The sequence below is a fragment of the Hibiscus syriacus genome, unplaced genomic scaffold, assembly GCF_006381635.1.
Source record: "Hibiscus syriacus cultivar Baekdansim isolate YM2019G1 unplaced genomic scaffold, ASM638163v2 tig00110633_pilon, whole genome shotgun sequence".
Taxonomy (NCBI): Eukaryota; Viridiplantae; Streptophyta; class Magnoliopsida; order Malvales; family Malvaceae; genus Hibiscus; species Hibiscus syriacus.
The window spans coordinates 1,884,658-1,956,746 of NW_024062806.1; the positions used below are offsets into that span (position 1 = coordinate 1,884,658).

General features: G+C 32.8%; 1 protein-coding gene and 1 long non-coding RNA gene across 2 annotated transcripts; one reads left to right on the forward strand and one right to left on the reverse strand.

Annotated features, from left to right (window-relative positions):
• Positions 1 to 1,234: 1,234 nt before the first annotated feature.
• LOC120136526 (serine/threonine-protein kinase BLUS1-like) lies at positions 1,235 to 35,750 on the reverse strand. Its single transcript, XM_039152532.1, has 22 exons — positions 35,443 to 35,750; positions 34,387 to 34,811; positions 34,002 to 34,256; positions 33,500 to 33,624; positions 29,100 to 29,144; positions 28,912 to 28,993; positions 28,738 to 28,806; positions 28,482 to 28,652; positions 28,319 to 28,384; positions 28,000 to 28,068; positions 27,744 to 27,887; positions 27,563 to 27,636; positions 27,120 to 27,238; positions 26,993 to 27,011; positions 26,576 to 26,664; positions 26,401 to 26,471; positions 25,682 to 25,774; positions 25,554 to 25,596; positions 25,412 to 25,458; positions 24,956 to 25,017; positions 1,637 to 1,688; positions 1,235 to 1,290 (listed from the first exon to the last, which is right to left on the reverse strand). Exons 2-22 carry the CDS (start codon positions 34,552 to 34,554, stop codon positions 1,246 to 1,248), a joined length of 1,908 nt encoding a protein of 635 aa, XP_039008463.1. The 5' UTR covers positions 34,555 to 34,811; positions 35,443 to 35,750; the 3' UTR covers positions 1,235 to 1,245.
• Positions 29,477 to 30,328, forward strand: LOC120136572. The gene is made up of 3 exons (XR_005517356.1): positions 29,477 to 29,799; positions 29,946 to 30,055; positions 30,234 to 30,328. It is a non-coding gene; the product is annotated as an uncharacterized LOC120136572 (long non-coding RNA).
• Positions 35,751 to 72,089: the final 36,339 nt, after the last annotated feature.

The window sequence follows — 72,089 nt, forward strand, 5'->3', positions numbered from 1 at the left end:
TATGAAACAAAAACTGAACTCTAGGTATGATTTTGAAAAAAATTAAAAGTTTAGATACTAAAACGGATTAAAATTGATAATTTATGTACTAAATGAGTAGTTTACCCTTAAATAGTTTGATGACGTAACATGACATTCTAATATCACAACAGCTATATACAAATTCATTATATGAGAGGTGAAGCAAATGCAGTTACTAATATACAAATTCTACTTCCTTTCTCCCTAAGTTAAAATTGTTAAAAAAAATTAGTTGGAATTATTGCAGAAATTATTTATAACAAATCTATGTATCAAATAAATAATTATTATATAATTTATATTAAATTATGATAATAAAACAAAAAAGCGTTTTAAATTAATTTTTTTTATTAATTTAATTGACACTCAAATTTAGTCTTCTAGTTTAATTATAAAAAAATTACATATTTTTTGAACAATAAAAATGGATTTTTGTAAAACTTTACATAATATTTGTCTTTTATCAAACAACAGAAATTGCAAATATATCATGAAAATAATTAATAAAAATGATATAATTATAACACAATTAACATAAATTATTTATATTAGTTACAATTATGAAAAAATAGTGACATTAATATGATGTACTTATAAAAATAAAACATTATAATATATATTCAAAGTTTTACAAAATATAATATTATAGTAATAAAATTACCTCAATAGCAGAATAAAATATGCAAAATCAAGAAAATTAGTAATGTGTATTTCTTCCATTGAAAACAACTTTCAGAAAAATGTTTTCAGTAAAACTTACGAAACGGAAAGTAATTCACACATTATCCAAACATTAGAAAATATTAAATTTTCAAAAATAATTTTCCAGAAACTATTTTTAGTGAAACAAATAAACTCTATATTACAATATCATGTGGATGTGAATAAATTACAACAAAGTTACATTACATGAGAGACTAAACCTCAACTCAACTCAACTCAAAGTCGAGCATCATGGCATCACAAAATTGGGGCATCCCTGTCTGAGGGCCTTTTTCAACACAGGGCCATATGCATTTAAACTATATATATATATATATATATATATATATATATATATATATATATATATATATATATATATATATATATATGGTACACTCGAAAATAATACAATAAAAAGAACAAGGTACCCTTAGTACTATTCCTCAACTCAAATACCTTTATGAACCCTAAAGCACTGACCAAATATAATCAGAGATTTGTCTGTTTGTTTCAAACCCTTCACTTTATGTTGTTGGCCAATGCTTTATTTAATTGTTTCTCTAACTGCAAGAGGATGACACAAGAAGAAAATCAACTCCATCTCCACTCAGTATGATATATATATATAGTAATCGATATGTTAAACTTATTAGGAAATGAGTAAGAGAATACAAGGGTGATCTAGAAAAACGTTTGAGCATACCAGGGTTTGACACATACATGCGTGCAAGTAACATCAGATCGAAACAACAAAAATGTTTGGGTATGCATGAAAATTCCTCCGAGTCAGGTGAGCGAATGTCAGATACAACTATGCATTAGAAACATGTATGCTCAATTTTGCTCTATTCGGAGGATTGTACCATTATAGTGAGACTATAAACTTAATTTCTAAGATTCAAGCACAAACCTGCATGTTCTTCATTTTCTGTCTCTGCAATTCCTCAACCAGATTCCCGATACTGACGAGAGACATTAAGTTTTAAGTAAAATGTGCATAAAGCAAGAAAATCAAATTGTGTGCTGCATCTCATACTGTCGAAACGGTTTTTTTTTCGAGTGGGGGAGATTTTGAAAACCGCAGCAATTTTTTAATTGTCCTCTTTGTAATTGATTTTTTATTAAAAACAATGTGATTTTAGAAAACATCTCGTTCCGAAAATTTAGGAATTCATTCACGATAAAAACAGGTTCGAAGAGTCGCCACCAATCTTTGATTAGGGTGTGATTGGGCACCCAAAAATATTTCGTCATTTTAAATAAAAATTAATTTTAATTAAAACGATAATTTGAGGTATGCGTTACCAGAAAATGAGTTCGGGAGTCGATTACGTGTGGGGAAGTATTAGCACCCCCACAACGCCCTAAATCGGTACCTAGTCGATTAATTAATGTCTTTGCAATGAAATTTACAAATTCGAGTTTAATTTGATTTATGATCCCCAACAAGACAACAACATACGAATTTTATTATATTCAAAAGCACCAAAATTAATTAAGTTAAAATTACCAAGTCTTTAGAAAGATAAATAATGTTCGATTATTTAAAAAATATCGAGACCAGATCTTAAACAGTTATAACAATCTTTTTCTCGATAAATTTAAATAGCCGAACATTTCTTTTTCTTTAATTCCCAAATTTTAAAGTGATGAATCAATTTTTAGGTGTCACTAATGGGATATACTTCTAATTTAAAATCGTTAAAAACGAATATCTAATCAGTTAAGACAACCCACTTAAAATAATTTTTAATTAAAAAGATATTGCCCTTAATCAAATTATGTAATAATGTCGAGTTATGTACGTGAGGATAACATACATATTTTAAAAACATAAATTACGCCTAATTTTATATATATAAATGAATACAACCATATATAATTTATAAACATATTAAAATGGACTAATAATACTCAAATTTGGTTAATGAAACATACGTATATGATAATCCAATTAAAATATATATAAAAATAAATATGAGGCATTATATACGTACACATTAAATCAAATTGGTTAATGAAATCACAATGAAACAATAAAACTTCAAATATTGAACTAAAAATGGTAACTAACATGTGATGCGCTTAAAAACGGTTCAAAAACGAATCATGTACCTTATTTAAACTATGCCGTTTCAAAAAAAAACCTAAATATTAAATTAAGCTCTACCCTAATAACTAAACCCCTACTTTTGCTAAATCAAATCCATCAGCGCCGTTTCTCTCTATTTCTCTCTTTCAACACAAATGGCCGAGATTTCAAAACCCAACAAAGCTAACGCCGACCACCGACAACCCTCTGTGGTCACTCTTCGCTCCAGCCCCTCACTGTGTCAACAAGGTAAATTATACTACCCCTGATATTCATTAAACCCTTTTCTTTGTTATTCCTAACCGAGACCCTCGAGACCCCTCACGCTGAAGATCTAAGACTCAAAACGAAGGTTTGAAACCCACATGCAAAACACAAATAACGACTAAGGAAAATCGGTCTTCCTTAACCCTGATGGCTCGATTACTTCCGCGATGAGAGGACTGACCATGAAGGTAAACGACCCCTCCTTTACAGTATATCTAATTCTTTCTATGCTAGGAACGAAGAATGTTATTGAAAGAAATGCATTTTAAAAAGGCAAAGTATATTACTTCGAAATTGATTAAAAAAAATAAAGAAAATATTACTGTAAATAAGAAATAAATAAAAAAAAACCGTGGACGAATGATATATGGATGCTAGGAAAATTCCATGTTTCGATTGCTTATCTTTGTTTTAATGGGATGATTACACTTTTTCTTTTACATTTATTTCCAGCTTCAATCTCCCCGAAAGAGAAAAAAAAACTTTTTGCCTTCGAAAAAAATCAGAACCCTCCTTTTCTTCTATCGTTTTTTCTTGCTCTCCCTCTATTATTGTTTTTTTTTGTGAATTCCCGAATGCTGTCCTCTATTTTTTTTCTGTGCGAGAGCCCCCCTTTGTTGTTCGTCCCCCCTTTCGAATGGTCACCGAGTCCTCATTTATTTCCTTTTTCTTCACCAAATTCCTTTATCATTGCATCATGATTTTCTTCATTTAGTGAAATTTTGATGGGTTTAGGTTTGGGTAGGTGGAATCTATTTTTGACTTTGGCATGTGGATTATTTGTGCAGTATGATTCGATGGTGGCACGATTGGCGACAGTGACTTGGCTTGAGCTAGTGTCAAATTTGCTGTAGGTTTCACGTGAAAGGCATTGGTGGTGTCAGCATCTAAACGATTTAATACTGGATCCGGGTCATATAATTTAGTTTGATGTAATGGGGTCCGGTTTGGGCCTGCATTGTAGTTTGGTCTGCAAAATAATAAAACATAATAATTAATATTATTAATAAAATATATAATAATAATATTATTATTATATCCCGGACAAAACGGGTGTCTACAGCTGTCCATCTTTGCTCATTCTTGTGTTAACAAGAATAGGGCAAAGATAAAAAAAAAGACAACGCGTTTTAGTCCAATTCCATCTATACTTTTTAAAATTTTAATAAGAGATCTGCTCCACTCCCCCTTCGGGGTAAGTGAGACTTGAAAAATCTTCGGAAAACATGTCTGCTCCCTATTCTTTCAGAGAGTATAGGACTTGATCAACCTTCGATCAGCAGGTTCGCTCCCTATTTTTCAGGGTTCATGGAACTCGTATAATCTTCAACAAACGTCTCTACTCTCTATTCTTTCAGAGAGTACAAGAAATCTTCTGAAAACGAGTTTGCTCCTTATTACTTTCAGGGAGTATAGAACTCGAACAATCTTCAGCAAACGTGTATGCTCCCTATTCTTTCAGAGAGTATATAACTCGAGAAATCTTCTCAAAATGGGTTCGCTCCCTATTCTTTTCAAGGAGTACAGAACTAGAATAATCTTCTGAAAATGGGTTCACTCCCTCTTTCTTTAAGGGGTATGAACTCGAACAATCTTCTGGTGTGATTCTTCTTCACTACTCTTTGGTGAAGGCTTACAAATTACCCGAAGGATTTAATCATCATGCTCGAAAGACTTACTGATGGCCCGAAAGACTTATCATCTTGCTCTAAAGGCTTACAGATGACCCGAAGGATTTAAGCATCATGCTCGAAAGACTTACTGATAGTCCGAAGGACTTATAAATTGTGAAATTTTGAAAATCTCATTCTTAGTTTTCAAAAATTTCATCTTCTTAAAACATCATTTTTTTCATTTGAAAACATCCTACCCTAAGGTCTTATGGATGGCCCGAAGGATTTATCATCTTGCTCTAAAGACTTACAGATGACCCGAAGGATTTAAGCATCATGCTCGAAAGACTTATTAATGGCCCGAAGGACTTATAAATTGTGAAATTTTGAAAATCGCATTCTTAGTTTTCAAAAATTTCAACTTCTTAAGACATCATTTTTTCACTTTCAAATTCATGTGAAAACATCCTACCCGAGGGTCTTATGGATGGCCCAAAGGACTTATCGTCTTGCTCTAAAGGCTTATAGATGAATTTGCTTCACTACTCTTTGGTGAAGGCTTAAGATTGATTTGTTTCACTATTCTCAGGTGAAGGCTTAAGATGGATTTGCTTCATTATTCTCAGGTGAAGGCTTAAGATGGATTTACTTCACTATTCTCAGGTGAAGGCTTAAGATGAAATTGATTCACTCCTTCTGGTGGAGGCTTAAGATTGCCATGAGGACTTAATCATTATGCTCGGAAGGCTTGCTGATGGATTTGCTTCACTACTCTTCGGTGAAGGCTTAAGACGGTTTGCTTCACTACTCTCCAGTGAAGGCTTCAGATTGTTTGCTTCACTACTCTCTAGTGAAGGCTTAAGATTGAATTGCCCCAATCTCATGTGCGCAAGTCTTTCCAATATATCGATTCGCTTCTTCATACACAAAAATCTTTGTTTTTCTTCTCTATCTGATGGTCATCACTTCAGAGTAATGTTTCTTCTATGGATTAAACCTCTCAATTCTTCAGGGTATGCCTCTTTAAATGCAACTCTCTCTTTAAATGTAACTCTTTGCATTTGAGGTTTGAAATCTTCATTTCAATCATTGGGATTCTAACATTCTGCTTATTCTCTTTTCACTGAAAGATCTGTCAAAATCATGTATTTATGCATGAAACACAAATGTAATTCAATGTATCAGTGTAATGCATTTTCTTTTATGCAAATGATGTTTTCATGAATGCATAAATGTTGAATCAATCTTCACTTGGCTCTAGAGTGGTGAGCTCGATCTTCTTCCATTTGATCATTCTTTTCAAAGGTATGCTTTAGATATCAGTGTAACGACTCATAATTTCCAATTTGCATTTTGGAAGAGCCCTCTGATCTTCTTCCATCTTGTCGTCTTCGTCTTCTATCTTTATTTGGATAAAACGTTTTCTCTCAACATCACGCTATAGTCAGAAATATGACTGTGTTGCCCCATTTCCGTCCTTAGCTCAATTACGTTTTCAGAGTTGCTCTTCCAGGACTGCCATTGATCGATGCTCAGTTCATTGCTTTATAAGGTAAACTCTGCTCAAATTCACGGTTTTCCCTCACACTCAAGTTGTGAGACTCATTCTCAATATCTTCTTGGTCTGAATCTTGTCATCTCAACATGATCTGAGTTTCTGGTCATGCCCCAAAGTGGGTACTCAAGGATCTCTTCGTGCTGAACATATCCTAACTTGAATGTTCTCATTCTGGTGTCACTACATAGTAGTGTTGTCAAATAGTTTGAGGGCTTCTCTTCATATTATCATAAACACTTAAGAAATGATCAATTCTTCTAACAAAATGTCTTACATTTATACAAGCTGTAATATGTGCCCCTTATGAATAATGAGATCATCCTCTTCTTGACATGTTACTGAAAACGTCACAAGGAAATGTTACAAGTTCTATCCTTCATCCATTCTGATCTTTTGGACCATCTGCTTTAAGATTGTGGAATGCTTCATGTTCTGGCATCACTTATTCCTTTTCTCCAATAGAGGCATAATGAGCTTCACCAGCTTCAAGGACCTTTCACATTTGAAACTGTCATGTTGAAAATGTTTTTTTTCTTTCTCTTATTTAGGGATCAAATAATGAAAGAATTTTATAAAACATTGCCATTAACTCAGGCTCACAATCAAATCAAATCATAAACATGAGTTCACAAAATATCAAAAGAATCAATAGCTCTTTAATATTTTCAGAGGTATAACTCCTTGACAAGTGTTAAAAATTGATGGGTTGGTTTTAGGTTGGCTTCCTATTTTCTAAGGTTTCGGCCACCAAAATTTCATTTCTTTCTCGATCCTTGTGAAAATTATGACATGCACCTCTTTCTGGTTTAGTATTTAATAGGATGCGGACAAAATGACACAACTAGCATAATTAATTACTAGACTTTCTAGAACACTTTCATTTCAGTTCTCTGAAATATTCATTTGTTCAAGCTTCATAAGCTCCTCTAACAAAGGCAGTACATAAATTGGTCTAAAAATGAAATTTTTGAGTGCTCGTGTGAAATTGACTATAACAGGTGTTCTTTAACTCCCTTAGTCCATCTTTACCGATATCTTTATTATAAACTTGATTTAATTTTCCATTTTCTGGCTAGCTGAAATCAGCTTTATTGTAATTTGCCTTATCGGGTAGCTGAAGGGTTCATCTCATCACAAAGTCTTGACTTGACAATCACAGTGGAGCATACACCGAATTGCCAGGTACCCGATCAAGGTCATGGTTGAGTATAATCTATTCATAAAGCCGGGCTTTCGAGTTTCCTCTATAACCAATTGCCTTAGCGGAATACTCAACTTTTGTATACTCATATATATATATATATATTTGTTGGGTATGCAGATTCATTTCTTAAGCTTGTCAAGAAGAACCTGTCATGGTCTAGGTGTTGTTGAAAGTTAGAAAATCTCATCGTTAGAGTTCAATTTCAAAGCAACTGACCTAAATTAAATTCACCTACTCGACTATTCCATCCGTAAAGATCATAATCATCATCGAACGTCGTCAACAAAAGTATGGTCTAGTCAATTTTGTAACATCATACACAAAAGATGCCCCATGTTGTCCGCTCCTATACATACCTGAATACCAAGCCTATGGTTTATTCCCTTATGATAGAAGAATGCTATATCAGTCCCTGTAAAAAAGGTATGGTGCTCGATTGTATCTTTTGGGGATAGGGTCAAGGTCCTTGTTTTATCAGGTTTCAACCTTGTCATTTCGTCAAAGATTTATAACCCTAATTATTAAAGAGCTTTTAATTCAGTTGAAATTCAAAGAATTTCAAGTCATGAATTTGATTCAATGCTCACCATCCTTAAAGTAACATGAATTCATTTAAATATCATTGCAAAACTGATGAGAAAGTTAAAAAAACATGTTCAAACAAGATGTTACAAATGATAAAAAGTTTCATGATGAACGAAATGATTTCTGCATAATTAGGATGATCCCATTATTCTTCTGATGCAGTGGCGTTTGATTTGATCGGGTGCTACACATTACACTCTGATACCCCACTCGATCTTATCATCTATTGTTTCACCAATTCTTGTATCAACGTCCTATTTTCCACAAGCATCTCTATCTCTTTCAACAGCAGCCTACAATTTCCCGTAGAATGCCCCAATTCCCCCAAGTGAAAATCACAAACACTGTCTTGATCATAGTTGTGAGCAGAAGGGTCTGGTTGCACTTTCACTGGCCTTGGTGTGAGGTATAGACCTTTAACCAAATGGGGATACAGATCCGAGATAGAAGTTTGGAACACTTTCAAAACATTTTCGATCTTGGGACTTTCTTTGGACGACTTGAACAACCTGTATCCCTTTTCTTTACGGCTATGGGAGCTCTGGACGTGACATTCATTTAGCTCAGCTCTTCCCTCTTGATTTCTTGGGCTTTTTGAAGTGACTTTCAAGTTTCCTTTGCTGACTGCATCTTCAATTAATTCCCCAGCTGTCATAAGATCCTTGAAGTCATTCGTTGAATTTCCCAGCATTAACTCAAAGAAAGGAGCTGGAAGAGAATCGTGAAACATATGTGATATTTCTTCTTTTACCAAAGGAGGCTGAACTTGTGCTGCCACGCCTCTCCATCTGGGGCATATTCTTTAAAGCTCTTAGTAGTTTCATCCTCATCTTTGAAGGTGATTAAGTTTGGGGCTAAGCCTTTAACATATGATATTGCCCCAGAAAAGAATCAGCTAGGCTGACCCATGTCTTGATATGCTCTTTCAATGATTGTACCATACTACAACTTGCCAACAGACTATCATGGAAGTAATGAATCAACAGATTATCATCATCTAAGTACCCTTCTATCTTTCTGTAAACTATTTCAGATGAATTAGGGGGCAACTGGTGCCATCATATTTCTCAAAACTAGGCACCCTAAATTCATGTGGGATGACCAAATCAGGAACCAAACTAAGTTCTTGGCTTCTAACTCCTTGTGAGTGGCATTGACAACTTCATATTTTTAACGGCTTCATTCAACCACTTGAATTCATTCTCAAACTGCCCAAGATTGACGAGGCTCTTCCTTGGTTGAGTTAGATGCTTCAGGGCTAATTATCATTCTTGATGTACCAGTATGATGAGATTGATTTCCTTTATCCTCTATTTTATCTTTACCAGCAGCCTGGTACCAGTACTTGGATCATTTGATTCGATGGGCCTTGCAGAGAACCTGATGCTTGATTCCTTGTCTTGTTCTAACCCGACCAACTGTTCTTGTACTGATCTTTTGATTTCTCATTAGATGCTCTATTGCTTCATTTGTTTATTCATGATGAGAGGAAGTGGTATGAATGATCTTGTTATTACTGTCACATGAACTCCCATAAGTTATTTCAATGTTTTCATAATTAATCCATAAAAATGCTTAAATAATACATGCAATGCAAATGCTAAATGTAAGCACAAAAGGTGTCATTCCAGAGTGACCATCTTTAAAACAACTTTCATTGAACACAAAGGTTTCGGTACATCAAACAAACTTTTACAGATAATGGACAGCTTCCACTCTTAGCTTTTATATCTCCTTCAAAAGCCATTTTAACTTCCACTCATGCTCGGGGGTTGAGTTGTCAATCTGCTTCAATTCTCTTACAAAGCCAGCTAAATCAACCAATTTGTGAGCCACACTGCTTGCTTAGGTCATAGCTTCTTTCATGACTTTGTCCCTTTTCTCTATCTTGAGCACCAATTCTTGGAGTTGCAGACACTACTGTTGATTTTTCCTTGTAAGAAAGTCATTGTGGTTATGAAACTCCTTCATAAGACCACTACAGTCATCCACCATCTTCATCAACTTCTTGTTCTTGGCTCTAGTGACTTATAGCTCAGCGTCAGTCTCCCACTTATGGCGTTGATATGAAATTTCCATATTGGAAATGGACCTGTTCAACGTCTGATTTTCAACTTGATATTTACCCAAATCAATGATAGCTGTATCGCGCATTTTCTATGCAATCTTTAGATCATGATAAAACTTCTCGGCTTGACCTTCGTGCATCTTGCAATTGTTTTTCCACTGTTCAGCGTCATTCTTTAGTTTAGCGACCCCTGCTATCCACTCCTCTGGGACATTTCCTATACCAACAAATTTAAAAGCTTGACCAATCCTTTGGAAAACATCCTGCATGGTTTCCATCTCTCTACTCAATTTATCATTTTCACTTCCTAGATGACGAATTTGAGCTTCGTACTTTGGAAAACAATTTTCCTCCTGGACATCCTCACTGATACCCTTACCTTTGGTCTCTTTTGGTTCAAACTTAACATGATAATTCATTACCAAACTAGGTTAATCTTTTAATTCGAACTCCAATACTCCATGATCTAGAAGATGTTGAACTCGACGCTTGAAGGTAGAGCAATTCTCGATAGAATGTCCTTGAACTCCAGCATGATAATCACAACAAACGTTGACGTCATACCAACGTGGATATGGAGGCCGCAAAGGTTTCACATAATGTGGGGCTACTTCTCGGGCTTCTAACAGTTCATCATACAACTCCTTATATGATATTGGGATAAAATCAAAATGAGAGCCACCTCTCGACTTGGATTGAACTGGAGCTTCAAGCTTTACTTCCTCTGATGTTGGGAGTAGACTATCTCACACCAACGAGTTCTGATTGCACGATTTCTTTTCATCATTCTGAACTTCTAGAGTTGTCATTATTTCCCTGTCATTTCCAAATAGCTTGTTGATATGAACAATGATTGTGCGTGGCTTCCCATACTGGCTAGAATCAACAGGCTCTAAGGTAGTCTCTTGCATATTTGACACCTCAAGATCGTTCTTATTGAGCTCTCTCTTTTCTTTTGTAGAGGTCTCTCTTATCCATCATATTTGACATATGCTCTTTCAATTCTCTTATCTCATTTTGCTCATCGTCAGCCATGTGATCTTCAGGTGCAAATCTTGCCCACTATTCTCGAAGCTTTCTCAGGATGCCATTTCTCAGTTGTATTATAGTCTTCTTGATCACAAAACCCCTTGTCCATCATGAAAACCTTCTACTATGCTGACCACTCACAAATTGACACCTTTTGATTATGTCATGATCATGCAATGCAGACAATGTAAAAACAAGTTAGTACAAATAAGGCAACAAAATGACAAAAAACAACAATAGTAAAATAAATTAATAAGTTAACGCAAAAATAAGAATACAAATGCAAATGCACGAGGTGTTAATTCTGAAAGTGACCACTTATAGAACAACCTTCATTTAGACGACAAAAATTCAATAAGTACAACATGTAGTCAAAATATAAATGTGATTCTTCATCTCTTCATTTCCTTGAGCCGTACTCTTCATGGAATCCAATATTGCACCCCAAAGTTGTTGGCGTATTTTATTACCTTTGATGACGTCGGATGTTCTTAAATTGAATCTTGAAATCTTCATTCTTACCTCCGATGCAAAGTGGTCATCATGTCTTAATGAAGGGTCTTCTCGTCCTTGGTATGGCTATATCTATCTTCCGAGTCAGCATCTTGGCCTTTGCACATTTAAAGGAATTCTCCAATCAGCTTCAGGTTTCTTTATTCATCGGATGTCCTTCTTCATGGATCGCCTGAACAAATTCTGATCTCCCAATTTTGACTACATGGATGAGAATTTTTTGCTTCAATATGACCAGCCTTCTTATTAGTCAATCACTTGCGAATTAATACCCCTCGATGACATGAATATGAAAATGCAATAAAATCACAATAATATAGACACATAACAAAAATGGGTTAGTACACATAAGATAAACAACAAGATAATTAAGTAATAAAAACATCAAATAAAACCTACCTTTACATGCTAGCTACCCAATCATGCTTTAGTAGATCCTACCCAACATGATATCTACCCTTATGCTTTATTGTTCACAAAAAACCATAACCACATGGTATCTAATTCACATGCTTTGTACAAAAATATAAAACCTAACCGCATATTTTTCTAGTTCTCATACTTATTGTAAAAATAAATTCGAGGAAAAGGTTAGAATGAGTTTCCCCTTTGTGTCTGCGGACAGAGATTCAGCATAAGATGAGCAGAGTTTTGGTATCACTAAAAGGGTCCTCAAATTGTCCTTTGCTGGTGCCCCCTTGGGCTTGCCAGACCCTCGACCCTCACCCATTATAGGCTTAAACGAGTCAAGTTCAATTCGAGAGGATACATTTCCCTATGTCCATGCGAGGAAACTCAATGTTTCGCTCGTAAACATAAGGCATGTACCCCAGAGGTTACTTGCTAAAGCCTATACGGAGAAAAGTAATTTTTCTCACGTAAGCGTAGCGTTCACCCCCACCTAACGGGACAGAGCACAGTTAGAAGGCTCTGAATATCGAAAGGTTATAGCGACAATAAAGGGAAACCCATAATCCTTTGCCTCGATCCAAGAAAATCAACAAACTAAAATGAAGGTCAGAAAACTGAAACATGTAAATCACACGTTAGTACAACTATTTATTTGTTACTCAAATCGCAAATTAAAATACAAACAACAATTTAAAACAAACTAGGGATTAAAAACCAAATTAGAATGAACTTATAACTTTCGTTTGCAAAGACAATTAATTAATCGACTATCGGCCCGACTCTCTAAAAAAGAGTCCCTAGTAGAGTCACCAAGTTGTCGAAACGGTTTTTTTTCGAGTGAGGGAGATTTTGAAAACCGCATCAATTTTTTAATTATCCTCTTTGTAATTGATTTTTTATTAAAAAAATGTGATTTTAGAAAACCTCTCGTTCCGAAAATTTGGGAATTCATTCACGATAAAAACACAGGTTCGAAGAGTCGCCACCAATCTTTGATTAGGGTGTGATTGGACACCCAAAAATGTTTCGTCATTTTAAATAAAATTTAATTTTAATTAAAACGATAATTTGAGGTATGTGTTACCAGAAAATGAGTTCGGGAGTCGATTACGTGTGGGGAAGGATTAGCACCCCCACAGCTCCCTAAATCGGTACCTAATCGATTAATTAATGTCTTTGCAATGAAATTTACAAATTCGAGTTTAATTTGATTTATGATCCCCAACAATACAACAACATACGAATTTTATTATATTCAAAAGCACCGAAATTGATTAAGTTAAAATTACCAAGTCTTTAGAAAGATAAAAAATGTTCGATTATTTAAAAAATATCGAGACCAGATCTTAAATAGTTATAACAATATTTTCTCGATAAATTTAAATAGCCGAACATTTCTTTTTCTTTAATTCCCAAATTTTAAAGTGATGAATCAATTTTTAGGTGTCACTAATGGGATATACTTCTAATTTAAAATCATTAAAAGCGGATATCTAATCAGTTAAGATAACCCACTTAAAATAATTTTTAATTAAAAGGATATTACCCTTAATCAAATTATGTAATAATGTTGAGTTATGCACGTGAGGATAGCATACATATTTTAAAAAGATAAATTACGCCTAAATTTATATATATATAAATGAATACAACCATATATAATTTAGAGAAAATCGCCTCAGTGACCAAAAAAAAGTTATAATATACGATTTTAACCAACTTTTTTTGGATTTGCCAAAATGACCAACAAAATCGCAACGCGAAATAAAAATCGCAACGCGATCCCCAGAATCGCAAATCAGTTTCCAAAATCGCAACGCGATTCTTGAAAATCGCAATGCGATATACGGATTCGCATTGCGATTTTCCAAAATCGCAACGCGAATATGAAAATCGCAACGCGAACACATAAATCGCAACGTGTATCCGTATATCGCAACGCGTATCCGTAAATCGCAATGCGTATCCGTATATCGCAACGCGTATCCGTAAATCGCAACGATAATCCGTAAATCGCAACGAGAATCTGTAAATCGCAACGATAATCCGTAAATCGCAACGAGAATCCGTAAATCGCAACGAGAATCTGTAAATCACAACACTGAAATTTTGGGTATATAACACTGAAATCATAAACTAAATCCCTAATCGCAACTCATTCCATCTCCATCTATCACTCTCTCCGGCGACATCCGTTCCTATATCCAACGACATCCTTCCCAATCCGGCAACAGGTTTTAGTTTCGCAGCTCGTCTGTTTAGTAAATTAATTTACAACCATGAAATCATCTAATGTTGATCATGTTTGGATAGATTTGTGTTTTGGAGGGTCATGGGATAATGTTCATGGTGTTTTACAATATATGCCTTTACCCATGAATCTTCAACTAAAATTGTCTTTACAAAAGTTAACTTATGAAACTCTAATGCTACGTGTTTCAAATAAATTGAATTTAGAGCCCCTAAGTGGATTTAGGCTATCTTATCAGAGAAATGGTAAAGTTTATTTGTTAACCGACAATGAAGATGTTGAACGATTCATTGCTTACATTAGTGTTTCACAAGATGATGTTACATTGTATGTTGTTGAACCTAGAAGTAGTATTGTTGGGTCAGTAGCGGGTAGTAATCAACTAAGTTTTCTCAAAACCCACAACCTTTCTCTAATCCAAATCCCAATCAACTTTCAGCACCAAATTCCGTTTTCGTATTGACCAGTTAGACGATGATGAGCCAACAGAAAAAATTGTGAGTACTAGTCAGTATTCGAAATTTGGTCTTGGTCAATATCCGGACTTTGATATGGTCAATACACGGATTTTGATGATGTTTCAGAAGAAGAAACAGACCATGTGTGTAATGATTTTAATATTGGTCAATACCGAATTTTGATGATGAAACACCCGTTGCGAGGAAGATGTTGTTGATGATAATGAGGAGGAAGTTACGACTGTGAATGAACATGTTGAACATCCTTCTGTAATTCATATAATCCTGAAGAAGAAAAAGAAGAAGAAAAAAGTCCCCGAAGAAAAGAAAATGCCACGGGAGTATAACTGGAATATGCCAGAATTACTTCAGTTACCGGAAGAAGAGTTGGCAAAGAAAGCAGTGATTGTTACACAAAAGTTATTCGTGTCAAGAAAGATGATTGTTTTGATACAAAGGAAGACTGAAGATAGCTTTGTATACGAAATGTATGGAAGATGGCTATCAACTAAAAGTTAACAAATCAAGCAAAGATCGTTTCGAAACAAGGTGTATGATTGACAAAAAACTGTACGTGGCGTATGATTGCAAAGAGAATAAAAGATTGCAAAATGTTTCAAGTTAGGACTTTTATTGATAAACATACATGTTCAAGAACCCAAGTTTTTCCTCACCATAGACAGGCAAACAAAAAGGTGTTGGGTGGTTTTTGGCTGAGTTAATGTTTTTGAATGGCAGGGTATATCGGGGACATGAAATTATGACTGACATGAATGCTCGGTTCAAGATTAGTATATCATATTCTCAAGCTTGGAGAGCCAAATGTTATGCCTTGGAATTGTTGAGGGGGTCGCCAGAAGCATCGTTTGCCCAACTGCCAGCTTATTGTCACAATTTAAAGCTGAAAAATCCTGGGTCGGTAACTCATATCAAAACAGATAGAGATGGACGCTTTGAGTTGCTGTTTATCGCCATTGGTGCTACGGTTAGTAAATCAATATAATTTTGTTGACTCATTTTTGTTAGTTACATGCATTTCACATTTAAATGATTATATTTCTTGTGTGTATTATTTGTAGATTCGTTCGTTTATTACTTGCATGCGCCCAGTTATTATAGTTGACGGAGCACATTTGAAAGGTCGATACCTTGGAGTAAACTTATTAGCAGTAGCCATGGATGCTAACAATGGGATATTGCCAATAGCTTACGGGGTTGGCAAATCTGAAACCTCTGATTCATGGACATGGTTTATGGGGCATCTTAGGGATTGCATAGGTCCTATTAGCAATCTGACAATCATATCCGATAGGGCAAACTCAATTGACAACGCTGTTAGAAGGTGTTTCCCAGATGCTTTTCATGGACTTTGTGGTGTTCATTGTATAGAAATCTAAAATCAAGGTCTGCTGGTATAAAAAAGCACAAATGGACATACTGGAAGGCTGTAAAAGCTTATCGGGAAGTGGATTTCAATAAGCTATAAATTGTTTAAGACGTGTTTTGCCTCAGTGTGCTCAAACACTAGAAGATGTCGGGTTTGAAAGATGGTCAAGAGTACATCAACTTGGAGCAAGATATGGTTTCATGACGTCTAATAGTGCAGAATCAATCAACGCTCTAAGTCGTCATTCCCGGAAATTACCCATTACTATGTTAATGGAGTTTTTTTCGAGCCTCTATTCAACAGTGGTACTACGAAAAGAAAACCATGCAGGTATATTTCTTTGAATTCGTAACTTATCATATTTATATTTTACAAGTATTGTTTATTTAAATTTACAGGAACATTGGAACATCGTGTTACACCATGGACTGAAAAAAGATAACGAAACGTGTTGTGAAGTCAACGTCATGGAGAGTTGAACCATGTTCAAACACTTTGTTTCAAGTACTGGATAATAACTTAAATGGGCTAGTCGATCTAAATGCAAAGACGTGTAGTTGTATGAAATGGCAAACATCTGGTTATCCGTGTGGCCATGTTATAAAAGTTGCTCTTCATTTAAACCAAGATGATTCAAGCGCATACGCTATGGATTGCTACACTACAGAAGTTTATCGACAGACTTATGCCGAGATTGTCTACCCTATTCCACATCCTTCTGAGTGGGACATACCATGACTTACAAACAGTTTTGCCACCAGCCATGGACAGAAGGCTACCTGGCCGACCAAAAAGTAACGATCGTATACGTCTAAGGGTGAAGAGAAGAAGAGATCGACATGTAGTCGGTGCAAGGAAAGTGGTCATACAAGGTTGACATGTGGATCACCAGTGCCATCAAAATCATCTTTTCCTCTACCAAATATGGATCCTCATCAAAATCCAAAGCTCATATGGTGTCAAGCAAAAAGGCAACCATCTTCAAAATCCCAATCACAATTGGCTTCACCTTTTGGGACTGTTAATTAGGTGATTTTTAAATGCAAACGTTGTATTATGTGGATTTATGTGTGAACTTTTAACATTTCAGTTGAATTATGACTCAGGCCAACCATTTTGACTTAACCAACTCTTGTTATTCAGTTGTTATCACTATTAGGCATGCATTTGACTATCGCAACACGGAAATTACAATCGCAACGAGAGAATCGCAATGCGAATGAAAATCGCATTGCGATTCTCTCGTTGCGATTTTCATTTCCGCATTGCGATTTTCATTTCGCATTGCGATTCTCTCGTTGCGATTTTCATTTCCGCATTGCGATTTTCATTTCGCATTGCGATTCTCTCGTTGCGATTTTCATTTCGCATTGCGATTTTCATTTCGCATTGCGATAGTCAATTTTGCCTTCAACATAATGCAGATTGAAATCAACAAAATCAACCATTACATTTCGCAATGCGGAAATGAAAATCGCAACGAGAGAATCGCAATGCGAAATGAAAATCGCAATGCGAATGAAAATCGCAACGATATCGCAATGCGAAATGAAAATCGCAATGCGAAATGAAAATCGCAACGAGAGAATCGCAATGCGAAATTAAAATCGCATTGCGATTCTCCCATTGCGATTTTCATTTCCGCATTGCGATTTCATTTCGCATTGCGATTCTCTCGTTGCGATTTTCATTTCGCATTGCGATTTCATTTCGCATTGCGATAGTCAATTTTGCCTTCAACATAATGCAGATTGAAATCAACAAAATCAACCATTACATTTCAATCAATTAAACAAGCACAAATAAGAATTATATTCGCATCAATTACACAAATCAACTTTTACAAATCATCTTTTACAAATCAATTAAACAATCAAAAAATAAGCAATAATTCTATTTCCGATCATCTACTATTGAATCAACTTTTACAAATCAATTAAACAATCAAAAAAACAATCAATTAAACTATTGAATCAACTTTTGCAGCCATACATCATTTTCACGCAGTTCACTTCTGAGATTAACCTGCAGAAACCAAACATTTGCTCAAACAACACTTTCTACACATCTAAAACCTACAAACAGCAAATTATGAATTCTAGGTACTTAACCAAACATTTTCAAACCAAAAGTATATAAACTTACCAATTGTTTATGGACATTTTTATAACGCGGATGCAGGTAGGCAGCGTCTCGTATATATCGATTTAGCCATATAATGCCGAAACCACAAGCCTACTGCAGCTATCTCTATCGGTGGGAGGTAGATACTTGATGCTTCCCGTCGTCAAATGCTCCAACGCCAAGCATACGAGAGGACACAATCTCCTCTGGCTCCGCTCGTTGTTGTGGCGCGGTCTCGTCTCTAATAACTGTAATATTGAGCTTCTTTGGCTTCTGTTTCCAGAACGAGTCCAATATTGATCGCATCCAAGAATTTAGCCAAATGAGAGCTCCATCCCTTAATAACATCTCTTAAATCAGCCAATGATATGTAATTTATCATGCTGTCATACACTATTGTCTTAAGGGATGGGAGCTGAAGCTCGACGAGAATCCAATGTTTACGTTCCAAACAGGGATAAACACCTGCAATCATAAGTAATAATTCATTCATTTGCGCACTTATTTTATAAAACCTTTAACTCAATCTAAAATAAATACTAACCTTATCGACCTCCACCATGCAGGATAAAGTTTAGCTTGTCCATTGCCCAAATCAAATGATTCATTTCGTGCATTCTTCAAGTGAACGGCGTGAAAAGACGTCGGCATAATTGTATATCGTATATTTTTATTTTTTAAGTTTTCTTATTATTAGACGTGTCACCACGCATCGATATGCTGTTTTACAAAAAAAGACATATATTAGTGACTTACATAAATTTAAAAAAAAAATTAATCAAATTGAAATATAAGAAAAATATAAGACTTACCCCCCATCGAAATAGCCATTGTCTTCGACCCCTAATAATACGCCCCACCAAGACCGATCAAGCAACAAATAGATATCATCGGTGAGCTTGCATATGTCAGTGAAACACCCCTGGCTCCGCTCATGTAGATAAAATCAACAGCGGTCTTAGCCCAAGGGTGTTATCCAGAATTGTGTCCGGTAGTTGTTCCCTCTCCTCTTCAGATACCGGTATGGTACTGGCCGGTAACTCATACAAGAGCCAACTTGAATCCATCATGTCCGGCACGTCAGAGGGTTTCTCAAGAAGCCTACATATGACGCCATGTGAATCGGGCTCTTGAATGGTGGGAGGGACCTCTTCAATGATGACAGTGGCCTCTTGAACGGTGGGAGGGGACTCTCGAGGAATGATAGGGGGGCCTCTTCAACGATAGGAGTGGACTCTTGAGGGATGACAGGCGAGTCGGGCTTCTTCTTGCGGTGTCTTCGCACTATTGGGGTGTACGGAGACTTAATAGCACGTGCACGCTGTCTGATGCGTGAACTCCGTCGTGCAAGCATAACCCGACGTAAAGCATCCACTCTATCGGGCCACTAAATAATTAAATACAAAAATCAGTAAATAAACAGACATGATATTTAAACAGTGAAAACAAAGACAAATATGTTTCAAACTTGCATTGTATTCACCCAAGTCATTATTCTATCATAGTTCACAAAATGCATCAGATAACAAAGAAAAATATGTTTCAAACTAATACCCTGAAGTTAGTATTTGTCTTTGTTTTGTCTTTTGGTTGAAAGTAAATTTATCCATTCAAGTTTCAATTTGCAGAAGAAGAAATAGTTTACTTTCGCAACACGAAACTTAAAATCGCAACGCGAAACCAAAATCGCAAACGCGAAATGAAAATCGCAACGACAGAATCGCAATGCGAAATGAAAATCGCAACGAAAGAATCGCAACGCGAAATGAAAATCGCAATGCGATTTTGGTTTCGCGTTGCGATCTGTCGTTGCGATTTTGGTTTCGCGTTGCGATTTTGGTTTCGCGTTGCGATTTTAAGTTTCGTGTTGCGAAAGTAAACTATTTCTTCTTCTGCAAATTGAAACTTGAATGGATAAATTTACTTTCAACCAAAAGATAAACAAAGACAAATACTATTTCAAAGGGTGTTAAAGAATACACAGTTTAGCAGAATTGGCAGCAACGGAACAAATTTACTTTCAACCAAAAGACAAAACAAAGACAAATATTTCACAGTGTTATAGAATACACAGTTAGCAGAATTGGCAGCAACCGACAAATTTACTTTCAACCAAAAGACAAAACAAAGACAAATACTATTTCACAGTGTTATAGAATACACAGTTTAGCAGAATTGGCAGCAACCGACAAATTTACTTTCAACCAAAAGACAAAACAAAGACAAATACTATTTCACAGTGTTAAAGAATACACAGTTTAGCAGAATTGGCAGCAACGAACAAATTTACTTTCAACCAAAAGACAAAACAAAGACAAATACTATTTCACAGTGTTAAAGAATACACAGTTTAGCAGAATTGGCAGCAACCGAATAAATTTACTAAGCAATCTAGTGAAATGGCTAATCTAGTGAAATTACGAGTAAATTTATCATTAAGTTAAATATGGAAAATCTTAAAACTTACCTCGTGCGTAGAGTATGAACTCATTCTGCAACGATACTATCATCTCACGTAGAGCGGCAACCTCACCACGTAAAGTTGACACCTCCACACGCCATGCACCATCGTTATCGCGTAGAGTACGATCTCCTCACGCAAGGCATGACCTCACACGTACTCCCTTGACTCATCCCGTTGAGAGGTGGAGAACAGGGAGATAGGAGTCGTGGCATCTTTGCCGGTCGCCTATCATGAGGTGATGGTGGAGAAAGAGGCGATGTGACGGGATAGGTGATGGCTCTCGTTCTAGAGGTGTATAGTCGGGTCGATCGGGTGATGGCTCTAGGTGAGGTGATAGCTCTCGAATGGAGGAAGTGGATGCTGCTCATCATCCGTGCCATCAAAAAATTCTGACTAGCTTGCCACCAATCAGTGGCAAGCTCTTCCTCCGTGGGTGTCAGTCTTTGTAATGGAATGTTAGCCTCCTAAAATATAAAAACTCAAACAAGTTAAACGTCTACTATTAATAACTTGTTTAATTATATGAAAGTTGTGTTAATTACATTATTATTGTGGCATATGGTATTAAGTCTTCCCAATCCAACAGAGTTTTCCTCTTCAGGAAATAGCCCTGGGAATATCATTTGACGTTTTTATTGCATATGTACGCATGCTGGGAAAGCCTCGAATATCCAAATCTACAAACAATATAATAACAAAATTAGTAATTGTTAAATAATTAATTATAATTTTAGAAACTTATATAGAATTCTTACCTTAAAGGCCAAACAAAGCCTGACAAAGTGTATTTGGACCCATCGCCCCGCAAACTTTTGCGGTCATCAAAGGCAGACGACAACTTAGTCCAGGTAGCTTTATATATACGAACCCCACGGAAACAGATTCCAGCATTCAGGTCCTCTACCAATATTATTAGCTCCCGATGAATAGGTTGTCTGGCCTCTCTGCCTAAAAAGCGGCATACACAAGTAGTAGAAGGCATAATCGGACAACATCGACGTCATCCATCGAGTGAAACCAGCTTTCTTATTAAACAATTTCTTCAGGTCGTCGACATGTAGGTTCGGCTTCTCCATTGACTCATCCGGAAAAACCGGGATAACCATGATGGGCGGGCGATATGACGAGTGTACCGGCCTACATCATCGTGTCCGAATCGTAGACCAGTGATTAAGCAGAACTCCTTCCGCCCAAAAACAAGTATACGCTGGTGGAAAATGAAACCATATCTCTTCCTCACCACGTTGTATACTGTCGGGTAGATTTGATGTCATGGTTGAAGCCACAAATGGGTCAAATTAGCATCTCCACCGGATGCTGTACTCTCAGCCATGGCCCGAAGCAGGTTTCCTCAAACAATTGTCTTTGAGCAGGTGAAGCTTCTTTGCAATTGTAGTGGCAGGCTGACTTTATTTCTCAAGGTCAATTGAGCCGAAAAAAATTTCTACAAAAACAATAAACATACCAAGTTAGATATACCAAAAACTACACTGTGAAGATATACCAAAAACATAAACATAAAAAGTAGTAGTTATTCTTGAAACTAAAGTAACTGGGATAGACTTGCTTACTAAACGAACTAAGTAACCTCATGACTGAGGATTAAATAGGTGATTGGATGAGTTTGGAAACACTGTTGAACTTACATGATGAATTATCCTATGGGTTATGAACCATGAAAGTACGTCTGTATTTCTGATATCGTTGAAACGTGGAAATGAAATAAAGACCGTTGGAAGATCTATTCAGCGATGATTATGGGGATGATCTATGGATCTGCATTATGGTATTAAAGAGTGAATACACTAGAAGGATAATGAATTGACTTATTGACATGCATCAGTTTGGGAGTTGTGTAACTCGAGTTGTTTGATAATACGATCGATAGTCATAGATTGTAAATGACTTGAATATTCAATTCTATATTTTCATCTAAAATCACTTCGATCATGTTTGAAAACGCAAGTAACGCATAATGAAAAGATTTTGAATACCTCATTTGGTTCAATTGGGCTGAAATCGTATGAATTCAAAGTATATTCATGAATACCCCTGATTGTTTGGGTAATGGGATCACTCGTAGTAAATCTGAATTTATAATTATTATGTACAAAGGTTCCTGAACGTTTTCCGGATGCACATGGAAACTTAGTGGAATTCTAAAGTATCAATCTTAAATGTTTGATTAGATTGGTTACTGTTTTATGGATGCACCGACTTAATGGTGATGGTTTTAGATTTGCATCACGATATAATTATATCTTGGATATACATATTACAAAGTACAAGCTCTGATCAAGCTGGAAAATTTTTATGGACCTATGTGACTCTTAGGTAGGCTCTACTCCCTGAGATCATTCTCAAGTAGGCCCCGCGGCCTAAGATATGTTCTTAAATAGGCCCCGTAGCCCGAACTTTCTTGGGGCTCTCAGGCCCTAAGATTCCCTTAGGTAACTCTTTGCAAGATGGTTTTAAAATACGAGTTTAAAAGCTCAACTATAGTATGGTTTATGGATTTTACTGAACTATCATTTGATTAGTGTACCTATTATGATTTTATCGTACTGATAGAACACAATAGATATCCTATCGACCTCATGAAAACGTGATAGTATGAAAGGTTTCTTATGAACTGAGATTCATGGCTTCTACTCGATGAACCTGATCAAGCTGGAAAATTTTTATGGACCTATGTGACTCTTAGGTAGGCTCTACTCCCTGAGATCATTCTCAAGTAGGCCCCGCGGCCTAAGATATGTTCTTAAATAGGCCCCGTAGCCCGAACTTTCTTGGGTAGCTCTCAGGCCCTAAGATTCCCTTAGGTAACTCTTTGCAAGATGGTTTTAAATACGAGTTTAAAAGCTCAACTATAGTATGGTTTATGGATTTTACTGAACTATCATTTGATTAGTGTACCTATTATGATTTATCGTACTGATAGAACACTAGATATCCTATTCGACCTCATGAAAACGTGATATATGAAAGGTTTCTTATGAACTGAGATTCATGGCTTCTACTAATGGCCGAGATTTCAAAAGCCAACAAAGCTAACGCCGACCACGACAACCCTCTGTGGTCACTCTTCGCTCCAACCCCTTACTGTGTCAACAAGGTAAATTATACTACCCTTGATATTCATTAAACCCTTCTCTTTGTTATTCCTAACCGAGACCCTCAAGACCCCCTCACGCTGAAGATCTAAGACTCAAAACGAAGGTTTGAAACCCACATGCAAAACACAAATAACGACTAAGGGAAATCGATCTTCCTTAACCCTGATGGCTCGATTACTTTCGCGATGAGAGGACTGGCCATGAAGGTAAACGACCCCTCCTTTACACTATATCTAATTCTTTCTATGCTAGGAACGAAGAATGTTAGAAAGAAATGCATTTTAAAAAGGCTAAGTATATTACTTCGAAAGTGATTAAAAAAAATAAAGAAAATATTAGTGTAAATAAGAAATAAATAAAAAAAACCTTGGACGAATGATATATGGATGCTAGGAAAATTCCCTCTTTCGATTGCTTATCTCTGTTTTAATGGGATGATTATACTTTTTCTTTTACATTGATTTCCAGCTTCAATCTCTCCGAAAGAGAAAAAAAAACTTTTGCCTTCGAAAAAAATCAGAACCCTCCCTTTCTCCTATTGTTTTTTCCTGCTCTCCCTCTATTATTGTTTTTTTTTTCTGTGAATTCCCGAATGCTCTCCTCTGTTTTTTTCTGTGCGAGAGCCCCCCTTTGTTGTTCGTCCCCCCTTTCGAATGGTCACCGAGTCCTCCTTTATTTCCTTTTTCTTCACCAAATTCCTTTATCATTGCATCTTGATTTTCTTCATTTGGTGAAATTTTGATGGGTTTAGGTTTGGGTAGGTGGAATCTATTTTTGACTTTGGCATGTGGATTATTTGTGCAGTAGGCTTCGATGGTGGCACGATTGGCAGCAGTGACTTAGCTTGAGCTAGTGTCAAATTTGCTGCAGGTTTCACGTGAAAGGCATTGATGGTGGCAGCATCTAAACGATTCAATTCTGGATCCGAGTCATAATTTGGTTTGATGTAATGGGGTCCGGTTTGGGCCTGCTTTGTAGTTTGGTCTGCAAAATGATAAAACATAAATAATATTAATATTATTAACAATAATATAATATTATTATAATAATTATTATTATATCCCGGACAAAACGGGTGTCTACACATGCCTCTGGTGTAGCTGAAGCACCTGAGATTGCAGCTCTCTTTCCCTTGCAGAAGAAGACGGTATCTGGAAGATACAATTACAACATCATCATTCCTTAGGAAAATAAAATATTTAACAAATATATGCCTATATAAGAACGCAAGCATAGCCCAGTTGGTTCGTTCTAATCACACTTAAGTGGGGATATTTAGCAGGGTTGGGATTCAAATCCCAGAATCCACAGTGTCTTCCCCTTTCCCCAGGCTGAGACCTCTTTTTTCTAAAAAAAAAATCTTTTTTCTAAAAAAAAAAAGGTTGCCTGTATGAGAGAATAAATCTCTGCATGAGAAAAATCAGGCACTGGCATAAGTCGGAATGCATGTGATAAGAAAGCATAACTAACAGGTTAATTGGCACCATGGAACATTACATTAAGAAAGGTCATATGGCTACTGAGAAGTTAGGGTTGACTAATTACCTGCAAAAGGTCATTGATGCCTACCTCTGTCAAATCCCCGAGCTTACCTGTATAAGAGAGAATTTAACATCGTTATTTCTGCCACAATGAAGCAAAACCCCCCCCCCCAAGCACCCAAAAAAAAAATGTGTAGAGGCACTACCAGAATTTTGCTCCAAATACTTTATCAGTCTAATTATTTCTTCCTGTCAACAATCATCGATAAAAAAACTTGTTTTTAAGACAGGCACCCACTATAACATGAGGTGAAAGGTAAGAAAACAAGCGTACCCTTTGCATGGTGTTCTGTTGCAAGATGCTTTGTAGAGATGTTGGGTTGGTTGAACCTCCAGTGGCCGGGTTAAACATGTAGTTAGTAGGTCCCTGAATGACAGAAAATAATGGCAATGGTTAAAAAGCCATTGCCTAAATGATTAATTGCTATGTTCCATCCTTATTGTTCAAAGGTATAAGCCACCAAATTTTCAAAGGTAACAATCCATATATTACCGGATGAACTTAACCAAAAGCATTGAAGCCTTGCATGAAAAACAGAGTTTAAGAAGATTACATGTATCCACGAGGACAAGAGACACAAGTCAACCATACATAAAGAAACAAAAAAAGATATGAAACTAACATCTGCAGTGGAATCATTTAGAATATAGTCATAGTCTTCAGCGGAAGTTTGATTTATTTAGTAACAGTTGATAGCATTAGGTGCATGTCATTTTGTTGATGCAGTATGTTACATGATGCCTAATAAATGGTCAGCTATGTAGATAGTTATCAAAACAGATAACGCGGTAAATTATTACAGACAGGTAGAGATATAGACTCTCGATATATGTGTCAGTTACTAACCGTGCCATATATTTCAAGTAAAGGCTCTTTATCAGTACAGAGTTGCATGTTGGTGGCTTATTGCATAATAATAGCAGAAGATTGAACCCAATACGCTGCAAAGTTTCTTTATACAAAGTAAAAGTTTCAATACATAGCAGACGTACCTTGGGACTGAGATCTGCTGAAGTCATCTTAAATCGTCCCCAATGAACAACTGCTCCTTCTGAAGCATCCTCTGAGAGGCAAGAGGTAAAGATAACAAACAGAGTTCACTAGCATACAAATAAGTAGTAGCAGAACTTCTAAGAAGAAATGAAAGATAATAAAACCAGGAAATACCAGATGAAGTGTTATTTGTTTCTCTCCTCTGGCGGTACAATGGACCACTGTAGTTGCGTTCAGATGGAAAAATAGGCTGTGGGAAGTCCCTGCAAAACAAAGTTGATAAATCCAATTTAATATTAATTGACATACAAAGCTTTTCTAGTAAAGTGAAAGGCAATGATGGCAAACAAATGTTCCATTTAACTACAGAATGGTAGGAACAAAAACCAAGACAAGAAGTCCCAGTGTACATCATCATAATCTAGGATTCCTCTCGACTTGCAATCAACAGAATCCAGAAACTCATCATATCTAGTGCATGATAATGGGAAAATGATATTTCTATATTTCAGAAAAAGTCATTTCAAGCAATGTATGTTTGGTGATAACAGTTTTGGGTTTGGTGTAACTTCACTTAAGAAGAAAACTTACCTGTCCTCATCTCCAGTAACTTTGTTAGAAGAAAAGGCACTATCAGGTATTAGTGAACCGCTCAAGTACTTTTTAAGCTCTGGAACGACCTGACGTGTAAAAGAGCCACTTTACCCAGAATACTCACCCTCGTGTTTTCCAGCATATTGATCCGTGGGTCCTGATGACATTGTATCACTTTCCAATGGCACACCTTCCCAATTTGGACCATTCACACCCTCACTTTTACCAATGTCAAAAAAGCCTCTGCATCAATTAAAAAGTGGCAAAATCAAAGGGAAAAAAACTAATTACCAAAAAACAATTACACTGCCAACCTTCTGTTTTTAGAAAAAAAATAGTTTAGTCCAATAGATAAAAAATATGTTCTTAAAATACATGAAAAGGATATGGCAAAAAAGCAGATAACTTTAAAATCAAATGATACTTGTGACAGGATACTGCTTTCTATTTGAGACAATTACGGCTCACAAGTCCTTTGAATGTGACAAATGTGAATAACGATATCCTCCTAAGTATGTTATAATAATGAAATGTTAACATGGTCATGCAAGCATAAAAATGCCATACTTGAGTGCTTGAAGTGGCTTATTAGGAAATGAAGCAAGTGAACTCTCCAAATCATGAAGATCATTAAGCCCATCCTGAAACAAGTAAAAGAGGATGTAAATCTGAAGTACAAGCTTAAAGGAAGAATGGAAGGGCTGACAACTTAATTATATGGAAAGCATTTAAGGGTTATAACTGGTACCTCCTGGCTGCTTGCAGCAATGGAATTACTAGCCATTTCACAAGACATCTTCTCAGTTGATAATCCAACTACATCATGCTGGTCCCTTTGTTTTCTGCTCCCATCTTGATCTTCCGAATCTGGCGCATCATCATAATCTTGAATCTGCAGGTAAAACACTCGGCATTTATGATGATATTAAGATTATAAAGCAGATCTAGGACTATCTTCAGATAAATAATAACAAAAACTTGCATGGATAATTGAAACTACTTACAAGTGCAGCCTGACATTTGAAGTCCTCTAGGTTGAAATTCCAAGCACTGATCCCTTTTATATACTCTTGCTGCAAGGTGAAAGGAATTCGTATTCAATATGGTACCATGTAACCATGTAGTTTTTATATGCCATGGGCATTCATTAGGCAAAGTAGAGCAAGCTACAACAATTTTTTTTAATCTTTAAGACTTGATATGGATGTGGAATGACAGAAAAAGAACACTCAGAATAAAAAACAAAAATACTAGTAAGACAAGAAGGATAGAACCTAGTACTATCAGTTTTTGTTGAGAAATGTAAAAAGCCCCATCATTCACCTGTGATAATTGGTCCTTGTCCTCATAGAGAGCTTTATTCTGTACAAGAAGATCAGCTTCTTTTGTCTGAAACATAGAGGAGTAGAGGACCAGATCAGAGTTCTAAATTAGTCCCTCAGATTAACAGAGGTCGTATGTTAAACAAAATGGGCAAGTAAGAGACCTTTAGCATCCTAAAACGTTCACCTAATGGAGCAAGGCCATCAAGAATGGTACAATCTAGATAATCATATGAGCGTGCATGTTTAAAGAAATGGTGCTTCAAAAGCTTCTCTGAAGTTGGACGTTTCTTTGGGTCCTTCACCAAGCAAGCAGCTACGAGATCCTTGAAAGACTAGAGAATTATAAAGCTCTCACGATGTTACTATCGGATACAAACAAGTGATACCAGTCAATAAGACACAATTGAGAGCACAAACCTTTGAGAACCTCTTGTCCCTTTGATAGTCTAGACCAGGAGGAGCATTTTGCAAGGTCATCAACAAAACCTGCAGCAGAAATGGGATTAAACAACCAAACTAAGAACTCAAAAATGGTAACCTAATACATACAATAACCAACAGATATAACTATCAAACAACTAAGATGTTTACTTTCATCGGTGGATACTTGGAAAATGGGGCATGGCCATGAGACAATTCGAGAGCTGTTATTCCAAAAGACCAGATGTCTGCTCTGTAAACAAGAAAGAAAAGGAGGGAACAGAATGATTTAAAAGGTATAACAAAGAAAACGAACTAAAAGAAATGAAAAGTATAAATCAGAGAGGTAATCAACTCACTTAAAATCATAACCATGTAATTGCTGCATAACTTCTGGAGCCATCCTGATATTAAACCAAGGAGACACATTGCGGCCATCATTAACTCTCGAAAATTGAATTTCCACAATAAATGTCACACCCCAATATGGGGTTAGATTTCTTTCAGTTTAAAATATATGAAATGATATAAAGTTTGATTGGCAAATAATGGTGTTATCATACTATTATTTTAGTAAACAAATTGAGGGCCACTCAATAAGAGATATTTTTTTAAGTAAGGATAATGCAGCCATGGTTGTAATCCATTGTTTTTAGATTTCACTTTCGGCCAACTTTTGTATCCACCAAAGACTTGGTATTATTTTATGCTCATGCCAACTGGAATGAAAAAAAACCCATTTTCCAAATCCAGATAAATAATTTACAATGGACTCTTGCATCTGTACCATTGATTAAAGCCTTGCAACTCACTCTCTCTTTCTTTTTCTGGTATTCGTGCTTTTATCTTGAGCTATGCTCCCTGTGGATGTCATTCGGAGTGTATATAACTAGAGTGCTCTTTCAGACAGTTTCATTTGTTTCCTTTTTGTTCATCTCTCATGGCTATTGCATCACCTGCGCACGCCTTTCCATAACGGAGTGTCGAACTACTTCTGCAATCGGATGTGTATTTTACTCTACTCTTTTTGGCTACCGAGCTTTTATACCTTATTTCAAGGTTCTATTACTGCTTAATTACATTATTTCTTTCTATGTAATCTTTCATCATATATCGCAAAATCTATTAGTGTTGTTGGAGCAATTGACTTATATTGAGGATGAGGAGGTCCAACTAATGCGTGATGCTATTTATATGAAGTACAGAATGTTAAAGAAATTTCAGAGAGCTATGCAAATAGTTGCAGTGAAAGAAGGAAATAAGAAAAGAAAAGAGAGCACGTGGGTTGTTTGAAAAAGCTAATAATGGATGAAGGGTAAATCACAACATTGTCTAATGGTTTGAATAAGATTTATTTTGGTCACTAACTTTGGTAGCTAAGTATTAAATTGACCCTTTGAGTTTTAATTTTGTTAGTTATGTCCCTCTATTATAAAAAGAATTTTTAATAAGTTATTTTTATGACGAGGAAATTTATTTTATATTTGGTTTAGTATATTTGAAGGTTCGTTTCGCGAGAAAAAGATTGGAAGCTAGAAATCAAGTTGGTGAGATTAAATTCAAGTCATATTTTGGGTTTTGTTGACGTCTTGAGTCCGATTCCGAAGTTTATATCGTCAAATTCGAACCCGGAATTATTGGAAGTTGAATTAAAGATCGAGGGCGTTCAAATGAAATTTAAATGGTCGATCAGTATGTCACAGAATCGAGGTAATACTTTACTACCTCTTTATGCTTTATGGAACATGTTGATATTGGTAAATGCATGAATAAGATAATGTTGGTCACTTTTGTGGAGTTGAATAATTTATTCTCTCGATATGAATGTGGTAGAAATGTCGTAACTGAATACGGATTTAATGACTAATATAAGAGATTGAGGAATTGTTAGAATTAAATTACAAGTTTGTGATTAGTGATAAAGAAATCAGCCCTGGGTTTGTAACTTATATTTTATATCATCAAAGGTACATGTTAAAGGTACTTGGATGGGAAATTATGAGAATATTTCGATTAGGTAAAATTACGAAATTACCCTTATATTGGAAAATGACAAGAATTGTCTCTGGAAGTGGATTAATAAATCTGAAAAGACATATTGATCTGATAAATGTATTGATATGCATAAGACATGTTATTTTACTTGGAAATTATGGATAATCGGTTTTTAACCCCAAGAGGGTTTATGCAAGATACTAGAAGTCTGTTAAGGAATCATTTCAAGATCAAAGAATGTTCGAGGAAACAACTAACCATAAAATCTCTAAATTATAAGTATGCTCGTTAAGAGTTACTACCGAAATCATCTGCTTAATAAATTACGGAAATGCCCTTGAAAGGTAAAAATAACTCGAGTTGACCCTGAATGAGAAAGTACTTTGAGGATTTGTACTTAATGAATTACGGATTTAATTGTTAAGATCATGTCTTTGTACAGAAAATTTCTGATAACCTGTTGGTAACTTCTGAGAAGACAATTGACTTGAAAATCTCCGAGTTAAGAATAAATTATCGAGGGTGCTCTTTTGTCAGAATTTATTTGATAGGTCTGGAATAAATGATAAGTTGGAATTAAATAAATAGACAGAACGAAAGGAAAGGATTAAAATACACTGAATCTGTAAAATGACCAAAATACCCCTATAATGGAAATGACCCTAGAATACCACTAAACTCAGGCATGATGGGATATCCTTGAGCTCTGTAATGATTGGAATAAAACTAAATACCAACATGACCAAAAAACCCTTATGACCTATACTAAGAAAATGTCTTGGATTAATTAAAAAAAATCTAAATAAACATAGGTGTTGGACTACCTTTAAAAGTAATGGAACACAATTTAAGTGAGTAGATCAACCCTAAGACTATATCAATACCTAAATGACATAGATATTACTGGAATGCGTGTTCATCTTCTCAAGTTTGGCTCGATGATAAATTTTGGAAGTATTCAGCTCAGCTTAACTCTAGATCGCATTCAGTACTAAGAATTGGACGTTTGTTCGACAAATCAACCACGAATACCAGAATGACTTAATTATATGACTAAATTGAACTGAAAGGAAGTACAACATGTATTTGAAATTCAGAAACGTCTGAATTATTCTAAAAAACTCTAAAGTAACTGGGATAGACTTGCTTACTAAACGAACTAAGTAACCTCAATGACTGAGGATTAAATAGGTGATTGGATGAGTTTGAAAACACTGTTGAACTTACATGATGAATTGTCCTTATGGGTTATGAACCATGAATCAAGTACGTCCGTATTTCTTGATATCGTTGAAACGTGGAAATGAAATAAAGACTGTTGGAAGATCTATTCAGCGATGATTATGGGGATGATCTATGGATCTGCATTATGGTATTAAAGAGTGAATACACTGGAAGGATAATGAATTGACTTATTGACATGCATCAGTTTGGGAGTTGTGTAACTCGAGTTGTTTGATAATACGATCGATAGTCATAGATTGTAAATGACTTGAATATTCGATTCTATATTTTCATCTAAAATCACTTCGGTCATGTTTGAAAACGCAAGTAACGCATAATGAAAAGATTTTGAATACCTCATTTGGTTCAATTGGGCTGAAATCGTATGAATTCAAAGTATATTCATGAATACCCCTGATTGTTTGGGTAATGAGATCACTCGTAGTAAATCTGAATTTATAATTATTATGTATAAAGGTTCCTGAACGTTTTCCGGATGTACATGGAAACTTAGTGGAATTCTAAAGTATCAATCTTAAATGTTTGATTAGATTGGTTACTGTTTTATGGATGCACCGACTTAATGGTGATGGTTTATAGATTTGCATCACGATATAAATTATATCTTGGATATACATATTTACAAAGTACAACTCTGATCAAGCTGGAAATTTTTTATGGACCTAATGTGACTCTTAGGTAGGCTCTACGTCCCTGAGATCATTCTCAGGTAGGCCCCGCGGCCCTAAGATGTGTTCTTAAATAGGCCCCGTAACCCCGAACTTTCTTGGGTAGGCTCTCAGGCCCTAAGATGTTCCCTTAGGTTAACTCTTTGCAAGATGGTTTTAAAATACGAGTTTAAAAGCTCAACTATAGTATGGTTTATGGGATTTTACTGAGCTATCATTTGATTAGTGTACCTATTATGATTTTATCGTACTGATAGAACACACTAGATATCCTATTCGACCTCATGAAAACGTGATAGTATGAAAGGTTTCTTATGAACTGAGATTCATGGCTTCTACTCGATGAACTACTAATGGAACCCAGATTATTCTGCAATTGGTATACGTTTGATTCAATAAGGAAATTATGGCTTCCCATTTATCTGCATGTCATGTAACATCATCTTGTAGTTCTGTATTACTGAGCTTTCCGAAGCTCACTCTATTACTCACCATTGCAGGTTAAACGAATTGTACCAGTGCATCTATCGAATTCAGTAAAGGAGCTCTTCCGGCGTTGTTTGCAGAGTATGGTACATGTAATCAGGGGCATGTAGATTGTATTTTGTTTTTATATCAGAGTCTGATAAAACCCGTTTTATTTCTGAAAAATAATAAATCATTTTATGATTTTACATGTTTTAAGAAGAGTTTTAAATTTTCCGCTATTTTTACGGTGGGTCGCTCCGGTGGCCCTAATGTGACACTCTGGATCGGATCGGACTATCCGCATCGGTCTGCGGGTGTTACAATAAAACACACACAAATAAGTAAAATCTCAGACAATTGAAGTGCCAAGGGAAAACAAATACCAGCAAGGAGTTCCAACAAAAGTATTTCTGGACTGCTGTCTGTCTCCGGTATCATACATGCATGCTGATACTCCAAAGTCTGCCAACTTGACAGCCCCATTAGAATCAATTAGAATATTCCCAGCCTGCAAATAGAAGTTATTAATGTAGATAAGAATAAAAGAGAAAATTTCAAGTCTCACCGCTATTGTTGTTATCAATCTCACTGGAGCTAATCTCACCACCCATCTAAGTGGCCTAAGAGATTCAATAGAGTACTACTATTAGCATAAGGTTTCACTACAGAAGCAAGAAGCAAGTTTTCCAGCATTTTTCATACATTGTCAATTACATTATAAGAACCATAAGTTATTCTTAATGATAGTTAAAAATTATAGCTTAAGCAGTGTCTTTACTGAAGACAGTAGATATCCAAATGGCTTGGTACCAGAATATAAAAATATATGCAGAAATGAACAAGAAAAAACATGACAAAAAAGAAAAAGAAGTGGCAATCAGAAACCTTCACATCTCTGTGAATGTGCCCGTGAGCATGAAGATAAACAAGAGCTTTAAGAACTTCACGCAAAAAGGTAGCAATGACAGGCTCTTCAAAACCTTCAGGATAAGAAGATTTCATTATATGAAGACAGGACCCCCCAGCCATGTATGGCATCACAACCCAAAGGTTGTGACCAGTAGCAAATGAACAATGTGCCCGTAATAAATTTGGGTGATCAATCAAGCTCATGGTCTGGACCTCTCTTCGAATGCCATCCTGCATTATTCAAGAACAGAAATTTTATGTTGATGTCAACTGTTTATGTCAAAGCGTTGGAGGGATTTGCAAGAGAAATGCATAAGTAAACACAATCCCCAAGCAATAGATTACGAAATACCAAACTTACGAGGTCGTTATTGCACTTTTCCAAGTCAAGAACCTTGATAGCAACAATCTCATTAATTGGAAAGCATAATGCCCTGTATACTGTGGCACTGACACCTTCTCCAACTTCTTCGTATAACTTGTAATCATTTGCATTGACTGGAAATCGTTTCTCCAAAGGATGCATCATGACTTTTTTTCACAGCATACCATTACCACCCTCCCTCTTTACTCCTATATGGTCCAATTAACAAAAGCAAATAATCAACTGAAGATTGGACTGTCAATCTATTCCGGAACTTCTCCCAATTAGGTAGCATATCCTTTTCTTTAAGGTGCAGCAGTGTACAAGTTCACTGACTTCATCAAGGTAATTGGCTTACCCAATCTGCTTCCGTGAATGCAGAAATAGTTTAAGCCCAAATCTTAGTTAATAGCAGAGAAGACCTTGCATGTCACACCAAGTACTCTGTTAGAGAACTATTTGAAGAAGCATACTAGCTAGCAAAGCCTATGAGAAAAGTGATTTTCCTCATATAGCAAATAGAAACTTAAAGACAGCCAATTTTGCATGGCATGAAACTAGTAGATGCACTCGAAAGCTAAGAAAAAGTCGGTGTAAACTAACCAAGAATCAAATTGCATGGAAGGTGGTTGGTAGTAGGGTTGTTTTAATGTATACAAACCCCAATACAGAATTGAATTAACTCTTCTTTACAAAAATCCCCTTCCTACAGAAAACAAAACTATAAGATGCTATAGGAGAAAAAATTCCAACAAAAAACATGGAAATTCAGTACCCATCTTTACAACAATTAATCTTACGAATCAGTACAAACAACTGGTAGTTCTTTTTAATTTTTTTTCCAGAATTTGAACAAAAATTAAAAACAGGCTAAACTGTAACTATCACAGCAAATTCGAACTCATTAACTATCAAATAACATAGCATTAAAAAAATCTCTACAAACTTTCCACATTTCCTCTACAAAACAACTAATCTAATAGTAAAAGCATAATCAAAGTTCATCAATTCAAAACAAAGTAAGATAAACTTATTCCCAGATTTGAGACAAACCTAGAGTTTCAGCAGATTCAAATCCGAGCTGAATCTGAGAAGACGAATAAATGTTTTTGCATTAAACAAATCGAAACTCAATCCCCACCACTTCAATTCGATTTAAGACTATATTCAATTTTCTTCTTTCTTCTTCGCCTTCTTCCTCTTTTCACCCCTTCTTCTTCAAAGACGACTCTAACGATGACGATTTGGCGATGATAATTATTGGTCGACAAATATTATAAACTCAATAATAATAATAATAATAATAATAATTTTCAAATAAATAAATAAATAATCTTCTTGTTTAAGGTCCTTGATCGAATCTTCCTAGTTTCACAGTTTGCAAAGGAAATAAGTAAAAAAAATAAAAAATTTAAGTAATAATATTTAAATAATATTTTATTCGAATAAAATGAGAGAGAAAATAATTAAAAGAAAAATATAATAAAAGTAAATTTGTAAAATATTTATAATGAAAATTTTTATTAGTTTGAGGTGAATATAACATTTATTCGAAAGATTCTTAAATCATTTAATAAAAAATATTTATATACTCTTACAAACATCATACTCAAATTCAAAATTTTAAAGAAATAACAATAATCCGTCAACTACCGAAATATTGAGTTAATATAAAGATTTAAGTTATGACATTTTTGACGTTCTACGTTCAAAGTCTAATAATACGTAAATATATATGTTATTTTAAATTTTGCTATTTATAAGTTTTATTTAAATATATTTTAATTGTTAATGTGATTATATAATGTATAATGATTAATTTTAAACATGAATGAGATTAAAATTGAATCTTGGTGAGGATAAATTATATAAGAAATTTAAAAATATTTAAATAAAGAAAATTAAGGGATAAAGATTTAATGCAACACCCTCAAACCAATACGGGTGACCCGATCTGATCCGAGGTTTTACGTTAGGGCCACCGGAGAGACCCACAATAAAAATCCAGGAAAAACTAATTTTTTTGTTAAAACACGTAAAATCATAAAACAATTTATAATTAAAATATAAGTTCAGAAAATCATTCATATATTACAAACAGAATTAAAATCATACAAATTTCATACTCAATATAAAAAATCAAATGTGACCTACATGCCCCCTAATTACACTTATATTGTACTCTTAAACCCAAGCCAAAGGAACTCCCACTACAGATGTCAATAGTTGTGCTGGATCAATTCTTTTAACCTGAAATGGTGAGTAAATGAGTGAGCTTTGGGAAGCTCAGTAATACAGAACTACCAAGTGATGCTGAAGGACATGCAAATAAATGGAAAACATATTTTTTTCCTTATTGATTCAGACGTCTACAGGTTTTCGGGATGAGCTGAGGCTCCACTGACATTTCTTCGAGTAAAAGACAAGAAGCTTATAGTTCTGAGGAAAATTTCAGAGGACCATCTTTAGTAGATAATAATAGGATGTATAGTGTGTTCTAACCAAAACCAGTGAAAAGGTACATATCTTTTTTAAAATAGTAACAATTTAAAACATATTTTTAAGACCATAGTAAAACCCTCCAACCGAACACCAATATGCAGTTCCTCATAACTGCATCCATAAGGACTTACCCTAGGCCTATTGGGCATATGTGCCAATATAAGGGAGCATATTCGGTTCATAAGGTCTTACCCTAGCCAAAGCTTAGGTGTCCACCTAAGGGGTATGCCCTTAGATCCATAAGGAGTTGCCCAAAGCACATAGCAGAGGTGCTACCCTAAGGGAGTACCTTAGGGTCCATAAGGTCTTACCACTAGGCCCATTGGGCCTAGGAGCCCACCCAAGGGTCTCCTTAGATTCATAAGGAATTACCAGTTGATAGGTACTGAACCTATATAAGGAATTACCAACCGATCGATGATGAACCTGTATAAGGAATTATTATCTTGATCAGAGCTAAACCTATATAAGGAATTACCAGCTTGATCAGAGCTGAACCTACAGAGACTTCATACCAGATCCCAGAGTGCCTCAAAGAAATTAATTTTTAGATAGTATATTACGGTAGCAGAGAAATCATAGTTCAAACATATCAATTCAGTAGAAACAAAGATCATGAATCAGACAGCCAGGCTTAAAACTTCAGTAGCTTAGAAATCTCGGTAAAACACATTTCAAAACAGATAAAACAATCATATAACACCTAGGAAACACACTAGTGGGTCCAGTTATTTTCCGAAGGAACTTGGTAATTATCCAGTGAGGTAAGCATGAAACGTTTTCAAGTGACCGAACTTGAAGAATGAGATCATTTTTTTTAAAAAAAGTTGGATTACTAACAGACTGATCAAACATTAGGAAAGTGATACATTAATATCGTATAATATTCATATATAACCCTAGGATATGTCAGAAACTGCTACATCAAAATTATTTAAGATTCAGATATTCCCGTGGTGATTTCATAAATCATTCACACGTAAGGGCTTTATATTCATTTAAATTCCTAAGAAATTTTGGTAATTCAATTTAATAAAGGCAAGTAGCGATTTATAGTATTTCAGATTTCAAGTGTCTTATCCAGCTTCCAAATTAACTCGAACTAATTATATCCCAATAATGCGATACTTACCGAGAGTTTGCGGGTAGAGGAGTCTCATGAATATTCACTTCTTAATACTAATTGTTCCATAGAGTTGAGTTGAGATGACCTGAGCATTTTAAGAATTATCATTGAACGAACCTTGAGGAGACAAACAAGTATTCAACCATTCCATGACTTGGGGTATCTTAGGTTGTTTATACTCCAGGGGCATTTTATAGTTCAAGGGTATTCCAATCATTTCCTTCCATTCAGTCTTTCCATTTAATTTAATTTTTCTGAATAATTCAAACATGAATAGTACTTCAAATGTTTTAGCCTTTAGGTTGTAATACCCCAAATATCGGGTCAGTGAGTAAAGTGTAAGGATTTAAAAGTTAGTGGTTTAATTTTGATAATTAGAAAAGTTCAAGGACTAATTTGGAAAATTTATATAGGATTTATAATTAAAGATTGAAGGTTTGAAGGGCAAAGTGGTCTTTTATCATGAAAGGAATTAAAAATTCATTTATAAGGTTATTTAAGCATGTGGAAAATATGGAAAAAAGAAATGAGAATTCTAGATACTATTCTCTTCTCTTATTCTCTTCCACCATATGCTTCCATGATTAAGGTAAGTTAATTGAAGTTGTTTCATTCCTTCATTTTTTTAATTTGGTTTTGGTTCTTTTGGTAATATAGAAGCCTAATAAATCTTAAAGATGAGTAGATAATAAGAGATGGATAAATTAATAGTGATTTAGTAAAATGGGTTTTTTAGGGAATCGTTAGGAAATGATGAATATTTGAATTCTAAAGGAATATTTGACTTGTCAAGGGTTTAATTAAGGGATTAAAAGTAAAAAAAATGGATTAAGAACACATTTGAAGAAGTGATATTATTTTTAGTCTCAAGAGTTATATGGATAAATTTGGATGTCTAAAGGAGATTATTGTGTATAAGTTAGTTGGGGTAAGTGTAAGTAAGTTTAAAGGCATGAATGGGGTATAAAGTAGGATATTTAAGTGAAGATGGGTAAATTTTTGAAATAAAACAGAAGAATTCTGGGTAAGGGTATCGGTACTGGAAGAACAATACCGATACTATAAGGTTAAAGTTAAAGAGTTTTGTATGAACCAAAGATCAGTATCGATACTAATTGAATTAGTATCGATACTAATTGAATTAGTATCGATACTAATTAAATTAGTATCAGTACTGATGTGGAGGTATCGATACCAAGAGGACGATATCGATATTGTAGTTGAAAGGGATTTCCAGAATGCTAAAGTGATATCGGTACTGAAGTGGGTATTGGTACCATAGAAGACAAGTATCGGTACTGTAGGCAGAGTATCAATACTAGTTAGTCTGAAATGTTAAATTAAGTGTTTTATTTCATTTAAGTAAATATTATTTGGGTAGGTGTAATTGAACTCTGACATTCATGGGTCATATTAATGTGTAGATTTGATCGGAAACAAGTGTTGAATGAATGAACGTGTAGAGTTAGTAAGCTAAAATGAAATAAGTGTTGCTTAGGACTTAAGTGAGGCAAAGATGAGTGCTATTTATTTAAATAATTTATGATGCGAGGAAGGCTTGTGATGAGCCAACATAAAATTATTTTTAAATAAAATGAAATGACATGAGTTTATGTGAAGATTTTCTATATAAGTATGATTCCTATAAGTAAATGAATAAGTGGAATAATGATATGTAATATGAAATAGTTATGTGAATCACTATGAATATATGTTATGTGATTAAAGGAAAATATTGAAGAATGCTATGAGAAATGAAATACTTTGAGTAAATGTTTGAATATGAATAAATAAGAAAATTTGTTAATGATATGTGACAAAGATTTACGTGAAGTATATGTAAATATGTGATAAGTGTATATGTTTTATAGAACATAAATGATGCGAAGAAAAATGTTCTAGTGAAAAATGTGATCTACGTGAAACTGTTCTACGTGAAAGTAAACTACGAGAATCTACTCTATGCGAATAAGATACACTTTAATTAGTGAAACTCAAAATAATTATAAGTTAAAGCCCAAGGTATATGTATGAGAATTAGAGGTATAATTGGTATGCCAAGAGTCAAGGGTTCTACGCGGTCATTTGTGATAATCTATATGGTCCTTTGGGACATTTATACGTGGTCCTTCGGGACAAATTCTACGTGGTCCTTCATGACAAACCTATATGTCACTTCGGTGCAAATTATGTGAGCTGTGGTGACAGCATTGGTGCACAACCTCAACGTACTCACATACCTTAAGTTCTCAGTATTTTACGTTGGGCTGATTGAACAAATGGATATTGAATGAAAAGTGTATAAGTTATATGTAGTTTTTATATGGAGTTTAAAAATGATTATGAAAGTGTACATTGTTTAAAAGTTTATATTGTTAATGACATGAAAGTTATAATCAAGAATAAAATGAGTATAAATTCATCAGTGTTTAATAAGAGATGTTATAAGTTATAAGACTTGTGGTGTTTGTAGTTTTAAACTTTTTTTATTATAAATTTATACAAATGTTGTATTGTTTCATATTATTCATAATGCTTCACTAAGTCAATGACTTAGCGTGTGAGTGTTTTCACACGTAGGTTCAAGAGTATACGAGATGTAAGCAGAGTAAGCAAGGGCATGATAACATATATTTGTAGAATTTCAGATAAGAGAAATATGATATTGTATGTGATAGTGTCACAAGAAGATTGTTGGCATGTACCAAAAAAGTAAAGTATAGATTCTTTGATATGTATTTTAACTATGATTTATTAAGTTTTATGTTCATTTTCATGTTTTTATCGTAATTTAAAAAGAGTCAAAGAGTTTGAAAAGTCAATGTGACACATTGGATTTGTATCTAGGTCGGATACGGGTTGGGGTGTTACATTTAATGGTATTAGAGCCTAGGTTGAGTCAAGTTTTTTAAAATAGACCGGCCGATCGACTATAAAAAAATGTTTGGTTTGTACATGCCAACAAAATAATAAGTATCTCTGATCTGATAGTGTAATGAGTATGATGACCTTGCTGGTATAGTTAAGTGATTAAATATTAAGAGATGTAAGACTAAGGGGTCTTCCGAAGTGAATGAAGAATTAGAGTTAATAAGTGAAGTAGTAATAAGGTAAAGTGAATAACAGACGCCTCAGTGAGTACTTTCCGAATGATGAATGTGTTTTTGAAGTAATTTCAATCATTTAATTCTTCATGTTATTAGAATAAATGTTGTTAAAGAGTTGAAAGTTTATGAGTACCTGAGTTAAATGAAGTAGTTGAAGAAGGTCCTGATTATGCAGATATTTGGTTAATAAAGAGAAAATTTGGTTGGATGGTCTCTACTATTATGAAACGAATAAGTTGAATGGAGTAGTCTCACTACTAAGAGGTTGAGCACGTGTATGATAGATCACACGTGATAAAGAGATTTAAGAGGTTTTCAACGAAGATGTTTAGAGGTAATTATTACGAAATTATGGATGAATTATAGTTCCCAAAATAAAGTAGCAAAGAAGAACAAATATCCTCTTCTGGGGATTTAGAATAATCCTGGTTGCAAATTAGAAATATTTGGTTGTTAAGCCAAATAGATTGGTGAGAAAATAATAATAATAAAGACATGAAGTATAATCTTGATTAATGATTTAAACTTCTAAAATAAGTTAATGTTGAAATGGTAGAAAGTATAAAATAAGTACGAGTTACGATTGGTTGGAAGTGAAAAAGTTATTTTGAATTCGAAATATGTTGGAGTTCTTTGATTATTCAACAGATTTATGGAGAAATTTTGTAACATCCCAAATTCAGAGCTAGTGACTAAAATGTAAGTTTTGAAACTTTGAAGTGTGATTTCAAAAAATTGAAAAGTTCAAGGACTTAAATAAGAATATTTCCGTATTTGATTAAATGATAATTATGGAAAGTTTGAAGGGGTATTATGTTTTTTTTATGTAAAATATATTTATCTCTTATTTAAAGAGATAAGCTTGTGGGGGAGAGAATAATCTGGAAGCTTATTTTCTTCTCTCTTTCTCATTCTTCTTCTTACCGTAGGCCTCAATTAAAGGTAAGTTCAGTTTTAGCTGTTTAATTCTTGAATTTATGAGTTGGTTTTGATTAATTGGGTGTTATATAAGCTTAAGGAAAGCTTATATGAGCTTAAATCACCAAGTAGAGAGAATTTGAAAGGAAATTTCAATAAGGGTTAAGAAATGAATTCCTGATATAAAGAGGTTTTTAAAGTTTTATTGATGAATTTGACTTGTCATTAGAAAGATTAATAAGATTGAAGCATTGGAAATGAATTTAGAACATGTTGCAAATTTGTTGTAATCCTTGAATTACATATAGAAGATAGGATTTTGAGATTTAAGATGTGATAAATGAGCATTAATGGGCTTAAGTATGTGTATTTGAGTTTAGTGTATGAAAGGGGATAGAACACAAAGTATTAAAGTGTAAAAGAATGAATTTTCGTGCTTAAAATTGATTTCTGGGCAAGGGTGTATCGATACCCATTCATCAGGTACCGATACCTCAAAAGTAAAATTCAGGAAAATATTCAAAGGGTACCGATACCTTCAGGAGTGTATCGATACCCCTTGAAATGAGAAATTTCGAATGTAATTTGGGATCGATACACAGACAGTGTACCGATACCAAAGTGAGGGATATATCGATACCCTATAGAGTGTACCGATACATACCTTAGTTAAGAATGAAATTTGCCTTTGTTTTAGTCTAAGAAATGTAAGATTAGAGTATGCCTATTGGAATACTGATATGTATCAGTATATGATTTATGTAGATATAGAATGTAACCATGTTCTAGAACAATCAAAGAATTAGAAACAGTCGTGATAGAGAAAGTGCTAGAATCAAACAAGGCTAAGGTGAGTGCATATTAATAGTACATAATGTTTAATGGAAATAAGACTTGCGACAAGTCTATTTCCGATAGTAAAATGCACGAATTCATAAATAGAAGAATGTGTTTGTTATGATTTATATGTGTGCATGAATATATGTTAGTGTGATAAATCGTGTGAAATAGTACAAATGATTTATACGATTATATAAGAATATGAAATAAATTATATTATAGGGACATACGCAGTTGTATAACATATGATAGGTGCCCATATATGTTACATGATATATATATGATCAATTATGGGAATCAATATAGTAGAATCATATGACTAAATGAGAAGTAAGATGAGTTAAATAAGATTAGACTATAGGATAATATGAGAACAATATATTAATGAGGAGACTTGAGTATAAATATTGATACCAATATATAAGATAAGAGATATAAGGAAAATTTATATGCATGTTTGATAACATGGAAAAGTGAACTATATGTTATATGTTATATGTGATGTATGAATATGAAATCATAGAAAATAAGTAATGTGCTTACATGATCACAAGACATGAATAGGGGGAACATATGTGAACAAGATATGCCATCCATGTTTATATGAACACATGATAAGTGATTTAAGCTATGTGATATATGAACAGGAGATCATATGGAAAAGTGATATGAACTACGTGAAAATAAGCTACGTGATTACATGTATATATGCATATGTCTATGTGATATAAGTGATATGAAATATCATAAATTCCCATGTTATATGAGATGAGAGCTATATGTATAGTTGGCATGCCAAGAGTCGAGGGTTACTTATGTCTTTCGGGACATATGGACAGGATTACCTATGTTCTTCGGGATATATGGACAATTACATATGTTTTTCGGAACATATGGATAGGTCTTTTGGGACACATATTTCATATGCCACTTAGTGGATTTTATACGAGCTGTGGTGTCAACATATGTGTGCACAACCTCATAGTACTCGTATACCTCAAGTTCTCAATAATGTACATGGGCTAATAAAGAGATAACCCTGAATACAATGTATACAATATATATATGATGTGTGATATGAATTGTATGGAATGATATATGTGTGTTATGGGTTGTTGTATCTGTTATAAGAATGAGTTATAATATATATGATATGAACATAAGAGATTACATGAACTAGAGATAAGAAATATGAATGAAAATATTGTATGAGTATGATACAAACATAAATGATGACATGTATGTATATATGTATGTATGTATTTGTTACATGAAAGTTATACATGATTTGATAACATAAAATAGTCATGCATGGTTAGTGAATATAAATTACATTATACGTGTTTTTATGCCTCACTAAGTCATAGACTTAGCGTGTGATTGTTTCACACGTAGGTCCCGGATATCGAGAAGAGAAGTTAATAGAAGCAAGACAGGTCAGTTCTCTTTACCAAAGGTCAGATCAGAAGAGAAATGAATAATGCGTATTTTTGTATATAAAAATCTAGTTGACATGTATTTAAAGGAGTAAATTGTATAAGCTATGAACAATTTTATAAATGTTTTAAGTAGTTATATGTAAATTATTTAGTATGTTTTATATTGAGTTGGATTTGTTTTTCATTTGATACAAGAAAATGATTTGAAAAGTTGATGCGACATCTCAGACTTGTATTCGGGTCGGATACGGGTTAGGGGTGTTACATTTAATGGTATCAGAGCTAAGGTTTATCCGACTCTAGGCTTAAACCGAAGTTAAATGAGTTTTGAAATGTGTACATGGCAACTTAAAGTGGAAAATTTCTGATCTGATAGAGTAAGGAATATGCTGTCTTGCTAATAGAATAAGATTAGTATGATATAGTAGAAATTTGATTATGGGAATTTCCAAAGAAAAAATGAGAGGTGAACTTGATGGTGGTAACAATTCACCTGCCCTGGCCAGGTAGGATGAAGAGAGGACACCTCAGGAAGTGCCTCGTAAGATCAAAGGTAGATTTCAGAAAGTTGAAATCGTGTTAGAATAGCGTTAGAGGGCTTCTACTATTTTGAATCAAAAAGTGATATGTAGTAGTTTTGTTATTGCGTGGATGAGATAGAATATGATGAACAAGTGTCACCATAAGAACATTAAAAATATCAAATTTGATGAAAGTCAGACTCATTTAGTAGAAGAGTCTGGAACTGGAAAAGTAAATAAGGAGTTAAAGATAGATATGAAGTTAATATATGAAAGTGATATGAAAGTGGGGGAAATGAATTAAGAGTTCTGTTAGAAATGATGTAAATTGAAAAAGAAAAAGTATTTAAAATGGATCAAGTATTGTGAATATTATTTCGAAAGAGTTTAAGAATGTATACATCGATGATTAGCCTACAAGATAAAGGAAGTTGAAAAGTTGAGTTTGAGTTAAGGAAATTTCATAGTGGATGAGTAAGAATGTGGGTTTGATAAGTTAAGTAAATTATTGGTAGATTAATTCTGATTGGAAAGAATGTATATAAATGGTTTGAGGAAAGTTTGTGTTCTAGATTGGAAGTGCTGGTGCTGGCTAACTAAATTATGTGATAGTAAGTATATTAGTGTTAAAAATATTAGAATATGATGTCAGGGTAAGTTAACCAAGTATGATGTGGATTTGGATATGATGGTGTATTCTGAGTATAAAAATGTAAGGTAATAAAGGAGTTAAGAATGGGTAAAGAAATGAGAGGATTAAGTTTAAATGATCAGATATGATAAAGGTTATATGAAAGCGTATATGATAAGTTTGATATAGAAGTAAGAAAAATGTGCAAGGTGATGTGAAAAGATTGTTTTATTCTGTAAATTATATGTTTAATCACATTTGAAGAAAATTTAAGGTTGTGTTCTTGGTCAAATGATGATGGAATAAGAGTTGGTTATTGTCATAAGGTAATTAGAGATGGATTTATGATTTTGAGTGATAAAAATGGATGTTATTGTCTATGTGATGAGTAACATTATATGGATTTTAGAAAGGTCAAAGGAAAATTCAGAATCGAAAGAGAGAAAAAAAAGAAATGGATTGAGGTTATTGGTTACTGTGTTTATGATAAGTGATAGTAGATGATTGTATAAAGGAAAAAGGTAATTGAAGAATTAAAAGAAGGAAATATTAAGTAAATGAGGCAACATGAGAACATTAGAAGATATGTTCTTATCAATGTGTATAATGAAAATTCGAGGAAAAATTTTCTTAAAAGGAGGGGAGATTTGTAACATCCCAAATTCAGGGCTAGTGACTAAAATGTAAGTTTTGAAACTTTGAAGTCTGATTTCAAAAAATTGAAAAGTTCAAGGACTTAAATAGGAATATTTTCATATTTGATTAAATGGTAATTATGGAAAGTTTGAAGGGGTATTATGGTCTTTTTATGTAAAAGATATTTATATCTTATTTAAAGAGATAAGCTTGTGGGGGAGAGAATCATCTGGAAGCTTATTTTCTTCTCTCATTCTCCTTCTTCTTCTTCCCGTAGGCCTCAATTAAAGGTGAGTTCAGTTTCAGCTGTTCAATTCTTGAATTTATGAGTTGATTTTGATTAGTTGGGTGTTATATAAGCTTAAGGAAAGCTTAAATCACCAAATAGAGATAATTTGAAAGGAAATTTCAATAAGGGTTAAGAAATGAATTCCTTATATAAAGAGGTTTTTAAAGTTTTATTGATGAATTTGACTTGTCATTAGAAGGATTAATAAGATTGAAGCATTAAGAAGATTGAAGCATAGGAAATGAATTTTGAATATGTTGCAAATTTGGTGTAATCCTTGAATTATTTAGGAAGATAGGATTTTGAGATTTAAGATGTGATAAATGAGTATTAATGGGCTTAAGTTTGTGTATTTGAGTTTAGTAAATGAAAGGTGATAGAACATGAAGTATTAATGTTGAAAAGAATGAATTTTCATGCTTAAAATTGATTTCTAGGCAAGGGTGTATCAGTACCCATTCATCAAGTACCGATACCTCAAGAGTAAATTCAGGAAAATATTCAAAGGGTACTGATACCTTCAAGAGTGTATCGATACCCCTTAAAACGAGAAATTTTGAATATAATTTGGGTATCGATACACAGGCAGTGTACTGATACCTCAGTGAGGGATGTATCGATACCCTATAGAGTGTACCTATACCTACCTTAGTTAAGAATGAAATTTTCCTTTTTTTAGTCTAAGAAATGTAATATTAGAGTATGCCTATTTGAATACTGATATGTATCAATTTATGATTTATGTAGATATAGAGCGTAACCCTGTTCCGAAACAATCAAAGAATTAGAAACGGTCGAGAGATAGAAAGTACTAGAATCAAGCAAGGCTAAGGTGAGTGCATATTAATAGTACATGATGTTTAATGGAAATAAGACTTGCGACAAGTCTATTTTCGATAGTAAAATGCACGAATTCATAAATAGAAGAATGTGTTTGTTATAATTTATATGTGTGCATGAATATATGTTAGTGTGATAAATCGTGTGAAATAGTACAAATGATTTATACAATTATATAAGAATATGAAATAAATTATATGATAGGGACATACCCAATTGTATGAACATATGATAGGTGCTCATATTTGTTACATGATATATATATATGATCAATTATGGGAATCAATATAGTATAATCATATGACTAAATGAGAAGTAAGATGAGTTAAATAAGATTAGAATATAGGATAATATGAGAACAATATATTAATGAGGAGACTTGAGTATAAATATTGATACCAATCTATAAGATAAGAGATATAAGGAAAATTTATATGCATGTTTGATAACATGGAAAAGTGAACTATATGTGATATGTTATATGTGATGTATGAATGTGAAATCATAGAAAATAAGTAATGTGCTTACATGGTCACAAGACATGAATAGGGGAAACATATGTAAACAAGATATGACATCCATGTTTATATAAACACTTGAGAAATGATTTAAGCTATGCGATATATAAATAGGAGATCATATGGAAAAGTGACATGAACTACGTGAAAATAAGCTACATGATTTTATGTATATATGCATATGCATATGTCTATGTGATATAAGTGATATGAAATATCATAAATGTCTATGTTATATGAGATAAGAGCTATAGGTATAGTTGGCATGCCAAGAGTGTAGGGTTACCTATATTCTTCGGGACATATGGACATGATTACCTTTGTCCTTCGGGACATATGAACAATTACCTATGTTCTTCGGAATATATGGATAGGTCCTTCGGGACACTCTGCCACTTAGTGGATTTTATACGAGCTGTGGTGACAACATATGTGTGCACAACCTCATAGTACTCGCATACCTCGAGTTCTCAATAATGTACATAGGCTAATAAAGAGATAACCCTGGATACAATGTATGTAATATATATATGATGTGTGATATGAATTGTATGGAATGATATATGTGTGTTATGGGTTGTTGCATCTATTATAAGAATGAGTTTTAAGATATATGATATGAACATAAGAGATTACGCGAACCAGAGATAATAAATATGAATGATAACAGGGTATGAGTATGATACAAACATAAATGATGACATGTATGTATGTATGTATGTATGTATGTATGTATGTATGTATGTATGTATGTATGTATGTATGTATGTATGTATGTATGTATGTATGTATGTATGTATGTATGTATGTATATATGTATGTATGTATGTATGTATGTATGTATGTATATATGTATGTATGTATGTATGTATGTATGTATGTATGTATGTATGTATGTATGTATGTATGTATGTATGTATTTGTTACATGAAAGTTATATGAGTTGTATAATTTAATAGCATAAAATAGTCATGCATGGTTAGTGAATATAAATTACATTACACGTGTTTTTATGCCTCACTAAGTCATATACTTAGCGTGTGATTATTTCACACGTAGGTCTCGGATATTGAGAAGAGTAGTTAAGAGAAGCAAGACAGGCCAGTTCTCCTTACCGAAGGTCAGATCAGAAGAGAAATGAATAATGTGTATTTTTGTATATAAAAATCTAGTTGACATGTATTTAAAGGAGTAAATTATATAAGCTCTGAACAATTTTGTAAACGTTTTAAGTAGTTATATGTAAATTATTTAGTATGTTTTATATTGAGTTGGAATTTTTTTCATTTGATACAAGAAAATGATTTGAAAAGTTGATGTTACATCTTGGACTCGTATTCGGGTCGGATATGGGTTGGGGGTGTTACAAATTCTCCAAGATTCCTCCCCACTGAGCAAGTTATTAGTAGGGAAGACAATAATTATTTGGATTGCAAGAAATAAAGAAATACAAGATCAATAATAATAAGATCTATAGGAAAAATAATTGGGTTTTGTTCGAAGTAAAAGAATTTATTTCGATAAACAAACAAGGAGTTAAAAATTGTTAATCGATAAGAAGTCAGGTTTAAATGTTAATTATATAAATTGGATTAGAAGACTCATAAGAAAGAGCATCGTAAATGATTAGGTGCATATTTGAATCTAGTTCTTGAAGATTCAAGTGGAGAAATATAAGTAATGATTAAAAATGAATAGTGCTCTATACAAGTAGAGTAAACTATCAAAGTAGGTATGTGCAATAAAATAGGTAAGCAGTAATGAGTACAAGTAGTAAGATGTCATTTCTCCTATTGATATGAAATTAATATTGAAGTATAAGAAAAAGAGATGATCTAGGTTACATGTAAGTTTTTGAATAAAAAAGGAAGTTTCTAAGTTATGAGTAAAAGTTAACAAATATTATACTTGCTTAAAAACGATGGAAAAAGTATTGGATTGACTGTATTGAAGTTAAAGAAGGGAATCTGAAGGGTAGGTCAAATTATAAAGTCAAAAGTAAGATAAAGAAAAAGGTTAAGACTTTTAGGGCGTGTTTGGTTGGGGGAATGTGAGATTCCCATGGGAATGGAATTCACATTCCCCCGTTTGGTTGGCCGGGAATGTCATTCCCGATAATCTTACATTACCAATAGTGGAATTTTTGGGGTATATTACCGGGAATGTCATTACCTCCATTTCCTTAGGTATTGTTGGATTATCGACATTTTGGACTAAAATGCCCTTAAAAAAATTCTTTCAAAAATATCCTTATTCTGTCATTGAATAATAAAAATTCTACAAATATTAAATTACAAATTTATCCTTAAACTATTTTAGATTTACAAAAAAAGTCTATAATTAAAATTTTATATGAAGTTCAGAGGTTAAAATAAAATTTTACCCTTTCATTAAACCTTTTTATATTTTCAATTTTGTAAAAAAATATATATAAATTTTATGAATTTAAATTTTAAAAGAAAATATATAAATATTTTCCAACTTGTTAAAAAACAAATATATAATAAGGACAATTTGGTCAAATATATATTCCAATAATCTTTTATTCCTTTAACCAAACACGGTAATTTTACATTCCTGCTAAACTAACCAAACACAACATTCTCAGTAATCCTATCCCCTGATCTGTTGGGAGAAAAAGATAGTACCTTGAAGGATGAGGAAAGTTCAAGATTTTAAAAAAAAAGGAGGAATATATAAGTACATAGATGATAAGATAAGAAAATTGAGGGAAATTTAAGAGTATAGCATATGTTAAGATAATAAAGAAATAATTTCATTATGTAAAGATATAAAGACATAAAGAATATAAGTAAACGATTTAGAGAACCAAATGTGTTAAAGGATCTTATAGAGGTGTAATTGATAAGCTTTACATGTTGAAAATAAGGTGTTAAATAAATTTGGAATGAAAGTAAACAATTTCAATTCTTAGTAGAAATGACAAAGAGTTTCAATGGATTTCGTAACTGAGTTACTTTTGTGATCGAATAAAAAGGATTCAATCTGAGTAATTGTGGTGTAAGTAATAAAGACTACACATTCTATTCATATTCGAACTGATTTTTTTATGGAGATAGTCAGACTATATGGAGTGCCAATATTAATTGTATCTGAGGGGATTAAGGTTTACCTCAAGGTTTTGGAATTATTTGAGCAAGGTCTACGGAATTTGATCAAATTTTTGGCGCTATTGTCCTTTCGCAGGTAATTGGTTGGTCTAATAAAGTTAATCAACTTTTAAAAGTTATGTTAAGACATGTGTGATCAAGTTTAAAGGATCAGGAGAAAAATGTTATACTAAGTTGAACAAGCATAAGTGTGGATTCTTTAAGGTTTTATTTCGTTACCATGTAGACTCTGTTAAGAGGATAATGATAAGTATCAAGAAAATGTTAAGATATACAAGGAATATTGGCATAAGTTCCAAAGTTAGTATGATTAGAATTTGGAAAAGTTATAATTTTGATGCAAAGAAATTAGAGAATTAGTAAGAAATATCTGAATTCTAATCTTGAATTAGAAGTACTTGTAGATTTTTTGTTGTGAAGAAGTGCAAAGAAAGGAAATTGACTAATTATCTGGAGAATAATGAAATGTTGATTAGTTGCAACATGGCAGGTTAATATGATAATGGGTATGACAAAGTTATAAGATAATTTTTACTTTCAAAAGTGTTGAGTATATGATGGTCTTTAAAAGAAAGATAAATTTTAGTGTTGGTCAAATATAGAATAAGTAGAAAAAGGATAAATTAAAGATTTAAAGTCTGTGGAATGGTTGCATGCCATGAAAAAGAGTTCACATCAAGATGATTTTAAATGAATATTATGTCTGCAAGTTATGAAATTTTCAAGATAACTTTATATGACGTTTTTGTAGAAGAAGATGTGGGACATCATTAAGTTGATTAGAATTGAAAGATTGAGACATAGTGCGACCAGATTTGATTAAAGAAGTTGAAGATAAGTGAAGATTGTCAAGGATAATCTTAAGATAGATAAGGATCGATAAATGTTATATGCTGGTTGAAGACAAAGGAATTTGAATTTCAAGGAAATGGCAAAAGTTCAATGTCTTTCATGTTTTGATATTTAAGAAATATTGATTAAATATTTCTCAAATCATAGCACGAGAAGAAATAGAAGTTTAATTTGTTTTTATCCATAAAGAATAACGAGTAGGAATTTTAGTAGGTGAAGTAAATAACTAAGAAATGAAATGAATCTGCTAGATAAAGTTATTTGGGAATTCACAAGTGGAAGAAATAACATAGAAGCGTAAAATTGACTTAAGGAAACAAATTTCTTGTCTCATTGTACAGTGAAAATTAAAGGATGAATTTTCTTAAGGGGGAGATTTGTAACACCCCAAATATCGGGTTAGTGACTAAAGTATAAAGATTTAAAAGTTAGTGGTTTAATTTTGATAATTAGAAAAATTCAAGAACTAATTTGGAAAATTTGTATATGTGATTTATTATTAAAGATTGAAGGTTGGAAGAGCAAAGTGGTATTTTTTCATGAAAGGAATTAAAAATTCATTTATAAGGTTATTTAAGCATGTGGGAAATGAGGAAAAAGGAAATGCGAATTCTGGATACCATTCTCTTCTCTTCTTATCTTCCACCGTATGCTTCCATGATTAAGGTAAGTTAATTGAAGTTGTTTCATTCCTTCATTTTTTATTTGGTTTTGGTTCTTTTGGTAACATAGAAGCTTAATAAAGCTTAAAGATGAGTAGATAATAAGAGATGATAAATTAATAGTAATTTAGTAAAATGGGTTTTTTAGGGAATCTTTAAGAAATGATGAATATTTGAATTCTAAAGGAATATTTAACTTGTCAAGGGTTTAATTAAGGGATTAAAAGTATAAAAAATGATTAGAACATATTTGAAGAAGTGATATGGTTTTTAGTCTCAAGAGTTATATGGATAAATTTGGATGTCTAAAGGAGATTATTGTATATAAGTTAGTTTGGGTAAGTGTAAGTAAGTTTAAAGGCATGAATGGGGTATAAAGTAGTAGATTTAAGTGAAGATGGGTAAATTTTCAAAATGAAACAGAAGAATTCTAGGTAAGGGTATCGGTACTGGAAGAACTGTACTGATACTATAAGGTTAAAGTAAAGAATTTTGTATGAACCGAAGATCAGTATCAATACTAATTGAATTAGTATCGATACTGATGTGGAGATATCGATACCAAAAGGACGGTATCGATACTGTAGTTGAAAGGGAATTTCCAGAATGCTAAAATGGTATTGGTACTGAAGTGGGTATCGGTACCATAGAAATATCGGTACTGTAGGCAGAGTATCGATAGTAGTTAGTATGAAATGTTACATTATCGATACTAGCTAGTCTGAAATGTTACATTATCGATACTAACTAGTCTGAAATGTTAAATTAAGTGTTTTATTTCGTTTAAGTAAAGATTAATTGGGTAGGTGTAATTGAACTCTGACATTCATGTGTCATATTAATGTGTAGATTTGATCGGAAGCAAGTGTTGAACGAATGGACATGCAGAGTTAGTAAGCTAAAGTGAAAGAGCGGTTTCTTAGGGCTTAAGTGAGGTAAAGATGAGTGTTATTTATTTAAATAATTTATGATGGGAGGAAGGCTTGTGATGAGCCAACCTAAAATTGTTTTAAATAAAATGAAATGACATGAGTTTATGTAAATATTTTCTATATGAGTATGATTCCTATAAGTAAATGAATAAGTGGAATAATGATATGTAATATGAAATAGTTATGTGAATCACTATGAATATATGTTATGTGATTAAAGGAAAATATTGAAGAATGCTATGAGAAATGAAATACTTTGAGTAAATGTTTGAATATGAATAAATAAGAAAATTTGATAATTCTATATGAAAAAGATCTATGTGAAGCATATGTGAATATGTGATAAGTGTATATGTTTTATAGAACATAAATGATATGAAGAAAAATGTTCTAGTGAAAAATGTGATCTACGTGAAACTGTCCTACGTGAAAGTAAACTACAAGAATGTACTCTATGCGAATAAGATACACTTTAATTAGTGAAACTCAAAATAATTATAAGTTAAAGCCCGTGGTACATGTATGAGAATTAGAGGTATAGTTGGCATGCCAAGAGTCGAGGGTTCTACGCGATCCTTCGAGACAATCTATGTGGTCCTTCGGGACATTTATACATGGTCCTTTGGGACAAACCTATGTGGCACTTCGGTGCAATTATATGTGGCACTTCGGTGCAAATTATGTGAGCTGTGGTGACAACATTAGTGCATAACCTCAATGTACTCACATACCTTGAGTTCTCAGTATTTTACGTTGGGCCGATTAAACAAATAGATATTAAATGAAAAGTGTGTAAGTTATATGTAGTTTTTATATAAAATTTAAAAATGATTATGAAAGTGTACATTGTTTAAAAGTCTATATTGTTAATGACATGAAAGATATAATCAAGAATAAAATATGTATAAATTCATCAGTGTTTAATAAGAGATGTTATAAGTTATAAGACTTGTGGTGTTTGTAATTTTAAACTTTCTTTTATAAATTTATACAAATGTTGTATTGTTTCATATTATTCATAATGCCTCATTAAGTTAATGACTTAGCGTGTAAGTGTTTTCACACGTAGGTTCAAGAGTATGTGAGATGTAAGCAGAGTAAGCAAGGGCATGATAACATATCTTTGCAGATTTTCAAATCAGAGAAATGTGATATTGTATGTGATAGTGTCACAAGAAGGTTGTTGGCATGTACCATAAAAGTAAAGTATAGATACTATGATATGTATTTTAACTATGATTTATTAAGTTTTATGTTCCTTTTCATGTTTTTAATCGTAATTTAAAAAGAGTCAAAGAGTTTGAAAAGTCAATGTGACACATCGGATTCGTATTTGGGTCGTATACGAGTTGGGGTGTTACATAGGTGCTTACTGATAAATCAATAATTATAGGTCTTGTACCTTCTCGAATGTTAGGATTTGATTATAAGTGATTATTCGAATAGATAAGGAATTTTACAGGTAAATCAATAGTTTGTCGAATTAATTATGAATTCTCAGGGTATTTTCACTGTCAGTGTCAGTCCAACCCATTTTTACCTCATAGGTGTAATTTCATAATTTCATAACCATATAATTTTGGTATTAAAGTTTTTAACAAGGACAAATATAATTTAGAGATTATGTGGTTATTTTCTTTTCTAGATAATCACCGAACTTGAAATAATTTCTTATCAGTATTCTTGTGTCTATGCATGTAGTCTGAGCCTTATTCAGTTTAATTTACTTTATTTCATATTCGGATCGATTTTAGAAATTTTAATTACACACAAGTAACTATATATATATATATATATATATATATATATATATATATCAACCATGCATTTACAAATACCAACATGTTCCATTAAGCATGCATAAGGTATTATTGTATTACCTCGATTTTCTTGCTCCATCGATCGAACATTTAAACTTAATTCGATCACTCTCAAACTTGAATCCAACGTCCAATAATATCTCTGATATATACAAACATAAATTACATCAGAAACGAGGCTTAATTGTAGAAAATGGATCAAATCAGAATGTAAAATGCTGAAAAATAGCTTATCGAGTTTGAATTTATGGAAATTGACTTTGGATTCAAACTCAGGACATTGCAAAACATGAAATATGACTTTTCGAAAAATTTGACTTTTTTTTGTCAAAGTCAACGGTTAATAATCATACCGGTTCAGGTCAAGTAGACCAGATTCAGATTGGGTCATGTCGGTTCGGCCCACCCCAATCGATTCCAGAAGGTTTTCTTATCTGGGGAAGAGCCCACGCGCGCACGACGACGCGTGGCATCGTGGGACGGCGACGATAGGCTCGGGGCTGTCTGTCGATTACTCCCAGGCAACCAAATAACATTCCCAACCAAAAATTAACCAAAAACATCAACCAAAGCAAGCCAAAATAACTGAAAATATCTGAGACTTACCCACGCCGGCGATAGAGGAAAATTGGCGATGACACGGTGACTCTTCGATTAGGCCTTGACCAGAAAGACGCGAGGAGTCTAGCTGAGGTGACGGTGTGGTGAAACAACTACTTGAACGATCAAAAAACAAGAAATCATCGTGGCAATGAGGGTGGTTTAGACATTGGCTTCTTCTCTCTATTCAAGTAAAAAGATGGTCGATCCGGGTGGTTACCTGATGGGGTTGGCTCGTAGAGGGGCGTCGGTTCAGTTGCTGGTTGCAGGGCACACTAATGGCGACCGGACCTGGGTGGATCAGAGACGGAAAACTTGAAGACGGGGTTTATATTGGGAATGGGGTTAGAGTTCACCGGGGGTTTAGTTTTTTGGGTTATAACCCAAACCATATTATTATTGTTGTTATTATTATTATTATTATTATTATTATTATTATTATTATTTGCCCCAGAAATTGGGGTGTGACATTTAAATTTACTTGTATTTAAATTTATATGAGCCTCAAATCAAATTTAACCTAATTTTTTTATTTAATAACACAAAATTAAATTAAAATGTAATTTAATGTTATAGTTACTGTATATTAATTTTTTACATATACTTTTATCAAAATTTAACTAAAATTATATGAAACGCTATTTTTATAATTATGAGAAGTTGTAGAAGAGCTCATTGGAGTGTCATGAGGATTCCCATTTTCCAGTCCAAACTTCTTGAGCATATCTTTGACGTACTTAGCTTGATTGATGAAGATGTCATCTTTTCTTTGCTTGATTTGGAGTCCCAAGAAAAATGAGAGCTCCCCCATCATGCTCATTTTGAATTCACTTTGCATTAACTTTGAAAATTCTTGGCAAAGAACATCATTAGTAGAACCAAATATTATATCATCAACATAAATTTGAACTACTAATAAATCTTTACCTTTATGATTTAAAAACAATGTAGTGTCAACCTTCCCTTTTGAAAAACCTTTTTCAATTAAAAAGTTTGGCAATCTTTCATACCAAGCTCTAGGAGCTTGTTTTAAACCATAAAGTGCTTTTGTCAATTTAAGAACATGATCCAGAAATTTTGAATCTTCAAAACCTGGAGGTTGTTCCCCATACACTTCTTCTTTTATAAAACCATTTAAAAATGCACTTTTAACATCCATTTGATATAGTTTAAATTCATGAAAACATGCAAATGCTAATAACATTCTAATTGCTTCCAATCCTAGCTACAGGAGCGTATGTTTCATCATAGTCTTTGCCCTCTTCTTGAGTATACCCTTGAGCAACAAGTCTAGCCTCGTTTCTCACTATATTACCACTCTCATCAAGCTTATTCCTAAATACCCATCTAGTACCTACAATAGATTTATTACTAGACCTCTCAACTAATGTCCATACTTTACTTCTCTCAAATTGATTTAACTCTTCTTGCATAGCCATAATCCAATGTTCATCATTTAATGCTTCTTTAATATTCTTAGGCTCTATGCATGAAATAAATGCAACATAATTACAAATATGTCTAAGAGAAGATCGAGTTATTACCCCTTTGGATGGATCACCTATAATCTCACCATCCTTGACATAGTTGTACTCTCTTGGATAAGATACTTCCCTTTCTTCAATGGTTGGATTCTCAAGATGATCATGAGTTTCCTCATCTTTCGTATCTTCCTTTGATGATGATTCTCCAACGTCATGTCTAACGTCATTTGTATTTATAATACATACATCATCATTCAAACAAGAATCATTCCTCGGAAGGAGATTATCATCGAAAACAACATGTATAGACTCTTATACAACCAAAGTTCTTTTATTAAATACTCGATAAGCTTTAGAATTTAAGGAATAACCCAGAAAAATTCCTTCATCACTTTTAGCATCAAATTTGCCAAGGTTTTCTTTACCGTTGTTTAAAACAAAACATTTACATCCAAAAGGATGAAAATAGATAATGTTAGGCTTTTTATTTTTGAAAATTTCATATGGAGTTTTCTTTAAAATTGGCCTAATCATTACTCGATTTACAACATAACAAGCGGTATTTATGGCTTCCGCCCAAAAATATTTTGGCAAATTATTTTCACAAAGCATGGTTCTAGCCATTTCTTCTAAAGTTCGATTTTCCTCTCAACAACTCCATTTTGTTGAGGGGTTCTAGGTGCTGAAAAATTATGGCTAATACCATTAGAATTACAAAATTCATTAAATCCAAGATTTTCAAATTCAGTACCATGATCACTTCTAACACTAGTGATAGAGTAATCTTTTTCGGTTTGTATTACTTTTGAAAATGTGATGAAATTTTCTAATGCTTCATATTTAGTACTTAATAATAAAACCCAAGTATATCTAGAATAGTCATCTACCAAGACAAATGCATATTGTTTTCCACCCAAGCTAGTAGTCCTAGTTGGCCTAAAAAGATCTATATGTATCAATTGTAATACTCTACTAGTTGACACATCATTAATGGATTTAAAAGAAACTTGCTTTTGTTTTCCTTTAGCACAAGCATCACAGATTTTATCATTATCAAATTTAAGCTTAGGAAACCCTCAAACTAAATCACCTTGAATTAGCCGTTGCAAAACACTCATACTAGCATGTCCTAGTCTCCTATGCCATAACCAACTATCATGTTCATCCTTAGCAACTAGGCACAAATTAGTCATATCAATAGAATCTAAATGCACCATGTATATGTTTCCTATTCTATGACCAACAAGCATAACCCGATAAGATGCAATGTCAACGACTTTACAACATTAATTTTAAACATGACATTGAATCCCTTATCGCATAGTTGACTAATACTCAATAGATTATGCTTTAATCCATTCACATATAACACATTTTTAATTTTTATGGACGAGATATTACCTATAGTACCAATACCTTCAATGTGACCTTTTGAATTATCACCAAAAGTCACTTCTCCTCTATTTTTGGCGTTAAGCTCTATGAACCGGCTTTTGTATCCGGTCATGTGTCTCAAGCATCCACTATCAAGGTACCATGAATTTGAATTTGTTTCCCGTGCCTTGTAGCAATGCTCCTTTTCCTACAAACATAGATTAATTTCTAATTTTTTGTACCCAAATTCTTTTGGGTCCATACTCATTAGTTTCTAAAATCCTTGTCCCCTTTGGTATCCATTTATAAAGGACATCCTTATCTTTAGTAGTAATGAATTCTTTAGGAACCCATATACTCCTAACAATTTTACCATTCAAGGTTCCTTGAGGACTTCTATGTTTGTAGCTTCTAAAACCTTTCTTAACAAAGTTGGATTTCGAATTCTCACCTTTTTCAAAACTTTTTGTTCCAACCTTATTAAAAGAAGTTTTAAGATCATCAATCTTCTTTTGATGATCATCATGAACTTTTGAAAGTAAGTTATGCAAATCAATATTTTTCTTTTCAAAATCATTAATTTTGATTTGCAATTCTTTGATCTTACTTTCAAGCTCATTGTTGGTCTTGGATATAAGACTATTTTTGTTTTTCAATTTTGAAATATCATTTTTGTATTTTGAAAATAGAGTCTTATAATCCGAAGCCAACCCATTATAATCCTCTAATAACTCATCATAAGATAATTCATCCAAATCGAATGACTTAGAGGTTACCTTAGAATCTTCCCCGATAGCCATCAAGCACAAGTTTGCAACTTCTTGTTCCTCTTCATCGGAACCTTCTTCATCACTCCATGTAGCTACATGAGCCTTGTGCTTCTTTTTGGATTGACCCTTTTTCTTCAATTGTGGGCAATCATATTTGACATGCCCAGGCTTTTTGCATTCATAGCAAATGATTGGGTCTTTCTTCTTCGATTCAGTTCTGACGCCTTCATGACGTTTGAATTTTCTTCCTCGGTTGGGCATCATCAACTTTCTGAATCGTTTGGCAAATAACGTCATTTCCTCGTCATCATCATCGTCATTTGAATCACTCTCATCTTTTGTGGATTTGAGAGCAACTCAATTTTTTTTTCTTCTCCTTTGGTGTCTCGTCAATCTTATCAAGGTCCACTTCATCTTCAAGCATCATTTCATGAGTAAGAAGGGAACCAATTAGTTCTTCAAGAGTTAAGGACGTTAGATCCTTAGACTCGATGATTGCCGTCTTCTTTGATTGCCACGATTTTGGAAGGGAGTAGACTAACTTCCTCACAAGCTTTTCATTTGAAATGATTTCTCCATACGATTTGAGACCATTGACAATCGTTGAAAATCTATCCGTCATAGCTTTGATATCTTCACTTGGTTTCATCCTGAAATTTTCATAGTTATGGGTTAGAATACTAATTTTAGATTTTTTTACCTCATCAGTACCTTCATGAGTGACATGAAGTTTGTCCCATATTTCTTTGGCGGTTGTACAAGATGAAACTCTTCCGTATTCATCTGGTACAAGAGCACAAAATATGATATGGATGGCTTTGGAGTTGAGCTGGAACATTCTTATATATCCTTCACTCGACAATCTTGGATGAGTGAGAGGCTTGATGTATCCTTCTTCTATGACATTCCATGCTCCCATGTCACTTGCTTGAATGAAGTACATCATCCTAATTTTCCAATAGGCATAATTAGCCCCATTGAAGAAAGGAGGCTTGTTGACGGGCATCGAATCGAGACCGGAGTAGTAATTTGAAGCAGAGGCCACTGATGACTTGATAATCGATGTAACTCTTCCCAAATCGACTCAAGAGGCGATTAAACCTTCAAATGATTGAGTCTTTGATACCAATTTTTGAGTTAATCGATTGACAGAATCGACCAAGAGGGGGGTGAATTGGCAATTAAAATTTTGTGGAAGCTTTTGCAGAATGTAGAAAATTGAAAGTAATTGCACAGCGATTTAGAGTGGTTCAACTTTATCAACCAAAGTCTATGTCCACTACCTTAGCTATCCACACTAAGGATTTTCCAACAAATTCACTAATTTATTATTTCTTTTGAGGCCAAAGAGATAACCTTACAACTCCATCAAGAATATTCCCCAATTCTTGAGAACATTATTTTCTCAAAGAGAAGATTACAAATTTGCAAACTCACAAGAAAAACCTCACAAGACAAATATGTTTGCAAAATTCTAGAACAAAGAAAGAACACTCAAGAATAAATACAATTGAGCACAATAAGTGTTCTTGAAAGCAAAATGAATATTGAATGAAAAATAGGCTTGAAATGCTCAAACTTGAGGTTTGATGCTTTCTCTTTGATTCTCTCTTGATTCTAGTTGCTTGATGTTTCTTGTTATTGATCAGTGGCTTATAAGCTTGTTTAAATACACCTTGAATCACTTCTGAACGTTGGGGATGATTAGTGGAGTCAATAGAGCCATTTAAGTATGAAAATAATTAATTAAAGCAGTTGAGAGCGTCAGTGCATCGATGCATACCCATGGTGTATCGGTGCATCAGTGTAAAATTCAAATATTTTGATCGTTGGACCCTTAGTGCATCGGTGCACTAAGAGTGCATCGATGCATCAAGTGCATTCGATGTTTCAAAATAGCCAGAGTGCATTGATGCATGACTGGTGCATCGATGCATCAAATGCATTCGATGTTTTCATAACATTCTCAGTGCATCGGTGCATGGTATGTGCATCGATGCATGAAATGCATTCGATGTTCAATTTAATTCATGGTGCATCGATGCATGAATTGGTTCATTGGTGCATCACTCTGAAAAATTGATTTTAGACTTGATTTTGGTTCAAAATACTTTGTTAAAATTATTTCAAAAATATATTAAGTATAAAACACAATTTTACACATTTAGTAAGATTTGAAATTGATCTTAAAAGACTTGGAGTAATAATTTGATATTCGAGTAATTAAATCGAATATAGTTTTAGAAAATCATTTGTAAAATCTTAAAATTCATTTAACTTAATTTGTTATATCGAAACATGAAAATGTTTTCAACAGTAACCTTTTGAGTTGTCACCAAAGGCTACCACTCCTCTATTTTTGTCGTTAAGCTCTATAAACCGGCTCTTGTCTCTGGTCATGTGTCTTGAGCATCCACTATCAAGTAACCATGAATTTGAACTTGTATTTTGCGCCTTGTAGCATTTCTCCTTTTCCTACAAACATAAATTAATTTCTAATTTTTGGTACCCAATTTCTTTTGGGTCTATATTCATTAGTTTCTAAAATTGTAGTCCCCTTGGGTATCCATTTTTGTAGGATATTCTTATATTTAGTAGTAATGAGTTCTTTAGGAACCCATATAATTCTAACGATTTTACCATTAGAGGTTCTTTGGGGACCTCTATGATTGTAGTTTTTAAAACTTTTTCTAACAAAGTTGGATTTCGAACTTTCTTCATTTTCAAAACGTTTTGTTCCAACTTTATTAAAAGAAGCTTTAAGATCAGCAATTTCTTTTTGATGATCGTCATGAACTCTTGAAAGTAAATTATGCAAATCAAAAATTTTCTTTTCAAAATCTTCGATTTTGATTTGTAATTCTTTAATTTTACCTTCAAGATCATTGTTCTTGGATATGAGATCATTTTTTTTTCAATTTTGAAATATCATTTTTTTATTTCAAAAATAATTTCTCATAATCCGAAGCCAACCCAATATATTCTTCTACTAACTAATCAAAAGAATAATCTTCAAAATCATATGAATTAGAGGTTACCTGAGAATCTTCCCCGGTGGTCATCAAGCACAGGTTCACTACTTCTTGTTCCTCATCATTTGATGATTCATCATCATCACTCCAAGTAGCCACGTGTACCTTGTGATTCTTCTTGGATTGACCCTTTTTATTTAGTTGCGGGCAATCGTATTTGACATGCCTGAGCTTTTTGCGTTCGTAGCAAATGATCGGGTCCTTCTCCTTTGGTTCATTTTTGAAGCCTTCATTTTTTTTAAATTTTCCTCCTCTATCGGGCTTCATTAATTTTTTGAACCGTTTGACAAATAATGTCATTTCTTCATCGTCGTCATCATCAAAATCACTCTCAACTTTTGTGGATTTGAGAGCAACTCCAACATTTTTCTTCTTTTCTGCCTCCTTCTTTATCTCGTTCTTCTTCTTGAGGTCTACCTTATCTTAAATCATCATTTCGTGCGTGAGGAGAGAACTGATGAGTTCATCGAGAGTTAAAGACTTTAGATTTTTAGCTTCGATGATCGCATTCTTCTTCGATTGCCAAGCTTTAGGAAAAGAATATATTAACTTCCTTACAAGCTTCACATTTGGAATGATCTCTCTATATGATTTGAGACCATTGACAATCATGGAAAATCTATCCGTCATAGCTTTGATATCTTCATCCAGTTTCATCCTGAAATTTTCATAGCTATGAGTTAGAAGACTAATTTTAGATTATTTTACCTCGTTTGTGCCTTCATGAGTGACTTGTAGTTTATCCCATATCTCCTTGGTGGTTGTACAAGATGAAACTCTCCCGTATTCATCTGGTCCAAGAGCACAAAATATAATATGGATAGCCTTTGAGTTGAGCTGAAACATTTTTTTCTCTTCTTCACTCCACAATCTTGAATGAGTATATGGTATGATGTATCCGTCTTCCACGATATTCCATGCTCACATGTCACTTTCTTGAATGAATTACCTCATTATATTCTTCCAATAAGCATAATTAGCTCCATATAAGAAAGGAGGCTTGTTGACGGACATTGAATCAAGACCGAAGGCGAAGTTTGAAGTGGAGGTCATTGATGACTTGAATATCGATATAACTCTTCCCAAATCGACTCAAGAGGTGGTTAAACCTTCAAATGAGTGTAGATCTGATACCAATTGTTGAGTTAATCGATCGATGAATCGGCCAAGAGGGGGTGAATTGGCAATAAAAATTTTGGTGGAATCTTTTACAGAAAATTGAAAATATTTGCACGGCGATTTAGAGTGGTTCGACTTTCTCAACCAAAGTCTACGTCCACTATCTTAACTATCCACACTAAGGATTTTCCAATAAATTCACTTATTTTTTTTTCTTTCTTTTGAGGACAAAGAGTAACCTTACAACTCAATCAAGAATTATACCCTAAATTCTTAAGAACATTCTCTCCCAAAGAGAAAATTACAAATTTCGCAAACTTACAGAAAAACCTCACAAGGCAAGATGTTTGCACAATTCTAGAACAAAGAAATAACACTCAAGAATGAATACAATTGAGTAAAAATGGTGTTCTTGAAAGCAAAAAGAATATTGAATGGAAATAGGCTTGAAAAATGCCCAAACGATAAGTTTAAGGCTTTCTCTTTGATTCTCTCTCAATTCTTGTTTTTTGTTATTGATCAATGGCACCTCAGCTTGTTTAAATACACCTTGGATCACTTCTGAACGTTGAGGATCATTTGTGAAGTTAATAGAATCGTTATAGTGTAATTATCATTAACAAATCTGTTAGGAGCGTGGGTGTATCGGTACACTCTCTAGGTGTATCGGTACACTCAGTGTAAAATTCAAATATTTCGACTGTTGGTTGACTTAGTGTATCGGTACATCCCAAGTGTATCTGTACACTAATTACATTCGATGTTTCTCGGAGCCAGGAGTGTATCGATACATCGTCTGTGTATCGGTACACTAATTACATTCGATGTAGGGGGTGTATCGATACATCCAATAGTGTATTGGTACCCAAATTACATTCGATGTTGGGGGTGTATCCATACATTCAAGAGTGTATCAGTACCACCCTTTGTAAAAATCATTTTTGACCTGATTGAGGTTCAAAATACTTTGTAAAAATTGTTTCAAAAATATTTTAAGACTAAAACACAGTTTTACACTTAAGTAAGGATTAAAATTGATATTTGAAAACTTGGAGTAATATTTTTTATATTCGAATAATTTAATCGAATATATAATTTTTAACCAAATAAAATCTTAAAATTCAATAGTACTTTATTTGTTATATCTAAACATCAAAATATTTTCAACAGAAAATAACAATAATGTGATTTGAACTCAGCCCATTAAGATTATTAAGTAGCATTCAAACCATTTGAACAAATCCTATACATGGTTAATACAAATGAATTTAATATTTATGTATTTTTAAATTAAATTAAATATTTTATTTTTAACATTTATAATTTAAGTATCATATAGCAATCTTAAATTGAGTCTTTTTAATTTACATTTAAATAATAAAATGTACAAATCATTTTTATTTTATTAATTTTTATTGGAAGTGTACTTCAAAATGTATAATTTAATAATTTAATGAATTATTTATTTGATTGTGTAATTGAAAATTTATAATTTAATGTTGATATTAATTAAATAATAAAATGTACAAATTATTTATATTTTAATTAATTTTTATTGAATTGTGTAGTTCAAAATTTATAATTTAATAATTTAATTATTTTTATTGGATTGTGTAATTGAAAATGTATAATTTAAAGTTGTACATTTTATTTTTTAATAAAAATAAAATCATTAATTAAATTAAAAAGACTCAATTTAAGATTATATATAATCCTTAAATTATAAATGTGAAAAATAAAATATTATATTTAATTTTAAAATATATAAATCTTAAATTCATTTTTTAATCTTGTACAAACTAGTGTTTAATATATATATATATATATATAATCTATCCAATTTTTTTATCAAATGCAAGCTTTGTTTAAGTGGTTTTGTGCTTCTAAGCTATTTAAGTGGCCTAGGTTTGAGTTACTCTAATTTTCCTTCCTTCCTTTTTTTTGCCATTAAATAAAATATATTGCATATAAATGTGTAAAAGTAATACAAAACTATGTTTGGCCTAGTGGCTGCAGCGCGCGCATCCACACTTAAATATCTAGTTCGAGTCCCTCTCAACCCCTTCTATATTGCTGTTCTTTAAAATTTATTTTACCTTCAATCAAATGGTGACACATGTCACCATTTGGTTGAACAAAAAAAATTAAATTAAATAAATTTAAATTATAAAAAATCCTTTAATAAAATGATGATGTATGTCACCACTTGATTAGAATATTATATCTATTGAATTAAATTAAAATTAAGATCAAAATGATAAACTATATAAGTATTGAGGACTTAATATGTAATTATACTAATTTTGTTAACCCTTCTATTAAAAGTTAAAGGAAAGTGACTTGATTGAAGCATTTAAATAGTTGAATGGTTTGATCGTTTAAATTGGAACATCGGTGGTCAAAATAAAAATGGATAATAGTTTGGTGGTTACCCGTGTAGTTTTTTTCTATATATTTTTTATAAATATGACATAAATATAAGATAATATCTATTTAAAAATTATTAATCGTTTAACAATGAACGCTCATACTTTTATATACATAATGCTCGAATACAAAATTTAAAATAATAATAATAAATCTATTAATCACTAAATCACTTGGTTGGTACTATATTTTCATATTCATATAATCAAATTTGGGGGATGAAAGTCTGAATATGGCCTTTAAGCAATTTTCCCCATCCAAGAGGAGGTGTCAAGGGCTTGTTGTCATAGGTTCGTTTTCGGCCCACCTCAAATTTAAAGCAATTTCGCTATTCATTTAATATTTTAAAATTAAAAAAATATTTTTCAAATATGCATAGGACGTTATTTTAATTAAATTTAAACATAAAATCACGAACCCTGATGATCACAGTGGTAAAAAAATATTTTTATTCTTTTAGATCTCGGGTTTAAGCACTAAAAATATCAGAGGTACGAAGGTTAAATGTCAAAGGATTGAATTATCTTTAAACAAAATATATCTTGTACTTATCACAATTAATAAAAACTATAAAAATATTGTAATTAAGTAAAATTACTCCTGCAAAATAAAAATATTAATATTAATTGTCATAAATAATAGAATAAAATAAGAAACATACTTATTATATCATATAAGTTATTATTTTAGAAACAAATTTATTTAGATTAATATATTGAACGCGGTATTTAAAATTAACATAATCGTTTAAATTTTATACACTCAAAATAAAAAAATAGACTCGAATAATATTACTTCTATACTATTATTGCAGACTTGTTTTATTTTCCTCTAAGAGTAATATATTTTAAAGAGTAAAGTACATAAATGGTCTCCCGACTATAAGACTGTTGTTTTATTGAGTCTACTGACTATTAAAAGTTATAAAATAATTCTAAAACTATATGTAGTTGTTTTATTGAGTCTCCCGATTATTAAAAATTAAAAAATAATCATTCCAAACTTGTCCTTTTATGTTGAATATTGGAGGCCATTTGAGATGGACATAACCCATTCACAAAGAAATGTTAAAATGATCCTAGAATCGTTTTAATTGTATTTTATGGATCGAATCTTCGTTTACATTATATCATCAATGCAATGCTTGCAACATTATGTTGGTGAGTTAGTGCTTGAAAGCAACGTCGATGCTAGTAAACATCACTAAAATATGATTTTATCATATCTCAGTCAGCATGTTAACGTCCATCTCAAACATGTTTCAATTTTTTAACGAAAAAGGATGATTTTAGAATATATGAATAGTCGAGTGATCATTTTATAAATTTTAATAGTCGATAGACTTAACAAACTTTATCTTATAGTTGGAGATCCTTTTATAATTTTTAATAATTAGGGGACTTAATAAAATAATATATTATCATCGGAGAACCATTTGTTTACTTTATCCTATTTTAAAATAGGCGTGTATAGTCTTCTATTGCCCCCGAGGAAATGACATTAACATGACAACATTATTCAAAAAGTCATAATCATGTAGATTTTGAATTAGAGTTATTTATGGATCGAATTAGACTATATTATATTTAAAAAGTTTTATATTTAATTTTTTTTGTTTAGGTCCCTTTTGTCCAGTTCAAGCTTACGAGTTTTATTATTCACTTAATCTTTAAATAATTATAGTATTTTTATAATTAAATTTCAACATAAAATAAGTTAATCCAGGTCAGTTCAAAATTAATCTCACCTTGTTTAATCTTAAATTAGATGGATAATTAAAATTTTGGATAGGTATATATATATATATATATATATTATGTTTAATCTTAAGTCGGTATAAAATATTTTATGTTTGAACCTTTTGAGAGATTTCAATGGTTAAAGAGAATGTTATTCTCTTTTAAAGTTATGAATTCGAATAATCGCATCTACAGGGTGTGTAATTCTATTATGAATAGATACCAACTTGTAATTGCATCATACCATTCAAAAAATATTTTCAATTTTATTTTGGTCAATTTTTTAATATATATTTTGATCATTTCGGCACATTAATTTGTACCATTTGATATAATATTTTAATATTTAAAATCAAGTAATATTTTTTATCTTAAATATTTTTATAAAATTTATATAATTACATTTAAATATATAATATAATCATTTCATTAAGTTATTAGACTTAATTAATAATATTAATATTCATAATTTTTATATAAATATATTTAGAAAAAATATTTTAAAAAATAATTACTTTCCTTATAAATCTATCCAAAAAATATTATATACGTAGAAAGAAGACGACAAAAATGTCAACATGATATTATTTTCATGGCTTAAAAATGTAGACATTATTACAAAGATTATCAAATCCATCAAAATCAAATTCAATCAAATCTAAAGGGAAGGTGAAGATGTTTTAAGTTTTTTGACAACTTCATAGACAGATGTTTTCATAGACAGAAGTGTCGATATTTCAATTTGTCACGGTCAAGAACGCAAACTGACATTCATTCGAGGAAATTATGCCATGAATTCGAAGATCTGCAAAATTGAGAGCCATCTTCATTGCAGAAACAAGAACTTGATGGAAAATCTTACTTGGGTTGGATAAAAAATGGCCATCTCACAAGGATATGACTAATCTTCATTCATCACGAAGAAGGTAAGCTCTAAACCTTACTTTACATCTAACAAACCATTTTTCCCATATTTTTCATGTCTGTTTAGCAATATTTTTTAAATATCAGTATCGGTAAAGTTTTGAGTTTGAATCTCTGTGTCTGATAAATTAAATTCTTTTTTCAAGTTACGATTTAATTTTAATCCCTCTAAAATTAAAGTTATAAGATTAAATTATCAATCAATATGTTGAATCATTATGGTCATAATTCATATAATATTTTAAAATATATAAAAAAGGAAATTTAAAATTCGAATCTCAATATCATAAAACTCAAAACCCTTCCCTTCATGGCAAGATGGAGACAATATTTCAAAACAAAAACAAGAGGTGAGCCATGTTTTAGAGATAGGGCCTTATCTCCATGAAACTCCCCATATTCACCCATCATCTCCTTTCTTCTTCCACCATTGATTTTCTTTTTCCAATTTTTTTTTATATTTTAGATCATTATACCAAACTTTTATATCCATATTTTATTTGAACTCATTTGATGGTTTCATTTGTTAAAAATTGTTGTTTTCTCTAGAGGTTGTGTGCTCGAACAGTTGTGTCTACAAGATGTGTGTGCATTGTTAGTGGTTAAAAATCTATATTTTATTTGAATACATTAAGTGTTTTCAGTGGTTAAAAGGATTGTTATTTTCCCTAGAAGTCATGGACTCGAACAATTTTGTCTGAAAATATATGTACGTTGTTAGTGGTTAAAAATATATATTTTATTTTAATTCATTAGTGTTTTCAGTGGTTAAAAGGATTATTGTTCTCCCTATAGATCATGAGCTCGAGTAGTTGTGTCTGCAATGTGCGGGTTATCAGTGGTGAAAAATCTATATTTTACTTATTTTTTTCTTTTATTTGTATTTGAGATACGCATATGTGTGTGAATAATACATTTTTTTATGTATGTAAAATTCATTAAAAGTAATTATATTAAATCAATAAAAGATTATTAGTGGAGTGGTAAAATGTTTATTTATAAAAGATTTTGGTTATGTGTACTAATTCGAAGTAATACATTTAAATTTTTTATAAAGATAGGAAAGGATAAAAATATTCATAAAATAATTTACATTAAACTTTAAAATATATAGAGTTTTGTTATTTTTCAATTGAACTATTGATCGGTTAACCGGTCACAACGAAACTTAGTAAAATAATTAAATAGTAATATATATTTTCCTGTTTTAAATTTTATGTTTATATTGAGGGACGAAGCTATGTGTAATGTGGGAGGGGACATGACCTCTATTCATTTTTGGATTTTAATTGCTTTTTTGGTCCTCTTAAATTTTGAAAAATTAAGTTTTGATCCTCTAATTTTTTGGATTCAATTGCAATTTAGATCCTCTTAGTTTTGAAATTGGGATAATTAAATCTCAGCCTCTCATTTTGTTTGATACAATTGGTTTGCATGTCTCCCTTAATTTTAAAATTACACAAATTGAACCTTGACCTGTCATTTTTTCGGTTTAAACTTTCTGGTCCTTTTATTTTTGAAATTAAATAAATTAGTTCAAAAGCTCTCTATTTTTAATTTTAAATCGATGATTTAACAATCTGATTATAACCATCATTTTATTCATATTTATATTTATCATGAAGTTCCATCTCGATTTCGTTCTTATATATTTGCATATATAGGGATATGATCTTGTTATATAATGTAAAATTCTTTTAGTTTTACACATATTTAGGATCGTTGGATGAGTGAAAATAAACGGTTGAGATAACAATAGAAAATGAGAAGATATTCATTGGAAAAAAAGAGTCAATATCTGTCATCTATTTTCACTCATCCAACGGTCCTAAATATGTGCAAAACTAAAGAGTTTTACATTGTGTAAGTAGATTCTAACCCATATATATATGGACCTAGAGGGGGCGGTCGTCCCCCTAAAATTTTCAAATTACTATATATTTTAGATAGTTTCTTTGTATTTTCTATTAAAAATATGTTGTCGTCTTCTTAAAATTTTATAAGTTATTCATTGTTTAAAATTTTATAAGTTTGTTTCTCCGAATATGAAATCATGCGTCCGTTTCTATTAATATATATATAGTATATAATTTATATTTCTACGGTTACAACAAAAACCATGGGTTTAGTATACGTGGAGAAAGGTCGTTGAATGCAAGTCCAACATGCAATAAATAAATGAAAAAAAAGAATCTCCAACTTTCAAACCTCATCTACAAGAAGTAGAAGCTCTCATTCACCAAGCTTTCACTTTTTTTTTCTGATTAAAATATGTCATTAGTCCCTTTACAATAAAGTAAATCAGAGGTTAAATAATTATATCAACAATGATCTTTTTTGGTTATCAAACTTATTGATTGTGACACTATAAATAATAATGAATTTTAATAAATTTAAGCATTATTTTATAATAATTTGATAAGTTTAATGACTATTTTGTAACTATTTAAGACACTTAATGATAGTTTTATAATAATTTGAAGTAATTAAAAAAATCATATATAAAAACAAATTGTGTGCATGAATCAAACAAATTCAATGATTAAGAGATTATATTTTAGATTCGAGTACGACATCTATAAAAATATATAACTTTTATCGTTAAATAATTGAGGGTACTTTCGAACCGTTGCAATATTTTATTCCCTCATCCTGATAATAGAATTAAGTTGTGTGAATATGGCAACATACTGTCTGAACTGCTGACACGTGTATGGCGTTGATTAACCAAAAGCCGCACTATCAAATGCACCCCCTTTTGGCTAAATAACGCTTAGTTCCCCCTTTTAATCGGCGTTCACAATTTAATCTTCATTTAGTGAATAAATTCTACACATTTGGATAAAATGGGTTGGTTGTATTTTAGATCCCTCTCTAAAATAAATAATTCAATCCAGTCCTTTTAATATAAAATTTCGTCTTTAACCCCACAATTTATATTTTATTCTAATCCGAATTTTTTTTCGAATTCCGCTCTGATCTATTGAATCATAAAATAACGAGTCAAATTTTAACTTGTAAAATTTATTTGAGGGTTTGAAATTTTGTAGAGAGAAGACATGGGAAACAAGTCCTACGAGGAAGCCGTTGAAGCTCTCAAGAAACTTCCCAGGTATTCTCTACCTCAAAATAATGTAGTAACATCCTCATTTTTATATATATAAAATTTTAGAGGTTCATAATGCAATTAATTATTACACTAAATTAAAATTTCATAACTTTTAAGGGACTAAAGTAAAAATTATACTAATTGTGGGTTTATGTCACTTCTCGGCTTAGTCACTTATTAATAGGATAAATTATAATTAGTCATTAACATATTATTTCTCCCCTATTTTGGTCACAAAACTTTTTTTTCTTCTAAAAACATCACTATCTTTTTATTTTATTTTAATCACCGTCAGTTAAAAATTTAAAAACGATATTAATATAATTTTTTTTCTTTTTAAATTTTCTTATCATTTTCT

Excerpts from the sequence above, each read along its gene's own strand:
- LOC120136526 (XM_039152532.1), bottom strand. The coding sequence starts at position 34,554 with ATGATGCATCCTTTGGAGAAACGATTTCCAGTCAATGCAAATGATTAC. Across the intron at positions 27,888-27,999 it reads TCAAATGTCAGGCTGCACTT|ATTCAAGATTATGATGATGC; the intron begins GTAAGTAGTTTC and ends TTTTACCTGCAG. Across the intron at positions 25,775-26,400 it reads CAGCAGATCTCAGTCCCAAG|GGACCTACTAACTACATGTT; the intron begins GTACGTCTGCTA and ends TCTGTCATTCAG.